The following is a 72,089-nucleotide window of genomic DNA, read 5'->3' as shown; positions in this document are numbered from 1 at the left end:
GTAGATATTTCCAGCTTTATGCAGATGGCAGTGTAGATATTTCCATGTTTATACAGATGGCAGTGAAGATATTTCCAAATTTATGCAGATAGTGGTGTAGATATTTCCATGTTTATGGAGATAGCGATGTATATATTTCCATGTTTGTACAGATAGCGGTGTAGTTATTTCCAAGTTTATAGAGATAGCGGTGTAGATATTTCCATGTTTATACAGATAGCGGTGTAGATATTTCCATGTTTATATAGATAGCGGTGAAGGTATTTCCATGTTTATACAGATAGCGGTGTAGATATTTCCAAGTTTATACAGATGGCTGTGTTGATATTTCCATGTGTATACAGATGGCATTGTATATATTTCCATGTTTATACAGATGGAGATGTAGATATTTCCATGTTTCTTCAGATGACTGTTTAGATATTTCCATGTATTTACAGATGGCAGTGTAGATATTTCCATGTTTATACAGATAGCGGTGTGGCTATTTCCATGTTTATAGAGATAGCGATGTAGTTACTTCCATGTTTATACAGATAGAGGTGGAGATATTTCCATGTTTATACAGATAGCGGTGAAGATTTTTCCATGTTTATACAGATGGCGGTGTAGATATTTCCAAGTTTATGCAGATAGCGGTGTAGATATTTCCATATTTTTAGAGATATCGGTGTAGATATTTCCAAGTTTATTCATAGGGCTGTGTAGATATTTCCAGCTTTATGCAGATGGCAGTGTAGATATTTCCATGTTTATACAGATGGCAGTGAAGATATTTCCAAATTTATGCAGATAGTGGTGTAGATATTTCCATGTTTATGGAGATAGCGATGTATATATTTCCATGTTTGTACAGATAGCGGTGTAGTTATTTCCAAGTTTATAGAGATAGCGGTGTAGATATTTCCATGTTTATACAGATAGCGGTGTAGATATTTCCATGTTTATATAGATAGCGGTGAAGGTATTTCCATGTTTATACAGATAGCGGTGTAGATATTTCCAAGTTTATACAGATGGCTGTGATGATATTTCCATGTTTATAGAGATAGCGGTGTAGATATTTCCAAGTTTATACAGATGGCTGTGTTGATATTTCCATGTGTATACAGATGGCATTGTATATATTTCCATGTTTATACAGATGGAGATGTAGATATTTCCATGTTTCTAAAGATGATTGTGTAGATATTTCCATGTTTTTACAGATGGCAGTGTAGTTATTTCCATGTTTATACAGATAGCGGTGTGGCTATTTCCATGTTTATAGAGATAGCGATGTTATTTCCATGTTGATACAGATAGCGGTGGAGATATTTCCATGTTTATGCACATAGCGGTGAAGATATTTCCTTGTTTAAACAGATGGCGGTGTAGATATTTCCAAGTTTATGCAGATAGAGGTGTAGATATTTCCATATTTTTAGAGATATCGGTGTAGATATTTCCAAGTTTATTCATATGGTGGTGTAGATATTTCCATGTTTATACAGATAGCGGTGTGGCTGTTTCCATGTTTATACAGATGGCATTGTAGATATTTCCATGTTTATACAGATAGTGGTGTAGATATTTCCATGTTTATAGAGACTGCGGTGGATATATTTCCATGTTTATAGGGATAGCGGTCGAAATACTTCCATGTTTACGCAGATAACGATGTATATATTTCCATGTTTATACAGATAGCAGTGTAGATATTTCCATGTTTACAGAGAAGGCTGTGTAGATATTTCCATGTTTATGCAGATGGCAGTGTAGATATTTCCATGTTTATTCAGATGGCAGTGTAGATATTTCCAAGTTTATGCAGATAGTAGTGTAGATATTTCCATGTTTATGGAGATAGCGTTGTAGATATTTCCATGTTTATACAGATAGCAGTGTAGTTATTTCCAAGTTTATAGAGATAGCGGTGTAGATATTTCCATATTTATGCAGATAGCGGTGTAGATATATCCATGTTAATAAATATAGCGGTGTAGATATTTCCATGTTTATGGAGATAGCGGTGGAGATATTTCCATGTTTACGGAGATAGCAGTGGAGATATTTCCATGTTTATACAGATACAGATGTAGATATTTCCATGTTTATACAGATAGTGGTGTAGATATTTCCATGTTTATACAGATAGCGGTGTAGATATTTCCATGTTTATACAGATAGCGGTGTAGGAATTTCCATGTTTATACAGATTCTGTTGGAGATATTTCCATGTTTATACAGATAGAAGTGTAGATAATTCCATGTTAACAGAGATAGTGGTGGAGATATTTCCATGTTTGTACAGATAGCGGTGTAGATATTTCCATGTTTATACAGATAGCGGTGTAGGTATTTCCATGTTTACACAGATAGCGCTGTAGATATTTCCATGTTTATACAGATGGCTGTGTTGATATTTCCATGTGTATACTGATGGCAGTGGAGATATTTCCATGTGTATACAGATGGAGATTTAGATATTTCCATGTTTATACAGATGACTATGTAGATATTTCCATGTTTTTACACATGGCGTTGTAGAGATTTCCATGTTTATACAGATAGCGGTGGAGATATTTCTAGGTTTATAACAATAGCGTTGAAGATATTTCCATGTTCATAGAGATGGCGGTGTAGATATTCCCAAGTTTATACAGATAGCGGTGGAGATATTTCCATGTTTATACAGATAGCGGTTTAGATATTTCCATGTTTATACAGATAGCGGTGTGGGTATTTCCATGTTTGTAGAGATAGCGGTGTAGATATTTCCATGTTTATACAGATTGCTGTGTAGATATTTCCATGTGTATACAGATGGCAGTGTAGATAATTCCATGTTTATACAGATGGAGGTGTAGATATTTCCTTGTTTCTACAGATGACTGTGTAGATATTTCCATGTTTTTACACATGGCGGTGTAGATATGTCCATGTTTATACTGATAGCGGTGTGGCTATTTCCATGTTTATACAGATAGCGATGTAGATATTTCCATGCTTATACATATAGCGGTGCAGATATTTCCGTGTTTATACATATAGCGTTGTAGATATTTCCATGTTTATACAGATAGCGGTGCAGATATTTCCATGTTTATACAGATAGCGGTGGAGATATTTCCATGTTTATACAGATAGCGGTGGAGATATTTCTAGGTTTATAAGGATAGCGTTGGAGATATTTCCATGTTTATAGAGATGGTGGTGTAGATATTCCCAAGTTTACACAGATAGCGGTGTTGATATTTACATGTTTATACAGATAGCGGTGTAGATATTTTCATGTTCATACAGATGGAGGTGCAGATAATTCCATGTTTACACAGATAACTGTGTAGATATTTCCATGTTTTTACAGATGGCGGTGTAGATATTTCCATGTTTATACAGAAAACGGTGTGGCTATTTCCATGTTTACAGATAGCGATGTAGATATTTCCATGTTTATAGAGATGGCTGTGTAGATATTTCCATGTTTATACAGATCGCAGTGTAGACATTTCCATGTTTATACGGATAGTGGTGTAGATATTTCCATGATTTTACAGATGACTGTGTAGGTATTTCTATGTTTATACTGATGACGGTGTAGATATTTCCAAGTTTATATAGATAGCGGTGTAGATATTTCCATGTTTATAAAGATAGTGGTGTAGATATTTCCATGTTTATACAGATAGCGGTGAAGGTGTTTCCATGTTTATACAGACAGCGGTGTAGATATTTCCATGTTTATACAGATGGCTGTGTTGATATTTCTATGTGTATACAGATGGCATTGTATATATTTCCATGTTTATACAGATGGAGATGTAGATATTTCCATGTTTCTAAAGATGATTGTGTAGATATTTCCATGTTTTTACAGATGGCAGTGTAGTTATTTCCATGTTTATACAGATAGCGGTGTGGCTATTTCCATGTTTATAGAGATAGCGATGTTATTTCCATGTTGATACAGATAGCGGTGGAGATATTTCCATGTTTATACAGATAGCGGTGAAGATATTTCCTTGTTTAAACAGATGGCGGTGTAGATATTTCCAAGTTTATGCAGATAGAGGTGTAGATATTTCCATATTTTTAGAGATATCGGTGTAGATATTTCCAAGTTTATTCATATGGTGGTGTAGATATTTCCATGTTTATACAGATAGCGGTGTGGCTGTTTCCATGTTTATACAGATGGCATTGTAGATATTTCCATGTTTATACAGATAGTGGTGTAGATATTTCCATGTTTATAGAGACTGCGGTGGATATATTTCCATGTTTATAGGGATAGCGGTCGAAATATTTCCATGTTTACGCAGATAACGATGTATATATTTCCATGTTTATACAGATAGCAGTGTAGATATTTCCATGTTTACAGAGAAGGCTGTGTAGATATTTCCATGTTTATGCAGATGGCAGTGTAGATATTTCCATGTTTATTCAGATGGCAGTGTAGATATTTCCAAGTTTATGCAGATAGTAGTGTAGATATTTCCATGTTTATGGAGATAGCGTTGTAGATATTTCCATGTTTATACAGATAGCAGTGTAGTTATTTCCAAGTTTATAGAGATAGCGGTGTAGATATTTCCATATTTATGCAGATAGCGGTGTAGATATATCCATGTTAATAAATATAGCGGTGTAGATATTTCCATGTTTATGGAGATAGCGGTGGAGATATTTCCATGTTTACAGAGATAGCAGTGGAGATATTTCCATGTTTATACAGATACAGATGTAGATATTTCCATGTTTATACAGATAGTGGTGTAGATATTTCCATGTTTATACAGATAGCGGTGTAGATATTTCCATGTTTATACAGATAGCGGTGTAGGAATTTCCATGTTTATACAGATTCTGTTGGAGATATTTCCATGTTTATACAGATAGAAGTGTAGATAATTCCATGTTAACAGAGATAGTGGTGGAGATATTTCCATGTTTGTACAGATAGCGGTGTAGATATTTCCATGTTTATACAGATAGCGGTGTAGGTATTTCCATGTTTACACAGATAGCGCTGTAGATATTTCCATGTTTATACAGATGGCTGTGTTGATATTTCCATGTGTATACTGATGGCAGTGGAGATATTTCCATGTGTATACAGATGGAGATTTAGATATTTCCATGTTTATACAGATGACTATGTAGATATTTCCATGTTTTTACACATGGCGTTGTAGAGATTTCCATGTTTATACAGATAGCGGTGGAGATATTTCTAGGTTTATAACAATAGCGTTGAAGATATTTCCATGTTCATAGAGATGGCGGTGTAGATATTCCCAAGTTTATACAGATAGCGGTGGAGATATTTCCATGTTTATACAGATAGCGGTTTAGATATTTCCATGTTTATACAGATAGCGGTGTGGGTATTTCCATGTTTGTAGAGATAGCGGTGTAGATATTTCCATGTTTATACAGATTGCTGTGTAGATATTTCCATGTGTATACAGATGGCAGTGTAGATAATTCCATGTTTATACAGATGGAGGTGTAGATACTTCCTTGTTTCTACAGATGACTGTGTAGATATTTCCATGTTTTTACACATGGCGGTGTAGATATGTCCATGTTTATACTGATAGCGGTGTGGCTATTTCCATGTTTATACAGATAGCGATGTAGATATTTCCATGTTTATATATATTTCGGTGCAGATATTTCCGTGTTTATACATATAGCGTTGTAGATATTTCCATGTTTATACAGATAGCGGTGCAGATATTTCCATGTTTATACAGATAGCGGTGGAGATATTTCCATGTTTATACAGATAGCGGTGGAGACATTTCTAGGTTTATAACGATAGCGTTGGAGATATTTCCATGTTTATAGAGATGGTGGTGTAGATATTCCCAAGTTTATACAGATAGCGGTGTTGATATTTACATGTTTATACAGATAGCGGTGTAGATATATTCAAGTTTATACAGATGGAGGTGCAGATAATTCCATGTTTACACAGATAACTGTGTAGATATTTCCATGTTTTTACAGATGGCGGTGTAGATATTTCCATGTTTATACAGAAAACGTTGTGGCTATTTCCATGTTTACAGATAGCGATGTAGATATTTCCATGTTTATAGAGATGGCTGTGTAGATATTTCCATGTTTATACAGATCGCAGTGTAGACATTTCCATGTTTATACGGATAGTGGTGTAGATATTTCCATGTTTTTACAGATGACTGTGTAGGTGTTTCTATGTTTATACTGATGACGTTGTAGATATTTCTAAGTTTATATAGATAGCGGTGTAGATATTTCCATGTTTATACAGATAGTGGTGTAGATATTTCCATGTTTATACAGATAGCGGTGAAGGTGTTTCCATGTTTATACAGATAGCGGTGTAGATATTTCCATGTTTATACAGATGGCTGTGTTGATATTTCTATGTGTATACAGATGGCATTGTATATATTTCCATGTTTATACAGATGGAGATGTAGATATTTCCATGTTTCTTCAGATGACTGTTTAGATATTTCCATGTATTTACAGATGGCAGTGTAGATATTTCCATGTTTATACAGATAGCGGTGTGGCTATTTCCATGTTTATAGAGATAGCGATGTAGTTACTTCCATGTTTATACAGATAGAGGTGGAGATATTTCCATGTTTATACAGATAGCGGTGAAGATTTTTCCATGTTTATACAGATGGCGGTGTAGATATTTCCAAGTTTATGCAGATAGCGGTGTAGATATTTCCATATTTTTAGAGATATCGGTGTAGATATTTCCAAGTTTATTCATATGGCTGTGTAGATATTTCCAGCTTTATGCAGATGGCAGTGTAGATATTTCCATGTTTATACAGATGGCAGTGAAGATATTTCCAAATTTATGCAGATAGTGGTGTAGATATTTCCATGTTTATGGAGATAGCGATGTATATATTTCCATGTTTGTACAGATAGCGGTGTAGTTATTTCCAAGTTTATAGAGATAGCGGTGTAGATATTTCCATGTTTATACAGATAGCGGTGTAGATATTTCCATGTTTATATAGATAGCGGTGAAGGTATTTCCATGTTTATACAGATAGCGGTGTAGATATTTCCAAGTTTATACAGATGGCTGTGTTGATATTTCCATGTGTATACAGATGGCATTGTATATATTTCCATGTTTATACAGATGGAGATGTAGATATTTCCATGTTTCTAAAGATGATTGTGTAGATATTTCCATGGTTTTACAGATGGCAGTGTAGTTATTTCCATGTTTATACAGATAGCGGTGTGGCTATTTCCATGTTTATAGAGATAGCGATGTTATTTCCATGTTGATACAGATAGCGGTGAAGATATTTCCATGTTTATACAGATAGCGGTGAAGATATTTCCTTGTTTAAACAGATGGCGGTGTAGATATTTCCAAGTTTATGCAGATAGAGGTGTAGATATTTCCATATTTTTAGAGATATCGGTGTAGATATTTCCAAGTTTATTCATATGGTGGTGTAGATATTTCCATGTTTATACAGATAGCGGTGTGGCTGTTTCCATGTTTATACAGATGGCATTGTAGATATTTCCATGTTTATACAGATAGTGGTGTAGATATTTCCATGTTTATAGAGACTGTGGTGGATATATTTCCATGTTTATAGGGATAGCGGTCGAAATATTTCCATGTTTACGCAGATAACGATGTATATATTTCCATGTTTATACAGATAGCAGTGTAGATATTTCCATGTTTACAGAGAAGGCTGTGTAGATATTTCCATGTTTATGCAGATGGCAGTGTAGATATTTCCATGTTTATTCAGATGGCAGTGTAGATATTTCCAAGTTTATGCAGATAGTAGTGTAGATATTTCCATGTTTATGGAGATAGCGTTGTAGATATTTCCATGTTTATACAGATAGCAGTGTAGTTATTTCCAAGTTTATAGAGATAGCGGTGTAGATATTTCCATATTTATGCAGATAGCGGTGTAGATATATCCATGTTAATAAATATAGCGGTGTAGATATTTCCATGTTTATGGAGATAGCGGTGGAGATATTTCCATGTTTACAGAGATAGCAGTGGAGATATTTCCATGTTTATACAGATACAGATGTAGATATTTCCATGTTTATACAGATAGTGGTGTAGATATTTCCATGTTTATACAGATAGCGGTGTAGATATTTCCATGTTTATACAGATAGCGATGTAGGAATTTCCATGTTTATACAGATTCTGTTGGAGATATTTCCATGTTTATACAGATAGAAGTGTAGATAATTCCATGTTAACAGAGATAGTGGTGGAGATATTTCCATGTTTGTACAGATAGCGGTGTAGATATTTCCATGTTTATACAGATAGCGGTGTAGGTATTTCCATGTTTACACAGATAGCGCTGTAGATATTTCCATGTTTATACAGATGGCTGTGTTGATATTTCCATGTGTATACTGATGGCAGTGGAGATATTTCCATGTGTATACAGATGGAGATTTAGATATTTCCATGTTTCTACAGACGACTATGTAGATATTTCCATGTTTTTACACATGGCGTTGTAGAGATTTCCATGTTTATACAGATAGCGGTGGAGATATTTCTAGGTTTATAACAATAGCGTTGAAGATATTTCCATGTTCATAGAGATGGCGGTGTAGATATTCCCAAGTTTATACAGATAGCGGTGGAGATATTTCCATGTTTATACAGATAGCGGTTTAGATATTTCCATGTTTATACAGATAGCGGTGTGGGTATTTCCATGTTTGTAGAGATAGCGGTGTAGATATTTCCATGTTTATACAGATTGCCGTGTAGATATTTCCATGTGTATACAGATGGCAGTGTAGATAATTCCATGTTTATACAGATGGAGGTGTAGATACTTCCTTGTTTCTACAGATGACTGTGTAGATATTTCCATGTTTTTACACATGGCGGTGTAGATATGTCCATGTTTATACTGATAGCGGTGTGGCTATTTCCATGTTTATACAGATAGCGATGTAGATATTTCCATGCTTATACATATAGCGGTGCAGATATTTCCGTGTTTATACATATAGCGTTGTAGATATTTCCATGTTTATACAGATAGCGGTGCAGATATTTCCATGTTTATACAGATAGCGGTGGAGACATTTCTAGGTTTATAACGATAGCGTTGGAGATATTTCCATGTTTATAGAGATGGTGGTGTAGATATTCCCAAGTTTATACAGATAGCGGTGTTGATATTTACATGTTTATACAGATAGCGGTGTAGATATTTTCAAGTTTATACAGATGGAGGTGCAGATAATTCCATGTTTACACAGATAACTGTGTAGATATTTCCATGTTTTTACAGATGGCGGTGTAGATATTTCCATGTTTATACAGAAAACGTTGTGGCTATTTCCATGTTTACAGATAGCGATGTAGATATTTCCATGTTTATAGAGATGGCTGTGTAGATATTTCCATGTTTATACAGATCGCAGTGTAGACATTTCCATGTTTATACGGATAGTGGTGTAGATATTTCCATGTTTTTACAGATGACTGTGTAGGTATTTCTATGTTTATACTGATGACGGTGTAGATATTTCCAAGTTTATATAGATAGCGGTGTAGATATTTCCATGTTTATACAGATAGTGGTGTAGATATTTCCATGTTTATACAGATAGCGATGAAGGTGTTTCCATGTTTATACAGATAGCGGTGTAGATATTTCCATGTTTATACAGATGGCTGTGTTGATATTTCTATGTGTATACAGATGGCATTGTATATATTTCCATGTTTATACAGATGGAGATGTAGATATTTCCATGTTTCTTCAGATGACTGTTTAGATATTTCCATGTATTTACAGATGGCAGTGTAGATATTTCCATGTTTATACAGATAGCGGTGTGGCTATTTCCATGTTTATAGAGATAGCGATGTAGTTACTTCCATGTTTATACAGATAGAGGTGGAGATATTTCCATGTTTATACAGATAGCGGTGAAGATTTTTCCATGTTTATACAGATGGCGGTGTAGATATTTCCAAGTTTATGCAGATAGCGGTGTAGATATTTCCATATTTTTAGAGATATCGGTGTAGATATTTCCAAGTTTATTCATATGGCTGTGTAGATATTTCCAGCTTTATGCAGATGGCAGTGTAGATATTTCCATGTTTATGCAGATGGCAGTGAAGATATTTCCAAATTTATGCAGATAGTGGTGTAGATATTTCCATGTTTATGGAGATAGCGATGTATATATTTCCATGTTTGTACAGATAGCGGTGTAGTTATTTCCAAGTTTATAGAGAAAGCGGTGTAGATATTTCCATGTTTATACAGATAGCGGTGTAGATATTTCCATGTTTATATAGATAGCGGTGAAGGTATTTCCATGTTTATACAGATAGCGGTGTAGATATTTCCAAGTTTATACAGATGGCTGTGTTGATATTTCCATGTGTATACAGATGGCATTGTATATATTTCCATGTTTATACAGATGGAGATGTAGATATTTCCATGTTTCTTCAGATGACTGTTTAGATATTTCCATGTATTTACAGATGGCAGTGTAGATATTTCCATGTTTATACAGATAGCGGTGTGGCTATTTCCATGTTTATAGAGATAGCGATGTAGTTACTTCCATGTTTATACAGATAGAGGTGGAGATATTTCCATGTTTATACAGATAGCGGTGAAGATTTTTCCATGTTTATACAGATGGCGGTGTAGATATTTCCAAGTTTATGCAGATAGCGGTGTAGATATTTCCATATTTTTAGAGATATCGGTGTAGATATTTCCAAGTTTATTCATATGGCTGTGTAGATATTTCCAGCTTTATGCAGATGGCAGTGTAGATATTTCCATGTTTATACAGATGGCAGTGAAGATATTTCCAAATTTATGCAGATAGTGGTGTAGATATTTCCATGTTTATGGAGATAGCGATGTATATATTTCCATGTTTGTACAGATAGCGGTGTAGTTATTTCCAAGTTTATAGAGATAGCGGTGTAGATATTTCCATGTTTATACAGATAGCGGTGTAGATATTTCCATGTTTATATAGATAGCGGTGAAGGTATTTCCATGTTTATACAGATAGCGGTGTAGATATTTCCAAGTTTATACAGATGGCTGTGTTGATATTTCCATGTGTATACAGATGGCATTGTATATATTTCCATGTTTATACAGATGGAGATGTAGATATTTCCATGTTTCTAAAGATGATTGTGTAGATATTTCCATGTTTTTACAGATGGCAGTGTAGTTATTTCCATGTTTATACAGATAGCGGTGTGGCTATTTCCATGTTTATAGAGATAGCGATGTTATTTCCATGTTGATACAGATAGCGGTGGAGATATTTCCATGTTTATACAGATAGCGGTGAAGATATTTCCTTGTTTAAACAGATGGCGGTGTAGATATTTCCAAGTTTATGCAGATAGAGGTGTAGATATTTCCATATTTTTAGAGATATCGGTGTAGATATTTCCAAGTTTATTCATATGGTGGTGCAGATATTTCCATGTTTATACAGATAGCGGTGTGACTGTTTCCATGTATATACAGATGGCATTGTAGATATTTCCATGTTTATACAGATAGTGGTGTAGATATTTCCATGTTTATAGAGACTGCGGTGGATATATTTCCATGTTTATAGGGATAGCGGTCGAAATACTTCCATGTTTACGCAGATAACGATGTATATATTTCCATGTTTATACAGATAGCAGTGTAGATATTTCCATGTTTACAGAGAAGGCTGTGTAGATATTTCCATGTTTATGCAGATGGCAGTGTAGATATTTCCATGTTTATTCAGATGGCAGTGTAGATATTTCCAAGTTTATGCAGATAGTAGTGTAGATATTTCCATGTTTATGGAGATAGCGTTGTAGATATTTCCATGTTTATACAGATAGCAGTGTAGTTATTTCCAAGTTTATAGAGATAGCGGTGTAGATATTTCCATATTTATGCAGATAGCGGTGTAGATATATCCATGTTAATAAATATAGCGGTGTAGATATTTCCATGTTTATGGAGATAGCGGTGGAGATATTTCCATGTTTACAGAGATAGCAGTGGAGATATTTCCATGTTTATACAGATACAGATGTAGATATTTCCATGTTTATACAGATAGTGGTGTAGATATTTCCATGTTTATACAGATAGCGGTGTAGATATTTCCATGTTTATACAGATAGCGGTGTAGGAATTTCCATGTTTATACAGATTCTGTTGGAGATATTTCCATGTTTATACAGATAGAAGTGTAGATAATTCCATGTTAACAGAGATAGTGGTGGAGATATTTCCATGTTTGTACAGATAGCGGTGTAGATATTTCCATGTTTATACAGATAGCGGTGTAGGTATTTCCATGTTTACACAGATAGCGCTGTAGATATTTCCATGTTTATACAGATGGCTGTGTTGATATTTCCATGTGTATACTGATGGCAGTGGAGATATTTCCATGTGTATACAGATGGAGATTTAGATATTTCCATGTTTATACAGATGACTATGTAGATATTTCCATGTTTTTACACATGGCGTTGTAGCGATTTCCATGTTTATACAGATAGCGGTGGAGATATTTCTAGGTTTATAACAATAGCGTTGAAGATATTTCCATGTTCATAGAGATGGCGGTGTAGATATTCCCAAGTTTATACAGATAGCGGTGGAGATATTTCCATGTTTATACAGATAGCGGTTTAGATATTTCCATGTTTATACAGATAGCGGTGTGGGTATTTCCATGTTTGTAGAGATAGCGGTGTAGATATTTCCATGTTTATACAGATTGCTGTGTAGATATTTCCATGTGTATACAGATGGCAGTGTAGATAATTCCATGTTTATACAGATGGAGGTGTAGATACTTCCTTGTTTCTACAGATGACTGTGTAGATATTTCCATGTTTTTACACATGGCGGTGTAGATATGTCCATGTTTATACTGATAGCGGTGTGGCTATTTCCATGTTTATACAGATAGCGATGTAGATATTTCCATGCTTATACATATAGCGGTGCAGATATTTCCGTGTTTATACATATAGCGTTGTAGATATTTCCATGTTTATACAGATAGCGGTGCAGATATTTCCATGTTTATACAGATAGCGGTGGAGATATTTCCATGTTTATACAGATAGCGGTGGAGATATTTCTAGGTTTATAAGGATAGCGTTGGAGATATTTCCATGTTTATAGAGATGGTGGTGTAGATATTCCCAAGTTTATACAGATAGCGGTGTTGATATTTACATGTTTATACAGATAGCGGTGTAGATATTTTCATGTTCATACAGATGGAGGTGCAGATAATTCCATGTTTACACAGATAACTGTGTAGATATTTCCATGTTTTTACAGATGGCGGTGTAGATATTTCCATGTTTATACAGAAAACGGTGTGGCTATTTCCATGTTTACAGATAGCGATGTAGATATTTCCATGTTTATAGAGATGGCTGTGTAGATATTTCCATGTTTATACAGATCGCAGTGTAGACATTTCCATGTTTATATGGATAGTGGTGTAGATATTTCCATGTTTTTACAGATGACTGTGTAGGTATTTCTATGTTTATACTGATGACGGTGTAGATATTTCCAAGTTTATATAGATAGCGGTGTAGATATTTCCATGTTTATAAAGATAGTGGTGTAGATATTTCCATGTTTATACAGATAGCGGTTAAGGTGTTTCCATGTTTATACAGATAGCGGTGTAGATATTTCCATGTTTATACAGATGGCTGTGTTGATATTTCTATGTGTATACAGATGGCATTGTATATATTTCCATGTTTATACAGATGGAGATGTAGATATTTCCATGTATCTTCAGATGACTGTTTAGATATTACCATGTATTTACAGATGGCAGTGTAGATATTTCCATGTTTATACAGATAGCGGTGTGGCTATTTCCATGTTTATAGTGATAGCGATGTAGTTACTTCCATGTTTATACAGATAGAGGTGGAGATATTTCCATGTTTATACAGATAGCGGTGAAGATTTTTCCATGTTTATACAGATGGCGGTGTAGATATTTCCAAGTTTATGCAGATAGCGGTGTAGATATTTCCATATTTTTAGAGATATCGGTGTAGATATTTCCAAGTTTATTCATATGGCTGTGTAGATATTTCCAGCTTTATGCAGATGGCAGTGTAGATATTTCCATGTTTATACAGATGGCAGTGAAGATATTTCCAAATTTATGCAGATAGTGGTGTAGATATTTCCATGTTTATGGAGATAGCGATGTAGATATTTCCATGTTTGTACAGATAGCGGTGTAGTTATTTCCAAGTTTATAGAGATAGCGGTGTAGATATTTCCATATTTATACAGATAGCGGTGTAGATATTTCCAAGTTAATAAAGATAGCGGTGTAGATATTTCCATGTTTATGGAGATAGCGGTGGAGATATTTCCATGTTTACAGAGATAGCAGTGGAGATATTTCCATGTTTATACAGATACAGATGTAGATATTTCCAAGTTTATACAGATAGTTGTGTAGATATTTCCATGTTTATACAGACAGCGGTGTAGATATTTCCATGTTTATACAGATGTCAGTGTAGATATTTCCATGTTTATACAGATAGCGGTGTAGATATTTCCATGTTTATACAGATAGCGGTGTAGGTATTTCCATGTTTGTAGAGATAGCGGTGTAGATATTTCCATATTTATACAGATTGCCGTGTGGATATTTCCATATGTATACAGATGGCAGTGTAGGTATTTCCATGTTTATAGAGATGGAGGTGTAGATACTTCCATGTTTCTACAGATGACTGTGTAGATATTTCCATGTTTTTACACAAGGCGGTGTAGATATTTCCATGTTTATACTGATAGCGGTGTGGCTATTTCCATGTTTATACAGATAGCGATGTAGATATTTCCATGTTTATACATATGGCAGTGCAGATATTTCCATGTTTATACATATAGCGTTGTAGATATTTCCATGTTAATACAGATAGCGGTTTAGATATTTCCATGTTTATACAGATAGCAGTGGAGATATTTCCATGTTTATACAGATAGCGGTGGAGATAATTCTAGGTTTATAACGATAGCGTTGGAGATATTTCCATGTTTATAGAGATGGTGGTGTAGATATTCACAAGTTTACACAGATAGCGGTGTAGATATTTCCATGTTTATACAGATGGAGTTGTAGATAATTCCATGTTTACACAGATAACTGTGTATATATTTCCATTTTTTGACAGATGGCGGTGTAGATATTTCCATGTTTATACAGAAAACGGTGTGGCTATTTCCATGTTTATACAGATAGCGACGTAGATATTTCCATGTTTATAGAGATGGCTGTGTAGATATTTCCATGCTTATACAGATCGCAGTGAAGACATTTCCATGTTTATACGGATAGTGGTGTAGATATTTCCATATTTATACAGATGATTGTGTAGGTATTTCTATGTTTATACTGATGACGGTGTAGATATTTCCAAGTTTATACAGATAGCGGTGTAGATATTTCCATGTTTATACAGATAGCGGTGTAGATATTTCCAAGTTTATACAGATAGCGGTGAAGGTATTTCCATGTTTATACACATAGCGGTGTAGATATTTCCAAGTTTATACAGATGGCTGTGTTGATATTTCCATGTGTATACAGATGGAATTGTATATATTTCCATGTTTATACAGATGGAGAGGTAGATATTTCCATGTTTCTAAAGAAGACTGTGTAGATATTTCCATGTTTTTACAGATGGCAGTGTAGATATTTCCATGTTTATACAGATAGCGGTGTGGCTCTTTCCATGTTCATAGAGATAGCGATGTTATTTCCATGTTGATACAGATTGCGGTGGAGATATTTCCATGTTTATACAGATAGCGGTGAATATATTTCCTTGTTTAAACAGATGGCGGTGTAGATATTTCCAAGTTTATGCAGATAGCGGTGTAGATATTTCCATATTTTTTGAGATATCGGTGTAGATATTTCCAAGTTTATTCATATGGTGGTGTAGATATTTCCATGTTTATACAGATAGCGGTGTGGCTGTTTCCATGTTTATACAGATGGCATTGTAGATATTTCCATGTTTATGCAGATAGTGGTGTTGATATTTCCATGTTTATAGAGATTGCGGTGGATATATTTCCATGTTTATAGGGATAGCGTTCGAAATATTTCCATGTTTACACAGATAACGATGTACATATTTCCATGTTTATACAGATAGCAGTGTAGATATTTCCATGTTTACAGAGAAGGCTGTGTAGGTATTTCCATGTTTATGCAGATGGCAGTGTAGATATTTCCATGTTTATTCAGATGGCAGTGTAGATATTTCCAAGTTTATGCAGATAGTAGTGTAGATATTTCCATGTTTATGGAGATAGCGTTGTAGATATTTCCATGTTTATACAGATAGCAGTGTAGTTATTTCCAAGTTTATAGAGATAGCGGTGTAGATATTTCCATATTTATTCAGATAGCAGTGTAGATATTTCCATGTTAATAAATATAGCGGTGTAGATATTTCCATGTTTATGGAGATAGCGGTGGAGATATTTCCATGTTTACAGAGATAGCAGTGGAGATATTTCCATGTTTATACAGATACAATTATAGATATTTCCATGTGTATACAGATAGTGGTGTAGATATTTCCATGTTTATACAGATAGCGGTGAAGTTATTTCCATGTTTATACAGATGGCGGTGTAGATATTTCCAAGTTTATGCAGATAGCGGTGTAGATATTTCCATATTTTTAGAGATATCGGTGTAGATATTTCCAAGTTTATTCATATGGCTGTGTAGATATTTCCAGCTTTATGCAGATGGCAGTGTAGATATTTCCATGTTTATACAGATGGCAGTGAAGATATTTCCAAATTTATGCAGATAGTGGTGTAGATATTTCCATGTTTATGGAGATAGCGATGTATATATTTCCATGTTTGTACAGATAGCGGTGTAGTTATTTCCAAGTTTATAGAGATAGCGGTGTAGATATTTCCATGTTTATACAGATAGCGGTGTAGATATTTCCATGTTTATATAGATAGCGGTGAAGGTATTTCCATGTTTATACAGATAGCGGTGTAGATATTTCCAAGTTTATACAGATGGCTGTGTTGATATTTCCATGTGTATACAGATGGCATTGTATATATTTCCATGTTTATACAGATGGAGATGTAGATATTTCCATGTTTCTAAAGATGATTGTGTAGATATTTCCATGTTTTTACAGATGGCAGTGTAGTTATTTCCATGTTTATACAGATAGCGGTGTGGCTATTTCCATGTTTATAGAGATAGCGATGTTATTTCCATGTTGATACAGATAGCGGTGGAGATATTTCCATGTTTATACTGATAGCGGTGAAGATATTTCCTTGTTTAAACAGATGGCGGTGTAGATATTTCCAAGTTTATGCAGATAGAGGTGTAGATATTTCCATATTTTTAGAGATATCGGTGTAGATATTTCCAAGTTTATTCATATGGTGGTGTAGATATTTCCATGTTTATACAGATAGCGGTGTGGCTGTTTCCATGTTTATACAGATGGCATTGTAGATATTTCCATGTTTATACAGATAGCGGTGGAGATATTTCTAGGTTTATAAGGATAGCGTTGGAGATATTTCCATGTTTATAGAGATGGTGGTGTAGATATTCCCAAGTTTATACAGATAGCAGTGTTGATATTTACATGTTTATACAGATAGTGGTGTAGATATTTTCATGTTCATACAGATGGAGGTGCAGATAATTCCATGTTTACACAGATAACTGTGTAGATATTTCCATGTTTTTACAGATGGCGGTGTAGATATTTCCATGTTTATACAGAAAACGGTGTGGCTATTTCCATGTTTACAGATAGCGATGTAGATATTTCCATGTTTATAGAGATGGCTGTGTAGATATTTCCATGTTTATACAGATCGCAGTGTAGACATTTCCATGTTTATACGGATAGTGGTGTAGATATTTCCATGTTTTTACAGATGACTGTGTAGGTATTTCTATGTTTATACTGATGACGGTGTAGATATTTCCAAGTTTATATAGATAGCGGTGTAGATATTTCCATGTTTATACAGATAGTGGTGTAGTTATTTCCATGTTTATACAGATAGCGGTGAAGGTGTTTCCATGTTTATAAAGATAGCGTTGTAGATATTTCCATGTTTATACAGATGGCTGTGTTGATATTTCTATGTGTATACAGATGGCATTGTATATATTTCCATGTTTATACAGATGGAGATGTAGATATTTCCATGTTTCTTCAGATGACTGTTTAGATATTTCCATGTACTTACAGATGGCAGTGTAGATATTTCCATGTTTATACAGATAGCGGTGTGGCTATTTCCATGTTTATAGAGATAGCGATGTAGTTACTTCCATGTTTATACAGATAGAGGTGGAGATATTTCCATGTTTATACAGATAGCGGTGAAGATTTTTCCATGTTTATACAGATGGCGGTGTAGATATTTCCAAGTTTATGCAGATAGCAGCGTAGATATTTCCATATTTTTAGAGATATCGGTGTAGATATTTCCAAGTTTATTCATATGGCTGTGTAGATATTTCCAGCTTTATGCAGATGGCAGTGTAGATATTTCCATGTATATACAGATGGCAGTGAAGATATTTCCAAATTTATGCAGATAGTGGTGTAGATATTTCCATGTTTATGGAGATAGCGATGTAGATATTTCCATGTTTGTACAGATAGCGGTGTAGTTATTTCCAAGTTTATAGAGATAGCGGTGTAGATATTTCCATATTTATACACATAGCGGTGTAGATATTTCCATGTTAATAAAGATAGCGGTGTAGATATTTCCATGTTTATGGAGATAGCGGTGGAGATATTTCCATGTTTATAGAGATACAGATGTAGATATTTCCATGTTTATACAGATAGTTGTGTAGATATTTCCATGTTTATACAGACAGCGGTGTAGATATTTCCATGTTTATACAGATGTCGGTGTAGATATTTCCATGTTTATACAGATAGCGGTGTAGATATTTCCATGTTTATACAGATAGCGGTGAAGGTATTTCCATGTTTGTAGAGATACCGGTGTAGATATTTCCATATTTATACAGATTGCCGTGTAGATATTTCCATATGTATACAGATGGCAGTGTAGGTATTTCCATGTTTATACAGATGGAGGTGTAGATACTTCCTTGTTTCTACAGATGACTGTGTAGATATTTCCATGTTTTTACACAAGGCGGTGTAGATATTTCCATGTTTATACTGATAGCGGTGTGGCTATTTCCATGTTTATACAGATAGCGATGTAGATATTTCCATGTTTATACATATAGCAGTGCAGATATTTCCATGTTTATACATATAGCGTTGTAGATATTTCCATGTTAATACAGATAGCGGTTTAGATATTTCCATGTTTATACAGATAGCAGTGGAGATATTTCCATGTTTATACAGATAGCGGTGGAGATAATTCTAGGTTTATAACGATAGCGTTGGAGATATTTCCATGTTTATAGAGATGGTGGTGTAGATATTCCCAAGTTTATACAGATAGCGGTGTAGATATTTCCATGTTTATACAGATGGAGTTGTAGATAATTCCATGTTTACACAGATAACTGTGTATATATTTCCATTTTTTGACAGATGGCGGTGTAGATATTTCCATCTTTATACAGAAAACGGTGTGGCTATTTCCATGTTCATACAGATAGCGACGTAGATATTTCCATGTTTATAGAGATGGCTGTGTAGATATTTCCATGCTTATACAGATCGCAGTGAAGACATTTCCATGTTTATACGGATAGTGGTGTAGATATTTCCATATTTATACAGATGATTGTTCAGGTATTTCTATGTTTATACTGATGACGGTGTAGATATTTCCAAGTTTATACAGATAGCGGTGTAGATATTTCCATGTTTATACAGATAGCGGTGTAGATATTTCCATGTTTATACAGATAGCGGTGAAGGTATTTCCATGTTTATACAGATAGCGGTGTAGATATTTCCAAGTTTATACAGATGGCTGTGTTGATATTTCCATGTGTATACAGATGGAATTGTATATATTTCCATGTTTATACAGATGGAGAGGTAGATATTTCCATGTTTCTAAAGAAGACTGTGTAGATATTTCCATGTTTTTACAGATGGCAGTGTAGATATTTCCATGTTTATACAGATAGCGGTGTGGCTATTTCCATGTTTATAGAGATAGCGATGTTATTTCCATGTTGATACAGATTGCGGTGGAGATATTTCCATGTTTATACAGATAGCGGTGAAGATATTTCCTTGTTTAAACAGATGGCGGTGTAGATATTTCCAAGTTTATGCAGATAGCGGTGTAGATATTTCCATATTTTTAGAGATATCGGTGTAGATATTTCCAAGTTTATTCATATGGTGGTGTAGATATTTCCATGTTTATACAGATAGCGGTGTGGCTGTTTCCATGTTTATACAGATGGCATTGTAGATATTTCCATGTTTACAGAGAAGGCTGTGTAGGTATTTCCATGTTTACGCAGATGGCAGTGTAGATATTTCCATGTTTATTCAGATGGCAGTGTAGATATTTTCAAGTTTATGCAGATAGTAGTGTAGATATTTCCATGTTTATGGAGATAGCGTTGTAGATATTTCCATGTTTATACAGATAGCAGTGTAGTTATTTCCAAGTTTATAGAGATAGCGGTGTAGATATTTCCATATTTATTCAGATAGCAGTGTAGATATTTCCATGTTAATAAATATAGCGTTGTAGATATTTCCATGTTTATGGAGATAGCGGTGGAGATATTTCCATGTTTACAGAGATAGCAGTGGAGATATTTCCATGTTTATACAGATACAGATATAGATATTTCCATGTTTATACAGATAGTGGTGTAGATATTTCCATGTTTATACAGATAGCGGTGTAGATATTTCCATGTTTATACTGATAGCGGTGTAGGAATTTCCATGTTTATACAGATTGTGTTGGAGATATTTCCATGTTTATACAGATAGAAGTGTAGATAATTCCATGTTAACAGAGATAGTGGTGGAGATATTTCCATGTTTGTACAGATAGCGGTGTAGATATTTCCATGTTTATACAGATAGCGGTGTAGGTATTTCCATGTTTATACAGATAGCGCTGTAGATATTTCCATGTTTATACAGATGGCTGTGTTGATATTTCCATGTGTATACTGATGGCAGTGGAGATATTTCCATGTGTATACAGATGGAGATTTAGATATTTCCATGTTTCTACAGATGACTATGTAGATATTTCCATGTTTTTACACATGGCGTTGTAGAGTTTTCCATGTTTATACAGATAGCGGTGGAGATATTTCTAGGTTTATAACAACAGCGTTGAAGATATTTCCATGTTCATAGAGATGGCGGTGTAGATATTCCCAAGTTTATACAGATAGCGGTGGAGATATTTCAATGTTTATACAGATAGCGGTTTAGATATTTCCATGTTTATACAGATAGCGGTGTGGGTATTTCCATGTTTGTAGAGATAGCGGTGTAGATATTTCCATGTTTATACAGATTGCCGTGTAGATATTTCCATGTGTATACAGATGGCAGTGTAGATAATTCCATGTTTATACAGATGGAGGTGTAGATACTTCCTTGTTTCTACAGATGACTGTGTAGATATTTCCATGTTTTTACACATGGCGGTGTAGATATGTCCATGTTTATACTGATAGCGGTGTGGCTATTTCCATGTTTATACAGATAGCGATGTAGATATTTCCATGCTTATACATATAGCGGTGCAGATATTTCCGTGTTTATACATATAGCGTTGTAGATATTTCCATGTTTATACAGATAGCGGTGCAGATATTTCCATGTTTATACAGATAGCGGTGGAGATATTTCCATGTTTATACAGATAGAGGTGGAGATATTTCTGGGTTTATAAGGACAGCGTTGGAGATATTTCCATGTTTATAGAGATGGTGGTGTAGATATTCCCAAGTTTATACAGATAGCGGTGTTGATATTTACATGTTTATACAGATAGCGGTGTAGATATTTTCATGTTTATACAGATGGAGGTGCAGATAATTCCATGTTTACACAGATAACTGTGTAGATATTTCCATGTTTTTACAGATGGCGGTGTAGATATTTCCATGTTTATACAGAAAACGGTGTGGCTATTTCCATGTTTACAGATAGCGATGTAGATATTTCCATGTTTATAGAGATGGCTGTGTAGATATTTCCATGTTTATACAGATCGCAGTGTAGACATTTCCATGTTTATACGGATAGTGGTGTAGATATTTCCATGTTTTTACAGATGACTGTGTAGGTATTTCTATGTTTATACTGATGACGGTGTAGATATTTCCAAGTTTATATAGATAGCGGTGTAGATATTTCCATGTTTATACAGATAGTGGTGTAGATATTTCCATGTTTATACAGATAGCGGTGAAGGTGTTTCCATGTTTATACAGATAGCGGTGTAGATATTTCCATGTTTATACAGATGGCTGTGTTGATATTTCTATGTGTATACAGATGGCATTGTATATATTTCCATGTTTATACAGATGGAGATGTAGATATTTGCATGTTTCTAAAGATGACTGTGTAGATATTTCCATGTTTTTACAGATGGCAGTGTAGATATTTCCATGTTTATACAGATAGCGGTGTGGCTATTTCCATGTTTATAGAGATAGCGAAGTTATTTCCATGTAGATACAGATAGCGGTGGAGATATTTCCATGTTTATACAGATAGCGGTGAAGATATTTCCTTGTTTAAACAGATGGCGGTGTAGATATTTCCAAGTTTATGCAGATAGCGGTGTAGATATTTCCATATTTTTAGAGATATCGGTGTAGATATTTCCAAGTTTATTCATATGGTGGTGTAGATATTTCCATGTTTATACAGATAGCGGTGTGGCTGTTTCCATGTTTATACAGATGGCATTGTAGATATTTCCATGTTTATACAGATAGTGGTGTAGGTATTTCCATGTTTATAGAGATTGCGGTGGATATATTTCCATGTTTATAGGGATAGCGGTCGAAATATTTCCATGTTTACACAGATAACGATGTACATATTTCCATGTTTATACAGATAGCAGTGTAGATATTTCCATGTTTACAGAGAAGGCTGTGTAGATATTTCCATGTCTATGCAGATGGCTGTGTAGATATTTCCATGTTTATTCAGATGGCAGTGTAGATATTTCCAAGTTTATGCAGATAGTAGTGTAGATATTTCCATGTTTATGGAGATAGTGTTGTAGATATTTCCATGTTTATACAGATAGCAGTGTAGTTATTTCCAAGTTTATAGAGATAGCGGTGTAGATATTTCCACATTTATGCAGATAGCGGTGTAGATATTTCCATGTTAATAAATATAGCGGTGTAGATATTTCCATGTTTATGGAGATAGCGGTGTAGGTATTTCCATGTTTATACAGATAGCGGTGTAGGTATTTCCATGTTTATACAGATAGCGCTGTAGATATTTCCATGTTTATACAGATGGCTGTGTTGATATTTCCATGTGTATACTGATGGCAGTGGAGATATTTCCATGTGTATACAGATGGAGATTTAGATATTTCCATGTTTCTACAGATGACTATGTAGATATTTCCATGTTTTTACACATGGCGTTGTAGAGATTTCCATGTTTATGCAGATAGCGGTGGAGATATTTCTAGGTTTATAACAACAGCGTTGAAGATATTTCCATGTTCATAGAGATGGCGGTGTAGATATTCCCAAGTTTATACAGATAGCGGTGGAGATATTTCCATGTTTATACAGATGGGGGTTTAGATATTTCCATGTTTATACAGATAGCGGTGTGTGTATTTCCATGTTTGTAGAGATAGCGGTGTAGATATTTCCATGTTTATACAGATTGCCGTGTAGATATTTCCATATGTATACAGATAGCGGTGTAGATATTTCCATGTTTATACAGATGGAGTTGTAGATAATTCCATGTTTACACAGATAACTGTGTATATATTTCCATTTTTTGACAGATGGCGGTGTAGATATTTCCATCTTTATACAGAAAACGGTGTGGCTATTTCCATGTTTATACAGATAGCGACGTAGATATTTCCATGTTTATAGAGATGGCTGTGTAGATATTTCCATGCTTATACAGATCGCAGTGAAGACATTTCCATGTTTATACGGATAGTGGTGTAGATATTTCCATATTTATACAGATGATTGTGTAGGTATTTCTATGTTTATACTGATGACGGTGTAGATATTTCCAAGTTTATACAGATAGCGGTGTAGATATTTCCATGTTTATACAGATAGCGGTGTAGATATTTCCATGTTTATACAGATAGCGGTGAAGGTATTTCCATGTTTATACAGATAGCGGTGTAGATATTTCCAAGTTTATACAGATGGCTGTGTTGATATTTCCATGTGTATACAGATGGAATTGCATATATTTCCATGTTTATACAGATGGAGAGGTAGATATTTCCATGTTTCTAAAGAAGACTGTGTAGATATTTCCATGTTTTTACAGATGGCAGTGTAGATATTTCCATGTTTATACAGATAGCGGTGTGGCTATTTCCATGTTTATAGAGATAGCGATGTTATTTCCATGTTGATACAGATTGCGGTGGAGATATTTCCATGTTTATACAGATAGCGGTGAAGATATTTCCTTGTTTAAACAGATGGCGGTGTAGATATTTCCAAGTTTATGCAGATAGCGGTGTAGATATTTCCATATTTTTAGAGATATCGGTGTAGATATTTCCAAGTTTATTCATATGGTGGTGTAGATATTTCCATGTTTATACAGATAGCGGTGTGGCTGTTTCCATGTTTATACAGATGGCATTGTAGATATTTCCATGTTTATGCAGATAGTGGTGTTGATATTTCCATGTTTATAGAGATTGCGGTGGATATATTTCCATGTTTACAGGGATAGCGTTCGAAATATTTCCATGTTTACACAGATAACGATGTACATATTTCCATGTTTATACAGATTGCAGTGTAGATATTTCCATGTTTACAGAGAAGGCTGTGTAGGTATTTCCATGTTTATGCAGATGGCAGTGAAGATATTTCCATGTTTATTCAGATGGCAGTGTAGATATTTCCAAGTTTATGCAGATAGTAGTGTAGATATTTCCATGTTTATGGAGATAGCGTTGTAGATATTTCCATGTTTATACAGATAGCAGTGTAGTTATTTCCAAGTTTATAGAGATAGCGGTGTAGATATTTCCATATTTATTCAGATAGCAGTGTAGATATTTCCATGTTAATAAATATAGCGTTGTAGATATTTCCATGTTTATGGAGATAGCGGTGGAGATATTTCCATGTTTACAGAGATAGCAGTGGAGATATTTCCATGTTTATACAGATACAGATATAGATATTTCCATGTTTATACAGATAGTGGTGTAGATATTTCCATGTTTATACAGATAGCAGTGTAGATATTTCCATGTTTATACTGATAGCGGTGTAGGAATTTCCATGTTTATACAGATTGTGTTGGAGATATTTCCATGTTTATACAGATAGAAGTGTAGATAATTCCATGTTAACAGAGATAGTGGTGGAGATATTTCCATGTTTGTACGGATAGCGGTGTAGATATTTCCGTGTTTATACAGATAGCGGTGTAGGTATTTCCATGTTTATACAGATAGCGCTGTAGATATTTCCATGTTTATACAGATGGCTGTGTTGATATTTCCATGTGTATACTGATGGCAGTGGAGATATTTCCATGTGTATACAGATGGAGATTTAGATATTTCCATGTTTCTACAGATGACTATGTAGATATTTCCATGTTTTTACACATGGCGTTGTAGAGTTTTCCATGTTTATACAGATAGCGGTGGAGATATTTCTAGGTTTATAACAACAGCGTTGAAGATATTTCCATGTTCATAGAAATGGCGGTGTAGATATTCCCAAGTTTATACAGATAGCGGTGGAGATATTTCAATGTTTATACAGATAGCGGTTTAGATATTTCCATGTTTATACAGATAGCGGTGTGGGTATTTCCATGTTTGTAGAGATAGCGGTTTAGATATTTCCATGTTTATACAGATTGCCGTGTAGATATTTCCATGTGTATACAGATGGCAGTGTAGATAATTCCATGTTTATACAGATGGAGGTGTAGATACTTCCTTGTTTCTACAGATGACTGTGTAGATATTTCCATGTTTTTACACATGGCGGTGTAGATATGTCCATGTTTATACTGATAGCGGTGTGGCTATTTCCATGTTTATACAGATAGCGATGTAGATATTTCCATGTTTATACATATAGCGGTGCAGATATTTCCGTGTTTATACATATAGCGATGTAGATATTTCCATGTTTATACAGATAGCGGTGCAGATATTTCCATGTTTATACAGATAGCGGTGGAGATATTTCCATGTTTTTACAGATAGCGGTGGAGATATTTCTAGGTTTATAAGGATAGCGTTGGAGATATTTCCATGTTTATAGAGATGGTGGTGTAGATATTCCCAAGTTTATACAGATAGCGGTGTTGATATTTACATGTTTATACAGATAGCGGTGTAGATATTTTCATGTTCATACAGATGGAGGTGCAGATAATTCCATGTTTACACAGATAACTGTGTAGATATTTCCATGTTTTTACAGATGGCGGTGTAGATATTTTCATGTTTATACAGAAAACGGTGTGGCTATTTCCATGTTTACAGATAGCGATGTAGATATTTCCATGTTTATAGAGATGGCTGTGTAGATATTTCCATGTTTATACAGATCGCAGTGTAGACATTTCCATGTTTATACGGATAGTGGTTTAGATATTTCCATGTTTTTACAGATGACTGTGTAGGTATTTCTATGTTTATACTGATGACGGTGTAGATATTTCCAAGTTTATATAGATAGCGGTGTAGATATTTCCATGTTTATACAGATAGTGGTGTAGATATTTCCATGTTTATACAGATAGCGGTGAAGGTGTTTCCATGTTTATACAGATAGCGGTGTAGATATTTCCATGTTTATACAGATGGCTGTCTTGATATTTCTATGTGTATACAGATGGCATTGTATATATTTCCATGTTTATACAGATGGAGATGTAGATATTTCCATGTTTCTTCAGATGACTGTTTAGATATTTCCATGTATTTACAGATGGCAGTGTAGATATTTCCATGTTTATACAGATAGCGGTGTGGCTATTTCCATGTTTATAGAGATAGCGATGTAGTTACTTCCATGTTTATACAGATAGAGGTGGAGATATTTCCATGTTTATACAGATAGCGGTGAAGATTTTTCCATGTTTATACAGATGGCGGTGTAGATATTTCCAAGTTTATGCAGATAGCAGCGTAGATATTTCCATATTTTTAGAGATATCGGTGTAGATATTTCCAAGTTTATTCATATGGCTGTGTAGATATTTCCAGCTTTATGCAGATGGCAGTGTAGATATTTCCATGTATATACAGATGGCAGTGAAGATATTTCCAAATTTATGCAGATAGTGGTGTAGATATTTCCATGTTTATGGAGATAGCGATGTAGATATTTCCATGTTGGTACAGATAGCGGTGTAGTTATTTCCAAGTTTATAGAGATAGCGGTGTAGATATTTCCATATTTATACAGATAGCGGTGTAGATATTTCCATGTTAATAAAGATAGCGGTGTAGATATTTCCATGTTTATGGAGATAGCGGTGGAGATATTTCCATGTTTATAGAGATACAGATGTAGATATTTCCATGTTTATACAGATAGTTGTGTAGATATTTCCATGTTTATACAGACAGCGGTGTAGATATTTCCATGTTTATACAGATGTCGGTGTAGATATTTCCATGTTTATACAGATAGCGGTGTAGATATTTCCATGTTTATACAGATAGCGGTGAAGGTATTTCCATGTTTGTAGAGATACCGGTGTAGATATTTCCATATTTATACAGATTGCCGTGTAGATATTTCCATATGTATACAGATGGCAGTGTAGGTATTTCCATGTTTATACAGACGGAGGTGTAGATACTTCCTTGTTTCTACAGATGACTGTGTAGATATTTCCATGTTTTTACACAAGGCGGTGTAGATATTTCCATGTTTATACTGATAGCGGTGTGGCTATTTCCATGTTTATACAGATAGCGATGTAGATATTTCCATGTTTATACATATAGCAGTGCAGATATTTCCATGTTTATACATATAGCGTTGTAGATATTTCCATGTTAATACAGATAGCGGTTTAGATATTTCCATGTTTATACAGATAGCAGTGGAGATATTTCCATGTTTATACAGATAGCGGTGGAGATAATTCTAGGTTTATAACGATAGCGTTGGAGATATTTCCATGTTTATAGAGATGGTGGTGTAGATATTCCCAAGTTTATACAGATAGCGGTGTAGATATTTCCATGTTTATACAGATGGAGTTGTAGATAATTCCATGTTTACACAGATAACTGTGTATATATTTCCATTTTTTGACAGATGGCGGTGTAGATATTTCCATCTTTATACAGAAAACGGTGTGGCTATTTCCATGTTTATACAGATAGCGACGTAGATATTTCCATGTTTATAGAGATGGCTGTGTAGATATTTCCATGCTTATACAGATCGCAGTGAAGACATTTCCATGTTTATACGGATAGTGGTGTAGATATTTCCATATTTATACAGATGATTGTGTAGGTATTTCTATGTTTATACTGATGACGGTGTAGATATTTCCAAGTTTACACAGATAGCGGTGTAGATATTTCCATGTTTATACAGATAGCGGTGTAGATATTTCCATGTTTATACAGATAGCGGTGAAGGTATTTCCATGTTTATACAGATAGCGGTGTAGATATTTCCAAGTTTATACAGATGGCTGTGTTGATATTTCCATGTGTATACACATGGAATTGTATATATTTCCATGTTTATACAGATGGAGAGGTAGATATTTCCATGTTTCTAAAGAAGACTGTGTAGATATTTCCATGTTTTTACAGATGGCAGTGTAGATATTTCCATGTTTATACAGATAGCGGTGTGGCTATTTCCATGTTTATAGAGATAGCGATGTTATTTCCATGTTGATACAGATTGCGGTGGAGATATTTCCATGTTTATACAGATAGCGGTGAAGATATTTCCTTGTTTAAACAGATGGCGGTGTAGATATTTCCAAGTTTATGCAGATAGCGGTGTAGATATTTCCATATTTTTAGAGATATCGGTGTAGATATTTCCAAGTTTATTCATATGGTGGTGTAGATATTTCCATGTTTATACAGATAGCGGTGTGGCTGTTTCCATGTTTATACAGATGGCATTGTAGATATTTCCATGTTTATGCAGATAGTGGTGTTGATATTTCCATGTTTATAGAGATTGCGGTGGATATATTTCCATGTTTACAGGGATAGCGTTCGAAATATTTCCATGTTTACACAGATAACGATGTACATATTTCCATGTTTATACAGATTGCAGTGTAGATATTTCCATGTTTACAGAGAAGGCTGTGTAGGTATTTCCATGTTTATGCAGATGGCAGTGTAGATATTTCCATGTTTATTCAGATGGCAGTGTAGATATTTCCAAGTTTATGCAGATAGTAGTGTAGATATTTCCATGTTTATGGAGATAGCGTTGTAGATATTTCCATGTTTATACAGATAGCAGTGTAGTTATTTCCAAGTTTATAGAGATAGCGGTGTAGATATTTCCATATTTATTCAGATAGCAGTGTAGATATTTCCATGTTAATAAATATAGCGTTGTAGATATTTCCATGTTTATGGAGATAGCGGTGGAGATATTTCCATGTTTACAGAGATAGCAGTGGAGATATTTCCATGTTTATACAGATACAGATATAGATATTTCCATGTTTATACAGATAGTGGTGTAGATATTTCCATGTTTATACAGATAGCGGTGTAGATATTTCCATGTTTATACTGATAGCGGTGTAGGAATTTCCATGTTTATACAGATTGTGTTGGAGATATTTCCATGTTTATACAGATAGAAGTGTAGATAATTCCATGTTAACAGAGATAGTGGTGGAGATATTTCCATGTTTGTACGGATAGCGGTGTAGATATTTCCGTGTTTATACAGATAGCGGTGTAGGTATTTCCATGTTTATACAGATAGCGCTGTAGATATTTCCATGTTTATACAGATGGCTGTGTTAATATTTCCATGTGTATACTGATGGCAGTGGAGATATTTCCATGTGTATACAGATGGAGATTTAGATATTTCCATGTTTCTACAGATGACTATGTAGATATTTCCATGTTTTTACACATGGCGTTGTAGAGTTTTCCATGTTTATACAGATAGCGGTGGAGATATTTCTAGGTTTATAACAACAGCGTTGAAGATATTTCCATGTTCATAGAAATGGCGGTGTAGATATTCCCAAGTTTATACAGATAGCGGTGGAGATATTTCAATGTTTATACAGATAGCGGTTTAGATATTTCCATGTTTATACAGATAGCGGTGTGGGTATTTCCATGTTTGTAGAGATAGCGGTTTAGATATTTCCATGTTTATACAGATTGCCGTGTAGATATTTCCATGTGTATACATATGGCAGTGTAGATAATTCCATGTTTATACAGATGGAGGTGTAGATACTTCATTGTTTCTACAGATGACTGTGTAGATATTTCCATGTTTTTACACATGGCGGTGTAGATATGTCCATGTTTATACTGATAGCGGTGTGGCTATTTCCATGTTTATACAGATAGCGATGTAGATATTTCCATGCTTATACATATAGCGGTGCAGATATTTCCGTGTTTATACATATAGCGTTGTAGATATTTCCATGTTTATACAGATAGCGGTGCAGATATTTCCATGTTTATACAGATAGCGGTGCAGATATTTCCATGTTTATACAGATAGCGGTGGAGATATTTCTAGGTTTATAAGGATAGCGTTGGAGATATTTCCATGTTTATAGAGATGGTGGTGTAGATATTCCCAAGTTTATACAGATAGCGGTGTTGATATTTACATGTTTATACAGATAGCGTTGTAGATATTTTCATGTTTATACAGATGGAGGTGCAGATAATTCCATGTTTACACAGATAACTGTGTAGATATTTCCATGTTTTTACAGATGGCGGTGTAGATATTTCCATGTTTATACAGAAAACGGTGTGGCTATTTCCATGTTTACAGATAGCGATGTAGATATTTCCATGTTTATAGAGATGGCTGTGTAGATATTTCCATGTTTATACAGATCGCAGTGTAGACATTTCCATGTTTATACGGATAGTGGTGTAGATACTTCCATGTTTTTACAGATGACTGTGTAGGTATTTCTATGTTTATACTGATGACGGTGTAGATATTTCCAAGTTTATATAGATAGCGGTGTAGATATTTCCATGTTTATACAGATAGTGGTGTAGATATTTCCATGTTTATACAGATAGCGGTGAAGGTGTTTCCATGTTTATACAGATAGCGGTGTAGATATTTCCATGTTTATACAGATGGCTGTGTTGATATTTCTATGTGTATACAGATGGCATTGTATATATTTCTATGTTTATACAGATGGAGATGTAGATATTTGCATGTTTCTAAAGATGACTGTGTAGATATTTCCATGTATTTACAGATGGCAGTGTAGATATTTCCATGTTTATACAGATAGCGGTGTGGCTATTTCCATGTTTATAGAGATAGCGAAGTTATTTCCATGTAGATACAGATAGCGGTGGAGATATTTCCATGTTTATACAGATAGCGGTGAAGATATTTCCTTGTTTAAACAGATGGCGGTGTAGATATTTCCAAGTTTATGCAGATAGCGGTGTAGATATTTCCATATTTTTAGAGATATCGGTGTAGATATTTCCAAGTTTATTCATATGGTGGTGTAGATATTTCCATGTTTATACAGATAGCGGTGTGGCTGTTTCCATGTTTATACAGATGGCATTGTAGATATTTCCATGTTTATACAGATAGTGGTGTAGATATTTCCATGTTTATAGAGATTGCGGTGGATATATTTCCATGTTTATAGGGATAGCGGTCGAAATATTTCCATGTTTACACAGATAACGATGTACATATTTCCATGTTTATACAGATAGCAGTGTAGATATTTCCATGTTTACAGAGAAGGCTGTGTAGATATTTCCATGTCTATGCAGATGGCTGTGTAGATATTTCCATGTTTATTCAGATGGCAGTGTAGATATTTCCAAGTTTATGCAGATAGTAGTGTAGATATTTCCATGTTTATGGAGATAGTGTTGTAGATATTTCCATGTTTATACAGATAGCAGTGTAGTTATTTCCAAGTTTATAGAGATAGCGGTGTAGATATTTCCACATTTATGCAGATAGCGGTGTAGATATTTCCATGTTAATAAATATAGCGGTGTAGATGTTTCCATGTTTATGGAGATAGCGGTGGAGATATTTCCATGTTTACAGAGATAGCAGTGGAGATATTTCCATGTTTATACAGATACAGATGTAGATATTTCCATGTTTATACAGATAGCGGTGTAGGAATTTCCATGTTTATACTGATTGTGTTGGAGATATTTCCATGTTTATACAGATAGAAGTGTAGATAATTCCATGTTAACAGAGATACTGGTGGAGATATTTCCATGTTTGTACAGATAGCGGTGTAGATATTTCCATGTTTATACAGATAGCGGTGTAGGTATTTCCATGTTTATACAGATAGCGCTGTAGATATTTCCATGTTTATACAGATGGCTGTGTTGATATTTCCATGTGTATACTGATGGCAGTGGAGATATTTCCATGTGTATACAGATGGAGATTTAGATATTTCCATGTTTCTACAGATGACTATGTAGACATTTCCATGATTTTACACATGGCGTTGTAGAGATTTCCATGTTTATACAGATAGCGGTGGAGATATTTCTAGGTTTATAACAACAGCGTTGAAGATATTTCCATGTTCATAGAGATGGCGGTGTAGATATTCCCAAGTTTATACAGATAGCGGTGGAGATATTTCCATGTTTATACAGATGGGGGTTTAGATATTTCCATGTTTATACAGATAGCGGTGTGTGTATTTCCATGTTTGTAGAGATAGCGGTGTAGATATTTCCATGTTTATACAGATTGCCGTGTAGATATTTACATGTGTATACAGATGGCAGTGTAGATAATTCCATGTTTATACAGATGGAGGTGTAGATACTTCCTTGTTTCTACAGATGACTGTGTAGATATTTCCATGTTTTTACACATGGCGGTGTAGATATTTCCATGTTTATACTGATAGCGGTGTGGCTACTTCCATGTTTATACAGATAGCGATGTAGATATTTCCATGTTTATACATATAGCGGTGCAGATATTTCCGTGTTTATACATATAGCGTTGTAGATATTTCCATGTTTATACAGATAGCGGTGCAGATATTTCCATGTTTATACAGATAGCGGTGGAGATATTTCCATGTTTATACAGTTAGCGGTGGAGATATTTCTAGGTTTATAACGATAGCGTTGGAGATATTTCCATGTTTATAGAGATGGTGGTGTAGATATTCCCAAGTTTACACAGATAGCGGTGTTGACATTTACATGTTTATACAGATAGCGGTGTAGATATTTTCATGTTTATACAGATGGAGGTGCAGATAATTCCATGTTTACACAGATAACTGTGTAGATATTTCCATGTTTATACCGAAAACGGTGTGGCTATTTCCATGTTTACAGATAGCGATGTAGATATTTCCATGTTTATAGAGATGGCTGTGTAGATATTTCCATGTTTATACAGATCGCAGTGTAGACATTTCCATGTTTATACGGATAGTGGTGTAGATATTTCCATGTTTTTACAGATGACTGTGTAGGTATTTCTATGTTTATACTGATGACGGTGTAGATATTTCCAAGTTTATACAGATAGTGGTGTAGATATTTCCATGTTTACAGATAGCGGTGAAGGTGTTTCCATGTTTATACAGATAGCGGTGTAGATATTTCCATGTTTATACAGATGGCTGTGTTGATATTTCTATGTGTATACAGATGGCATTGTATATATTTCCATGTTTATACAGATGGAGATGTAGATATTTCCATGTTTCTTCAGATGACTGTTTAGATATTTCCATGTATTTACAGATGGCAGTGTAGATATTTCCATGTTTATACAGATAGCGGTGTGGCTATTTCCATGTTTATAGAGATAGCGATGTAGTTACTTCCATGTTTATACAGATAGAGGTGGAGATATTTCCATGTTTATACAGATAGCGGTGAAGATATTTCCATGTTTTTACAGATGGCGGTGTAGATATTTCCAAGTTTATGCGGATAGCGGTGTAGATAATTCCAAATTTTTAGAGATATCGGTGTAGATATTTCCAAGTTTATTCATATGGCTGTGTAGATATTTCCATGTTTATACAGATAGTTGTGTAGATATTTCCATGTTTATACAGACAGCGGTGTAGATATTTCCATGTTTATACAGATGTCGGTGTAGATATTTCCATGTTTATACAGATAGCGGTGTAGATATTTCCATGTTTATACAGATAGCGGTGTAGGTATTTCCATGTTTGTAGAGATACCGGTGTAGATATTTCCATATTTATACAGATTGCCGTGTAGATATTTCCATATGTATACAGATGGCAGTGTAGGTATTTCCATGTTTATACAGATGGAGGTGTAGATACTTCCTTGTTTCTACAGATGACTGTGTAGATATTTCCATGTTTTTACACAAGGCGGTGTAGATATTTCCATGTTTATACTGATAGCGGTGTGGCTATTTCCATGTTTATACAGATAGCGATGTAGATATTTCCATGTTTATACCTATAGCAGTGCAGATATTTCCATGTTTATACATATAGCGTTGTAGATATTTCCATGTTAATACAGATAGCGGTTTAGATATTTCCATGTTTATACAGATAGCAGTGGAGATATTTCCATGTTTATACAGATAGCGGTGGAGATAATTCTAGGTTTATAACGATAGCGTTGGAGATATTTCCATGTTTATAGAGATGGTGGTGTAGATATTCCCAAGTTTATACAGATAGCGGTGTAGATATTTCCATGTTTATACAGATGGAGTTGTAGATAATTCCATGTTTACACAGATAACTGTGTATATATTTCCATTTTTTGACAGATGGCGGTGTAGATATTTCCATCTTTATACAGAAAACGGTGTGGCTATTTCCATGTTTATACAGATAGCGACGTAGATATTTCCATGTTTATAGAGATGGCTGTGTAGATATTTCCATGCTTTTACAGATCGCAGTGAAGACATTTCCATGTTTATACGGATAGTGGTGTAGATATTTCCATATTTATACAGATGATTGTGTAGGTATTTCTATGTTTATACTGATGACGGTGTAGATATTTCCAAGTTTATACAGATAGCGGTGTAGATATTTCCATGTTTATACAGATAGCGGTGTAGATATTTCCATGTTTATACAGATAGCGGTGAAGGTATTTCCATGTTTATACAGATAGCGGTGTAGATATTTCCAAGTTTATACAGATGGCTGTGTTGATATTTCCATGTGTATACAGATGGAATTGTATATATTTCCATGTTTATACAGATGGAGAGGTAGATATTTCCATGTTTCTAAAGAAGACTGTGTAGATATTTCCATGTTTTTACAGATGGCAGTGTAGATATTTCCATGTTTATACAGATAGCGGTGTGGCTATTTCCATGTTTATAGAGATAGCGATGTTATTTCCATGTTGATACAGATTGCGGTGGAGATATTTCCATGTTTATACAGATAGCGGTGAAGATATTTCCTTGTTTAAACAGATGGCGGTGTAGATATTTCCAAGTTTATGCAGATAGCGGTGTAGATATTTCCATATTTTTAGAGATATCGGTGTAGATATTTCCAAGTTTATTCATATGGTGGTGTAGATATTTCCATGTTTATACAGATAGCGCTGTGGCTGTTTCCATGTTTATACAGATGGCATTGTAGATATTTCCATGTTTATACAGATAGTGGTGTAGATATTTCCATGTTTATAGAGATTGCGGTGGATATATTTCCATGTTTATAGGAATAGCGGTCGAAATATTTCCATGTTTACACAGATAACGATGTACATATTTCCATGTTTATACAGATAGCAGTGTAGATATTTCCATGTTTACAGAGAAGGCTGTGTAGATATTTCCATGTCTATGCAGATGGCTGTGTAGATATTTCCATGTTTATTCAGATGGCAGTGTAGATATTTCCAAGTTTATGCAGATAGTAGTGTAGATATTTCCATGTTTATGGAGATAGTGTTGTAGATATTTCCATGTTTATACAGATAGCAGTGTAGTTATTTCCAAATTTATAGAGATAGCGGTGTAGATATTTCCACATTTATGCAGATAGCGGTGTAGATATTTCCATGTTAATAAATATAGCGGTGTAGATATTTCCATGTTTATGGAGATAGCGGTGGAGATATTTCCATGTTTACAGAGATAGCAGTGGAGATATTTCCATGTTTATACAGATACAGATGTAGATATTTCCATGTTTATACAGATAGCGGTGTAGGAATTTCCATGTTTATACTGATTGTGTTGGAGATATTTCCATGTTTATACAGATAGAAGTGTAGATAATTCCATGTTAACAGAGATAGTGGTGGAGATATTTCCATGTTTGTACAGATAGCGGTGTAGATATTTCCATGTTTATACAGATAGCGGTGTAGGTATTTCCATGTTTATACAGATAGCGCTGTAGATATTTCCATGTTTATACAGATGGCTGTGTTGATATTTCCATGTGTATACTGATGGCAGTGGAGATATTTCCATGTGTATACAGATGGAGATTTAGATATTTCCATGTTTCTACAGATGACTATGTAGATATTTCCATGTTTTTACACATGGCGTTGTAGAGATTTCCATGTTTATACAGATAGCGGTGGAGATATTTCTAGGTTTATAACAACAGCGTTGAAGATATTTCCATGTTCATAGAGATGGCGGTGTAGATATTCCCAAGTTTATACAGATAGCGGTGGAGATATTTCCATGTTTATACAGATGGGGGTTTAGATATTTCCATGTTTATACAGATAGCGGTGTGTGTATTTCCATGTTTGTAGAGATAGCGGTGTAGATATTTCCATGTTTATACAGATTGCCGTGTAGATATTTCCATGTGTATACAGATGGCAGTGTAGATAATTCCATGTTTATACAGATGGAGGTGTAGATACTTCCTTGTTTCTACAGATGACTGTGTAGATATTTCCATGTTTTTACACATGGCGGTGTAGATATTTCCATGTTTATACTGATAGCGGTGTGGCTACTTCCATGTTTATACAGATAGCGATGTAGATATTTCCATGTTTATACATATAGCGGTGCAGATATTTCCGTGTTTATACATATAGCGTTGTAGATATTTCCATGTTTATACAGATAGCGGTGCAGATATTTCCATGTTTATACAGATAGCGGTGGAGATATTTCCATGTTTATACAGTTAGCGGTGGAGATATTTCTAGGTTTATAACGATAGCGTTGGAGATATTTCCATGTTTATAGAGATGGTGGTGTAGATATTCCCAAGTTTACACAGATAGCGGTGTTGACATTTACATGTTTATACAGATAGCGGTGTAGATATTTTCATGTTTATACAGATGGAGGTGCAGATAATTCCATGTTTACACAGATAACTGTGTAGATATTTCCATGTTTTTACAGATGGCGGTGTAGATATTTCCATGTTTATACCGAAAACGGTGTGGCTATTTCCATGTTTACAGATAGCGATGTAGATATTTCCATGTTTATAGAGATGGCTGTGTAGATATTTCCATGTTTATACAGATCGCAGTGTAGACATTTCCATGTTTATACGGATAGTGGTGTAGATATTTCCATGTTTTTACAGATGACTGTGTAGGTATTTCTATGTTTATACTGATGACGGTGTAGATATTTCCAAGTTTATATAGATAGTGGTGTAGATATTTCCATGTTTACAGATAGCGGTGAAGGTGTTTCCATGTTTATACAGATAGCGGTGTAGATATTTCCATGTTTATACAGATGGCTGTGTTGATATTTCTATGTGTATACAGATGGCATTGTATATATTTCCATGTTTATACAGATGGAGATGTAGATATTTCCATGTTTCTTCAGATGACTGTTTAGATATTTCCATGTATTTACAGATGGCATTGTAGATATTTCCATGTTTATACAGATAGCGGTGTGGCTATTTCCATGTTTATAGAGATAGCGATGTAGTTACTTCCATGTTTATACAGATAGAGGTGGAGATATTTCCATGTTTATACAGATAGCGGTGAAGATATTTCCATGTTTATACAGATGGCGGTGTAGATATTTCCAAGTTTATGCGGATAGCGGTGTAGATATTTCCAAATTTTTAGAGATATCGGTGTAGATATTTCCAAGTTTATTCATATGGCTGTGTAGATATTTCCATGTTTATACAGATAGTTGTGTAGATATTTCCATGTTTATACAGACAGCGGTGTAGATATTTCCATGTTTATACAGATGTCGGTGTAGATATTTCCATGTTTATACAGATAGCGGTGTAGATATTTCCATGTTTATACAGATAGCGGTGTAGGTATTTCCATGTTTGTAGAGATACCGGTGTAGATATTTCCATATTTATACAGATTGCCGTGTAGATATTTCCATATGTATACAGATGGCAGTGTAGGTATTTCCATGTTTATACAGATGGAGGTATAGATACTTCCTTGTTTCTACAGATGACTGTGTAGATATTTCCATGTTTTTACACAAGGCGGTGTAGATATTTCCATGTTTATACTGATAGCGGTGTGGCTATTTCCATGTTTATACAGATAGCGATGTAGATATTTCCATGTTTATACATATAGCAGTGCAGATATTTCCATGTTTATACATATAGCGTTGTAGATATTTCCATGTTAATACAGATAGCGGTTTAGATATTTCCATGTTTATACAGATAGCAGTGGAGATATTTCCATGTTTATACAGATAGCGGTGGAGATAATTCTAGGTTTATAACGATAGCGTTGGAGATATTTCCATGTTTATAGAGATGGTGGTGTAGATATTCCCAAGTTTATACAGATAGCGGTGTAGATATTTCCATGTTTATACAGATGGAGTTGTAGATAATTCCATGTTTACACAGATAACTGTGTATATATTTCCATTTTTTGACAGATGGCGGTGTAGATATTTCCATCTTTATACAGAAAACGGTGTGGCTATTTCCATGTTTATACAGATAGCGACGTAGATATTTCCATGTTTATAGAGATGGCTGTGTAGATATTTCCATGCTTATACAGATCGCAGTGAAGACATTTCCATGTTTATACGGATAGTGGTGTAGATATTTCCATATTTATACAGATGATTGTGTAGGTATTTCTATGTTTATACTGATGACGGTGTAGATATTTCCAAGTTTATACAGATAGCGGTGTAGATATTTCCATGTTTATACAGATAGCGGTGTAGATATTTCCATGTTTATACAGATAGCGGTGAAGGTATTTCCATGTTTATACAGATAGCGGTGTAGATATTTCCAAGTTTATACAGATGGCTGTGTTGATATTTCCATGTGTATACAGATGGAATTGCATATATTTCCATGTTTATACAGATGGAGAGGTAGATATTTCCATGTTTCTAAAGAAGACTGTGTAGATATTTCCATGTTTTTACAGATGGCAGTGTAGATATTTCCATGTTTATACAGATAGCGGTGTGGCTATTTCCATGTATATAGAGATAGCGATGTTATTTCCATGTTGATACAGATTGCGGTGGAGATATTTCCATGTTTATACAGATAGCGGTGAAGATATTTCCTTGTTTAAACAGATGGCGGTGTAGATATTTCCAAGTTTATGCAGATAGCGGTGTAGATATTTCCATATTTTTAGAGATGTCGGTGTAGATATTTCCAAGTTTATTCATATGGTGGTGTAGATATTTCCATGTTTATACAGATAGCGGTGTGGCTGTTTCCATGTTTATACAGATGGCATTGTAGATATTTCCATGTTTATGCAGATAGTGGTGTTGATATTTCCATGTTTATAGAGATTGCGGTGGATATATTTCCATGTTTACAGGGATAGCGTTCGAAATATTTCCATGTTTACACAGATAACGATGTACATATTTCCATGTTTATACAGATTGCAGTGTAGATATTTCCATGTTTACAGAGAAGGCTGTGTAGGTATTTCCATGTTTATGCAGATGGCAGTGTAGATATTTCCATGTTTATTCAGATGGCAGTGTAGATATTTCCAAGTTTATGCAGATAGTAGTGTAGATATTTCCATGTTTATGGTGATAGCGTTGTAGATATTTCCATGTTTATACAGATAGCAGTGTAGTTATTTCCAAGTTTATAGAGATAGCGGTGTAGATATTTCCATATTTATTCAGATAGCAGTGTAGATATATCCATGTTAATAAATATAGCGTTGTAGATATTTCCATGTTTATGGAGATAGCGGTGGAGATATTTCCATGTTTACAGAGATAGCAGTGGAGATATTTCCATGTTTATACAGATACAGATATAGATATTTCCATGTTTATACAGATAGTGGTGTAGATATTTCCATGTTTATACAGATAGCGGTGTAGATATTTCCATGTTTATACTGATAGCGGTGTAGGAATTTCCATGTTTATACAGATTGTGTTGGAGATATTTCCATGTTTATACAGATAGAAGTGTAGATAATTCCATGTTAACAGAGATAGTGGTGGAGATATTTCCATGTTTGTACAGATAGCGGTGTAGATATTTCCATGTTTATACAGATAGCGGTGTAGGTATTTCCATGTTTATACAGATAGCGCTGTAGATATTTCCATGTTTATACAGATGGCTGTGTTGATATTTCCATGTGTATACTGATGGCAGTGGAGATATTTCCATGTGTATACAGATGGAGATTTAGATATTTCCATGTTTCTACAGATGACTATGTAGATATTTCCATGTTTTTACACATGGCGTTGTAGAGATTTCCATGTTTATACAGATAGCGGTGGAGATATTTCTAGGTTTATAACAACAGCGTTGAAGATATTTCCATGTTCATAGAGATGGCGGTGTAGATATTCCCAAGTTTATACAGATAGCGGTGGAGATATTTCCATGTTTATACAGATAGCGGTTTAGATATTTCCATGTTTATACAGATAGCGGTGTGGGTATTTCCATGTTTGTAGAGATAGCGGTTTAGATATTTCCATGTTTATACAGATTGCCGTGTAGATATTTCCATGTGTATACAGATGGCAGTGTAGATAATTCCATGTTTATACAGATGGAGGTGTAGATACTTCCTTGTTTCTACAGATGACTGTGTAGATATTTCCATGTTTTTACACATGGCGGTGTAGATATGTCCATGTTTATACTGATAGCGGTGTGGCTATTTCCATGTTTATACAGATAGCGATGTAGATATTTCCATGCTTATACATATAGCGGTGCAGATATTTCCGTGTTTATACATATAGCGTTGTAGATATTTCCATGTTTATACAGATAGCGGTGCAGATATTTCCATGTTTATACAGATAGCGTTGGAGATATTTCCATGTTTATAGAGATGGTGGTGTAGATATTCCCAAGTTTACACAGATAGCGGTGTTGACATTTACATGTTTATACAGATAGCGGTGTAGATATTTTCATGTTTATACAGATGGAGGTGCAGATAATTCCATGTTTACACAGATAACTGTGTAGATATTTCCATGTTTTTACAGATGGCGGTGTAGATATTTCCATGTTTATACCGAAAATGGTGTGGCTATTTCCATGTTTACAGATAGCGATGTAGATATTTCCATGTTTATAGAGATGGCTGTGTAGATATTTCCATGTTTATACAGATCGCAGTGTAGACATTTCCATGTTTATACGGATAGTGGTGTAGATATTTCCATGTTTTTACAGATGACTGTGTAGGTATTTCTATGTTTATACTGATGACGGTGTAGATATTTCCAAGTTTATATAGATAGTGGTGTAGATATTTCCATGCTTACAGATAGCGGTGAAGGTGTTTCCATGTTTATACAGATAGCGGTGTAGATATTTCCATGTTTATACAGATGGCTGTGTTGATATTTCTATGTGTATACAGATGGCATTGTATATATTTCCATGTTTATACAGATGGAGATGTAGATATTTCCATGTTTCTTCAGATGACTGTTTAGATATTTCCATGTATTTACAGATGGCAGTGTAGATATTTCCATGTTTATACAGATAGCGGTGTGGCTATTTCCATGTTTATAGAGATAGCGATGTAGTTACTTCCATGTTTATACAGATAGAGGTGGAGATATTTCCATGTTTATACAGATAGCGGTGAAGATATTTCCATGTTTATACAGATGGCGGTGTAGATATTTCCAAGTTTATGCGGATAGCGGTGAAGATATTTCCAAATTTTTAGAGATATCGGTGTAGATATTTCCAAGTTTATTCATATGGCTGTGTAGATATTTCCATGTTTATACAGATAGTTGTGTAGATATTTCCATGTTTATACAGACAGCGGTGTAGATATTTCCATGTTTATACAGATGTCGGTGTAGATATTTCCATGTTTATACAGATAGCGGTGTAGATATTTCCATGTTTATACAGATAGCGGTGTAGGTATTTCCATGTTTGTAGAGATACCGGTGTAGATATTTCCATATTTATACAGATTGCCGTGTAGATATTTCCATATGTATACAGATGGCAGTGTAGGTATTTCCATGTTTATACAGATGAAGGTATAGATACTTCCTTGTTTCTACAGATGACTGTGTAGATATTTCCATGTTTTTACACAAGGCGGTGTAGATATTTCCATGTTTATACTGATAGCGGTGTGGCTATTTCCATGTTTATACAGATAGCGATGTAGATATTTCCATGTTTATACATATAGCAGTGCAGATATTTCCATGTTTATACATATAGCGTTGTAGATATTTCCATGTTAATACAGATAGCGGTTTAGATATTTCCATGTTTATACAGATAGCAGTGGAGATATTTCCATGTTTATACAGATAGCGGTGGAGATAATTCTAGGTTTATAACGATAGCGTTGGAGATATTTCCATGTTTATAGAGATGGTGGTGTAGATATTCCCAAGTTTATACAGATAGCGGTGTAGATATTTCCATGTTTATACAGATGGAGTTGTAGATAATTCCATGTTTACACAGATAACTGTGTATATATTTCCATTTTTTGACAGATGGCGGTGTAGATATTTCCATCTTTATACAGAAAACGGTGTGGCTATTTCCATGTTTATACAGATAGCGACGTAGATATTTCCATGTTTATAGAGATGGCTGTGTAGATATTTCCATGCTTATACAGATCGCAGTGAAGACATTTCCATGTTTATACGGATAGTGGTGTAGATATTTCCATATTTATACAGATGATTGTGTAGGTATTTCTATGTTTATACTGATGACGGTGTAGATATTTCCAAGTTTATACAGATAGCGGTGTAGATATTTCCATGTTTATACAGATAGCGGTGTAGATATTTCCATGTTTATACAGATAGCGGTGAAGGTATTTCCATGTTTATACAGATAGCGGTGTAGATATTTCCAAGTTTATACAGATGGCTGTGTTGATATTTCCATGTGTATACAGATGGAATTGCATATATTTCCATGTTTATACAGATGGAGAGGTAGATATTTCCATGTTTCTAAAGAAGACTGTGTAGATATTTCCATGTTTTTACAGATGGCAGTGTAGATATTTCCATGTTTATACAGATAGCGGTGTGGCTATTTCCATGTATATAGAGATAGCGATGTTATTTCCATGTTGATACAGATTGCGGTGGAGATATTTCCATGTTTATACAGATAGCGGTGAAGATATTTCCTTGTTTAAACAGATGGCGGTGTAGATATTTCCAAGTTTATGCAGATAGCGGTGTAGATATTTCCATATTTTTAGAGATGTCGGTGTAGATATTTCCAAGTTTATTCATATGGTGGTGTAGATATTTCCATGTTTATACAGATAGCGGTGTGGCTGTTTCCATGTTTATACAGATGGCATTGTAGATATTTCCATGTTTATGCAGATAGTGGTGTTGATATTTCCATGTTTATAGAGATTGCGGTGGATATATTTCCATGTTTACAGGGATAGCGTTCGAAATATTTCCATGTTTACACAGATAACGATGTACATATTTCCATGTTTATACAGATTGCAGTGTAGATATTTCCATGTTTACAGAGAAGGCTGTGTAGGTATTTCCATGTTTATGCAGATGGCAGTGTAGATATTTCCATGTTTATTCAGATGGCAGTGTAGATATTTCCAAGTTTATGCAGATAGTAGTGTAGATATTTCCATGTTTATGGTGATAGCGTTGTAGATATTTCCATGTTTATACAGATAGCAGTGTAGTTATTTCCAAGTTTATAGAGATAGCGGTGTAGATATTTCCATATTTATTCAGATAGCAGTGTAGATATATCCATGTTAATAAATATAGCGTTGTAGATATTTCCATGTTTATGGAGATAGCGGTGGAGATATTTCCATGTTTACAGAGATAGCAGTGGAGATATTTCCATGTTTATACAGATACAGATATAGATATTTCCATGTTTATACAGATAGTGGTGTAGATATTTCCATGTTTATACAGATAGCGGTGTAGATATTTCCATGTTTATACTGATAGCGGTGTAGGAATTTCCATGTTTATACAGATTGTGTTGGAGATATTTCCATGTTTATACAGATAGAAGTGTAGATAATTCCATGTTAACAGAGATAGTGGTGGAGATATTTCCATGTTTGTACAGATAGCGGTGTAGATATTTCCATGTTTATACAGATAGCGGTGTAGGTATTTCCATGTTTATACAGATAGCGCTGTAGATATTTCCATGTTTATACAGATGGCTGTGTTGATATTTCCATGTGTATACTGATGGCAGTGGAGATATTTCCATGTGTATACAGATGGAGATTTAGATATTTCCATGTTTCTACAGATGACTATGTAGATATTTCCATGTTTTTACACATGGCGTTGTAGAGATTTCCATGTTTATACAGATAGCGGTGGAGATATTTCTAGGTTTATAACAACAGCGTTGAAGATATTTCCATGTTCATAGAGATGGCGGTGTAGATATTCCCAAGTTTATACAGATAGCGGTGGAGATATTTCCATGTTTATACAGATAGCGGTTTAGATATTTCCATGTTTATACAGATAGCGGTGTGGGTATTTCCATGTTTGTAGAGATAGCGGTTTAGATATTTCCATGTTTATACAGATTGCCGTGTAGATATTTCCATGTGTATACAGATGGCAGTGTAGATAATTCCATGTTTATACAGATGGAGGTGTAGATACTTCCTTGTTTCTACAGATGACTGTGTAGATATTTCCATGTTTTTACACATGGCGGTGTAGATATGTCCATGTTTATACTGATAGCGGTGTGGCTATTTCCATGTTTATACAGATAGCGATGTAGATATTTCCATGCTTATACATATAGCGGTGCAGATATTTCCGTGTTTATACATATAGCGTTGTAGATATTTCCATGTTTATACAGATAGCGGTGCAGATATTTCCATGTTTATACAGATAGCGGTGGAGATATTTCCATGTTTATACAGTTAGCGGTGGAGATATTTCTAGGTTTATAACGATAGCGTTGGAGATATTTCCATGTTTATAGAGATGGTGGTGTAGATATTCCTAAGTTTACACAGATAGCGGTGTTGACATTTACATGTTTATACAGATAGCGGTGTAGATATTTTCATGTTTATACAGATGGAGGTGCAGATAATTCCATGTTTACACAGATAACTGTGTAGATATTTCCATGTTTTTACAGATGGCGGTGTAGATATTTCCATGTTTATACCGAAAACGGTGTGGCTATTTCCATGTTTACAGATAGCGATGTAGATATTTCCATGTTTATAGAGATGGCTGTGTAGATATTTCCATGTTTATACAGATCGCAGTGTAGACATTTCCATGTTTATACGGATAGTGGTGTAGATATTTCCATGTTTTTACAGATGACTGTGTAGGTATTTCTATGTTTATACTGATGACGGTGTAGATATTTCCAAGTTTATATAGATAGTGGTGTAGATATTTCCATGCTTACAGATAGCGGTGAAGGTGTTTCCATGTTTATACAGATAGCGGTGTAGATATTTCCATGTTTATACAGATGGCTGTGTTGATATTTCTATGTGTATACAGATGGCATTGTATATATTTCCATGTTTATACAGATGGAGATGTAGATATTTCCATGTTTCTTCAGATGACTGTTTAGATATTTCCATGTATTTACAGATGGCAGTGTAGATATTTCCATGTTTATACAGATAGCGGTGTGGCTATTTCCATGTTTATAGAGATAGCGATGTAGTTACTTCCATGTTTATACAGATAGAGGTGGAGATATTTCCATGTTTATACAGATAGCGGTGAAGATATTTCCATGTTTATACAGATGGCGGTGTAGATATTTCCAAGTTTATGCGGATAGCGGTGAAGATATTTCCAAATTTTTAGAGATATCGGTGTAGATATTTCCAAGTTTATTCATATGGCTGTGTAGATATTTCCATGTTTATACAGATAGTTGTGTAGATATTTCCATGTTTATACAGACAGCGGTGTAGATATTTCCATGTTTATACAGATGTCGGTGTAGATATTTCCATGTTTATACAGATAGCGGTGTAGATATTTCCATGTTTATACAGATAGCGGTGTAGGTATTTCCATGTTTGTAGAGATACCGGTGTAGATATTTCCATATTGATACAGATTGCCGTGTAGATATTTCCATATGTATACAGATGGCAGTGTAGGTATTTCCATGTTTATACAGATGGAGGTGTAGATACTTCCTTGTTTCTACAGATGACTGTGTAGATATTTCCATGTTTTTACACAAGGCGGTGTAGATATTTCCATGTTTATACTGATAGCGGTGTGGCTATTTCCATGTTTATACAGATAGCGATGTAGATATTTCCATGCTTATACATATAGCGGTGCAGATATTTCCGTGTTTATACATATAGCGTTGTAGATATTTCCATGTTTATACAAATAGCGGTGCAGATATTTCCATGTTTATACAGATAGCGGTGTAGATATTTCCATGTTTATACAGATAGCGGTGTAGATATTTCCATGTTTATACAGATAGCGGTGAAGGTGTTTCCATGTTTATACAGATAGCGGTGTAGATATTTCCATGTTTATACAGATGGCTGTGTTGATATTTCTATGTGTATACAGATGGCATTGTATATATTTCCATGTTTATACAGATGGAGATGTAGATATTTGCATGTTTCTAAAGATGACTGTGTAGATATTTCCATGTTTTTACAGATGGCAGTGTAGATATTTCCATGTTTATACAGATAGTTGTGTAGATATTTCCATGTTTATACAGACAGCGGTGTAGATATTTCCATGTTTATACAGATGTCGGTGTAGATATTTCCATGTTTATACAGATAGCGGTGTAGATATTTCCATGTTTATACAGATAGCGGTGTAGGTATTTCCATGTTTGTAGAGATACCGGTGTAGATATTTCCATATTTATACAGATTGCCGTGTAGATATTTCCATATGTATACAGATGGCAGTGTAGGTATTTCCATGTTTATACAGATGGAGGTATAGATACTTCCTTGTTTCTACAGATGACTGTGTAGATATTTCCATGTTTTTACACAAGGCGGTGTAGATATTTCCATGTTTATACTGATAGCGGTGTGGCTATTTCCATGTTTATACAGATAGCGATGTAGATATTTCCATGTTTATACATATAGCAGTGCAGATATTTCCATGTTTATACATATAGCGTTGTAGATATTTCCATGTTAATACAGATAGCGGTTTAGATATTTCCATGTTTATACAGATAGCAGTGGAGATATTTCCATGTTTATACAGATAGCGGTGGAGATAATTCTAGGTTTATAACGATAGCGTTGGAGATATTTCCATGTTTATAGAGATGGTGGTGTAGATATTCCCAAGTTTATACAGATAGCGGTGTAGATATTTCCATGTTTATACAGATGGAGTTGTAGATAATTCCATGTTTACACAGATAACTGTGTATATATTTCCATTTTTTGACAGATGGCGGTGTAGATATTTCCATCTTTATACAGAAAACGGTGTGGCTATTTCCATGTTTATACAGATAGCGACGTAGATATTTCCATGTTTATAGAGATGGCTGTGTAGATATTTCCATGCTTATACAGATCGCAGTGAAGACATTTCCATGTTTATACGGATAGTGGTGTAGATATTTCCATATTTATACAGATGATTGTGTAGGTATTTCTATGTTTATACTGATGACGGTGTAGATATTTCCAAGTTTATACAGATAGCGGTGTAGATATTTCCATGTTTATACAGATAGCGGTGTAGATATTTCCATGTTTATACAGATAGCGGTGAAGGTATTTCCATGTTTATACAGATAGCGGTGTAGATATTTCCAAGTTTATACAGATGGCTGTGTTGATATTTCCATGTGTATACAGATGGAATTGCATATATTTCCATGTTTATACAGATGGAGAGGTAGATATTTCCATGTTTCTAAAGAAGACTGTGTAGATATTTCCATGTTTTTACAGATGGCAGTGTAGATATTTCCATGTTTATACAGATAGCGGTGTGGCTATTTCCATGTATATAGAGATAGCGATGTTATTTCCATGTTGATACAGATTGCGGTGGAGATATTTCCATGTTTATACAGATAGCGGTGAAGATATTTCCTTGTTTAAACAGATGGCGGTGTAGATATTTCCAAGTTTATGCAGATAGCGGTGTAGATATTTCCATATTTTTAGAGATATCGGTGTAGATATTTCCAAGTTTATTCATATGGTGGTGTAGATATTTCCATGTTTATACAGATAGCGGTGTGGCTGTTTCCATGTTTATACAGATGGCATTGTAGATATTTCCATGTTTATGCAGATAGTGGTGTTGATATTTCCATGTTTATAGAGATTGCGGTGGATATATTTCCATGTTTACAGGGATAGCGTTCGAAATATTTCCATGTTTACACAGATAACGATGTACATATTTCCATGTTTATACAGATTGCAGTGTAGATATTTCCATGTTTACAGAGAAGGCTGTGTAGGTATTTCCATGTTTATGCAGATGGCAGTGTAGATATTTCCATGTTTATTCAGATGGCAGTGTAGATATTTCCAAGTTTATGCAGATAGTAGTGTAGATATTTCCATGTTTATGGTGATAGCATTGTAGATATTTCCATGTTTTTACAGATAGCAGTGTAGTTATTTCCAAGTTTATAGAGATAGCGGTGTAGATATTTCCATATTTATTCAGATAGCAGTGTAGATATATCCATGTTAATAAATATAGCGTTGTAGATATTTCCATGTTTATGGAGATAGCGGTGGAGATATTTCCATGTTTACAGAGATAGCAGTGGAGATATTTCCATGTTTATACAGATACAGATATAGATATTTCCATGTTTATACAGATAGTGGTGTAGATATTTCCATGTTTATACAGATAGCGGTGTAGGTATTTCCATGTTTATACAGATAGCGGTGTAGGAATTTCCATGTTTATACAGATTGTGTTGGAGATATTTCCATGTTTATACAGATAGAAGTGTAGATAATTCCATGTTAACAGAGATAGTGGTGGAGATATTTCCATGTTTGTACAGATAGCGGTGTAGATATTTCCATGTTTATACAGATAGCGGTGTAGGTATTTCCATGTTTATACAGATAGCGCTGTAGATATTTCCATGTTTATACAGATGGCTGTGTTGATATTTCCATGTGTATACTGATGGCAGTGGAGATATTTCCATGTGTATACAGATGGAGATTTAGATATTTCCATGTTTCTACAGATGACTATGTAGATATTTCCATGTTTTTACACATGGCGTTGTAGAGATTTCCATGTTTATACAGATAGCGGTGGAGATATTTCTAGGTTTATAACAACAGCGTTGAAGATATTTCCATGTTCATAGAGATGGCGGTGTAGATATTCCCAAGTTTATACAGATAGCGGTGGAGATATTTCCATGTTTATACAGATAGCGGTTTAGATATTTCCATGTTTATACAGATAGCGGTGTGGGTATTTCCATGTTTGTAGAGATAGCGGTTTAGATATTTCCATGTTTATACAGATTGCCGTGTAGATATTTCCATGTGTATACAGATGGCAGTGTAGATAATTCCATGTTTATACAGATGGAGGTGTAGATACTTCCTTGTTTCTACAGATGACTGTGTAGATATTTCCATGTTTTTACACATGGCGGTGTAGATATGTCCATGTTTATACTGATAGCGGTGTGGCTATTTCCATGTTTATACAGATAGCGATGTAGATATTTCCATGCTTATACATATAGCGGTGCAGATATTTCCGTGTTTATACATATAGCGTTGTAGATATTTCCATGTTTATACAGATAGCGGTGCAGATATTTCCATGTTTATACAGATAGCGGTGGAGATATTTCCATGTTTATACAGTTAGCGGTGGAGATATTTCTAGGTTTATAACGATAGCGTTGGAGATATTTCCATGTTTATAGAGATGGTGGTGTAGATATTCCCAAGTTTACACAGATAGCGGTGTTGACATTTACATGTTTATACAGATAGCGGTGTAGATATTTTCATGTTTATACAGATGGTGGTGCAGATAATTCCATGTTTACACAGATAACTGTGTAGATATTTCCATGTTTTTACAGATGGCGGTGTAGATATTTCCATGTTTATACCGAAAACGGTGTGGCTATTTCCATGTTTACAGATAGCGATGTAGATATTTCCATGTTTATAGAGATGGCTGTGTAGATATTTCCATGTTTATACAGATCGCAGTGTAGACATTTCCATGTTTATACGGATAGTGGTGTAGATATTTCCATGTTTTTACAGATGACTGTGTAGGTATTTCTATGTTTATACTGATGACGGTGTAGATATTTCCAAGTTTATATAGATAGTGGTGTAGATATTTCCATGTTTACAGATAGCGGTGAAGGTGTTTCCATGTTTATACAGATAGCGGTGTAGATATTTCCATGTTTATACAGATGGCTGTGTTGATATTTCTATGTGTATACAGATGGCATTGTATATATTTCCATGTTTATACAGATGGAGATGTAGATATTTCCATGTTTCTTCAGATGACTGTTTAGATATTTCCATGTATTTACAGATGGCAGTGTAGATATTTCCATGTTTATACAGATAGCGGTGTGGCTATTTCCATGTTTATAGAGATAGCGATGTAGTTACTTCCATGTTTATACAGATAGAGGTGGAGATATTTCCATGTTTATACAGATAGCGGTGAAGATATTTCCATGTTTATACAGATGGCGGTGTAGATATTTCCAAGTTTATGCGGATAGCGGTGAAGATATTTCCAAATTTTTAGAGATATCGGTGTAGATATTTCCAAGTTTATTCATATGGCTGTGTAGATATTTCCATGTTTATACAGATAGTTGTGTAGATATTTCCATGTTTATACAGACAGCGGTGTAGATATTTCCATGTTTATACAGATGTCGGTGTAGATATTTCCATGTTTATACAGATAGCGGTGTAGATATTTCCATGTTTATACAGATAGCGGTGTAGGTATTTCCATGTTTGTAGAGATACCGGTGTAGATATTTCCATATTTATACAGATTGCCGTGTAGATATTTCCATATGTATACAGATGGCAGTGTAGGTATTTCCATGTTTATACAGATGGAGGTGTAGATACTTCCTTGTTTCTACAGATGACTGTATAGATATTTCCATGTTTTTACACAAGGCGGTGTAGATATTTCCATGTTTATACTGATAGCGGTGTGGCTATTTCCATGTTTATACAGATAGTGATGTAGATATTTCCATGTTTATACATATAGCAGTGCAGATATTTCCATGTTTATACATATAGCGTTGTAGATATTTCCATGTTAATACAGATAGCGGTTTAGATATTTCCATGTTTATACAGATAGCAGTGGAGATATTTCCATGTTTATACAGATAGCGGTGGAGATAATTCTAGGTTTATAACGATAGCGTTGGAGATATTTCCATGTTTATAGAGATGGTGGTGTAGATATTCCCAAGTTTATACAGATAGCGGTGTAGATATTTCCATGTTTATACAGATGGAGTTGTAGATAATTCCATGTTTACACAGATAACTGTGTATATATTTCCATTTTTTGACAGATGGCGGTGTAGATATTTCCATCTTTATACAGAAAACGGTGTGGCTATTTCCATGTTTATAGAGATGGCTGTGTAGATATTTCCATGCTTATACAGATCGCAGTGAAGACATTTCCATGTTTATACGGATAGTGGTGTAGATATTTCCATATTTATACAGATGATTGTGTAGGTATTTCTATGTTTATACTGATGACGGTGTAGATATTTCCAAGTTTATACAGATAGCGGTGTAGATATTTCCATGTTTATACAGATAGCGGTGTAGATATTTCCATGTTTATACAGATAGCGGTGAAGGTATTTCCATGTTTATACAGATAGCGGTGTAGATATTTCCAAGTTTATACAGATGGCTGTGTTGATATTTCCATGTGTATACAGATGGAATTGCATATATTTCCATGTTTATACAGATGGAGAGGTAGATATTTCCATGTTTCTAAAGAAGACTGTGTAGATATTTCCATGTTTTTACAGATGGCAGTGTAGATATTTCCATGTTTATACAGATAGCGGTGTGGCTATTTCCATGTATATAGAGATAGCGATGTTATTTCCATGTTGATACAGATTGCGGTGGAGATATTTCCATGTTTATACAGATAGCGGTGAAGATATTTCCTTGTTTAAACAGATGGCGGTGTAGATATTTCCAAGTTTATGCAGATAGCGGTGTAGATATTTCCATATTTTTAGAGATATCGGTGTAGATATTTCCAAGTTTATTCATATGGTGGTGTAGATATTTCCATGTTTATACAGATAGCGGTGTGGCTGTTTCCATGTTTATACAGATGGCATTGTAGATATTTCCATGTTTATGCAGATAGTGGTGTTGATATTTCCATGTTTATAGAGATTGCGGTGGATATATTTCCATGTTTACAGGGATAGCGTTCGAAATATTTCCATGTTTACACAGATAACGATGTACATATTTCCATGTTTATACAGATTGCAGTGTAGATATTTCCATGTTTACAGAGAAGGCTGTGTAGGTATTTCCATGTTTATGCAGATGGCAGTGTAGATATTTCCATGTTTATTCAGATGGCAGTGTAGATATTTCCAAGTTTATGCAGATAGTAGTGTAGATATTTCCATGTTTATGGTGATAGCATTGTAGATATTTCCATGTTTTTACAGATAGCAGTGTAGTTATTTCCAAGTTTATAGAGATAGCGGTGTAGATATTTCCATATTTATTCAGAGAGCAGTGTAGATATATCCATGTTAATAAATATAGCGTTGTAGATATTTCCATGTTTATGGAGATAGCGGTGGAGATATTTCCATGTTTACAGAGATAGCAGTGGAGATATTTCCATGTTTATACAGATACAGATATAGATATTTCCATGTTTATACAGATAGTGGTGTAGATATTTCCATGTTTATACAGATAGCGGTGTAGATATTTCCATGTTTATACAGATAGCGGTGTAGGAATTTCCATGTTTATACAGATTGTGTTGGAGATATTTCCATGTTTATACAGATAGAAGTGTAGATAATTCCATGTTAACAGAGATAGTGGTGGAGATATTTCCATGTTTGTACAGATAGCGGTGTAGATATTTCCATGTTTATACAGATAGCGGTGTAGGTATTTCCATGTTTATACAGATAGCGCTGTAGATATTTCCATGTTTATACAGATGGCTGTGTTGATATTTCCATGTGTATACTGATGGCAGTGGAGATATTTCCATGTGTATACAGATGGAGATTTAGATATTTCCATGTTTCTACAGATGACTATGTAGATATTTCCATGTTTTTACACATGGCGTTGTAGAGATTTCCATGTTTATACAGATAGCGGTGGAGATATTTCTAGGTTTATAACAACAGCGTTGAAGATATTTCCATGTTCATAGAGATGGCGGTGTAGATATTCCCAAGTTTATACAGATAGCGGTGGAGATATTTCCATGTTTATACAGATAGCGGTTTAGATATTTCCATGTTTATACAGATAGCGGTGTGGGTATTTCCATGTTTGTAGAGATAGCGGTGTAGATATTTCCATGTTTATACAGATTGCCGTGTAGATATTTCCATGTGTATACAGATGGCAGTGTAGATAATTCCATGTTTATACAGATGGAGGTGTAGATACTTCCTTGTTTCTACAGATGACTGTGTAGATATTTCCATGTTTTTACACATGGCGGTGTAGATATGTCCATGTTTATACTGATAGCGGTGTGGCTATTTCCATGTTTATACAGATAGCGATGTAGATATTTCCATGCTTATACATATAGCGGTGCAGATATTTCCGTGTTTATACATATAGCGTTGTAGATATTTCCATGTTTATACAAATAGCGGTGCAGATATTTCCATGTTTATACAGATAGCGGTGTAGATATTTCCATGTTTATACAGATAGTGGTGTAGATATTTCCATGTTTATACAGATAGCGGTGAAGGTGTTTCCATGTTTATACAGATAGCGGTGTAGATATTTCCATGTTTATACAGATGGCTGTGTTGATATTTCTATGTGTATACAGATGGCATTGTATATATTTCCATGTTTATACAGATGGAGATGTAGATATTTGCATGTTTCTAAAGATGACTGTGTAGATATTTCCATGTTTTTACAGATGGCAGTGTAGATATTTCCATGTTTATACAGATAGCGGTGTGGCTATTTCCATGTTTATAGAGATAGCGAAGTTATTTCCATGTAGATACAGATAGCGGTGGAGATATTTCCATGTTTATACAGATAGCGGTGAAGATATTTCCTTGTTTAAACAGATGGCGGTGTAGATATTTCCAAGTTTATGCAGATAGCGGTGTAGATATTTCCATATTTTTAGAGATATCGGTGTAGATATTTCCAAGTTTATTCATATGGTGGTGTAGATATTTCCATGTTTATACAGATAGCGGTGTGGCTGTTTCCATGTTTATACAGATGGCATTGTAGATATTTCCATGTTTATACAGATAGTGGTGTAGATATTTCCATGTTTATAGAGATTGCGGTGGATATATTTCCATGTTTATAGGGATAGCGGTCGAAATATTTCCATGTTTACACAGATAACGATGTACATATTTCCATGTTTATACAGATAGCAGTGAAGATATTTCCATGTTTATACAGATAGCAGTGTAGATATTTCCATGTTTACAGAGAAGGCTGTGTAGATATTTCCATGTCTATGCAGATGGCTGTGTAGATATTTCCATGTTTATTCAGATGGCAGTGTAGATATTTCCAAGTTTATGCAGATAGTAGTGTAGATATTACCATGTTTATGGAGATAGTGTTGTAGATATTTCCATGTTTATACAGATAGCAGTGTAGTTATTTCCAAGTTTATAGAGATAGCGGTGTAGATATTTCCACATTTATGCAGATAGCGGTGTAGATATTTCCATGTTAATAAATATAGCGGTGTAGATATTTCCATGTTTATGGAGATAGCGGTGGAGATATTTCCATGTTTACAGAGATAGCAGTGGAGATATTTCCATGTTTATACAGATACAGATGTAGATATTTCCATGTTTATACAGATAGCGGTGTAGGAATTTCCATGTTTATACTGATTGTGTTGGAGATATTTCCATGTTTATACAGATAGAAGTGCAGATAATTCCATGTTAACAGAGATAGTGGTGGAGATATTTCCATGTTTGTACAGATAGCGGTGTAGATATTTCCATGTTTATACAGATAGCGGTGTAGGTATTTCCATGTTTATACAGATAGCGCTGTAGATATTTCCATGTTTATACAGATGGCTGTGTTGATATTTCCATGTGTATACTGATGGCAGTGGAGATATTTCCATGTGTATACAGATGGAGATTTAGATATTTCCATGTTTCTACAGATGACTATGTAGATATTTCCATGTTTTTACACATGGCGTTGTAGAGATTTCCATGTTTATACAGATAGCGGTGGAGATATTTCTAGGTTTATAACAACAGCGTTGAAGATATTTCCATGTTCATAGAGATGGCGGTGTAGATATTCCCAAGTTTATACAGATAGCGGTGGAGATATTTCCATGTTTATACAGATGGGGGTTTAGATATTTCCATGTTTATACAGATAGCGGTGTGTGTATTTCCATGTTTGTAGAGATAGCGGTGTAGATATTTCCATGTTTATACAGATTGCCGTGTAGATATTTCCATGTGTATACAGATGGCAGTGTAGATAATTCCATGTTTATACAGATGGAGGTGTAGATACTTCCTTGTTTCTACAGATGACTGTGTAGATATTTACATGTTTTTACACATGGCGGTGTAGATATTTCCATGTTTATACTGATAGCGGTGTGGCTACTTCCATGTTTATACAGATAGCGATGTAGATATTTCCATGTTTATACATATAGCGGTGCAGATATTTCCGTGTTTATACATATAGCGTTGTAGATATTTCCATGTTTATACAGATAGCGGTGCAGATATTTCCATGTTTATACAGATAGCGGTGGAGATATTTCCATGTTTATACAGTTAGCGGTGGAGATATTTCTAGGTTTATAACGATAGCGTTGGAGATATTTCCATGTTTATAGAGATGGTTGTGTAGATATTCCCAAGTTTACACAGATAGCGGTGTTGACATTTACATGTTTATACAGATAGCGTTGTAGATATTTTCATGTTTATACAGATGGAGGTGCAGATAATTCCATGTTTACACAGATAACTGTGTAGATATTTCCATGTTTTTACAGATGGCGGTGTAGATATTTCCATGTTTATACCGAAAACGGTGTGGCTATTTCCATGTTTACAGATAGCGATGTAGATATTTCCATGTTTATAGAGATGGCTGTGTAGATATTTCCATGTTTATACAGATCGCAGTGTAGACATTTCCATGTTTATACGGATAGTGGTGTAGATATTTCCATGTTTTTACAGATGACTGTGTAGGTATTTCTATGTTTATACTGATGACGGTGTAGATATTTCCAAGTTTATATAGATAGCGGTGTAGATATTTCCATGTTTATACAGATAGTGGTGTAGATATTTCCATGTTTATACAGATAGCGGTGAAGGTGTTTCCATGTTTATACAGATAGCGGTGTAGATATTTCCATGTTTATACAGATGGCTGTGTTGATATTTCTATGTGTATACAGATGGCATTGTATATATTTCCATGTTTATACAGATGGAGATGTAGATATTTGCATGTTTCTAAAGATGACTGTGTAGATATTTCCATGTTTTTACAGATGGCAGTGTAGATATTTCCATGTTTATACAGATAGCGGTGTCGCTATTTCCATGTTTATAGAGATAGAGAAGTTATTTCCATGTAGATACAGATAGCGGTGGAGATATTTCCATGTTTATACAGATAGCGGTGAAGATATTTCCTTGTTTAAACAGATGGCGGTGTAGATATTTCCAAGTTTATGCAGATAGCGGTGTAGATATTTCCATATTTTTAGAGATATCGGTGTAGATATTTCCAAGTTTATTCATATGGTGGTGTAGATATTTCCATGTTTATACAGATAGCGGTGTGGCTGTTTCCATGTTTATACAGATGGCATTGTAGATATTTCCATGTTTATACAGATAGTGGTGTAGATATTTCCATGTCTATAGAGATTGCGGTGGATATATTTCCATGTTTATAGGGATAGCGGTCGAAATATTTCCATGTTTACACAGATAACGATGTACATATTTCCATGTTTATACAGATAGCAGTGTAGATATTTCCATGTTTACAGAGAAGGCTGTGTAGATATTTCCATGTCTATGCAGATGGCTGTGTAGATATTTCCATGTTTATTCAGATGGCAGTGTAGATATTTCCAAGTTTATGCAAATAGCGGTGTAGTGATTTCCATGTTTATAGAGATAGCGGTGTAGATATTTCCATATTTATACAGATAGCGGTGTAGATATTTCCATGTTAATAAAGATAGCGGTATAGATATTTCCATGTTTATGGAGATAGCGGTGGAGATATTTCCATGTTTATAGAGATAGCAGTGGAGATATTTCCATGTTTATACAGAAAAAGGTGTAGATATTTCCATGTTTATACTGATAGTGGTGTAGATATTTCCATGTTTATACAGATAGCGGTGTAGATATTTCCATGTTTATACAGATAGCGGTGTAGGTATTTCCATGTTTATGCAGATTGCGTTGGAGATATTTCCATGTTTCTACAGATAATGGTGTAGGTATTTCCATGTTCGTTGAAATGGTGGTGTAGTTATTTCCATGTTTATAGAGATAGCCATGTAGATATTTCCATGTTTATACAGATAGCGGTGTAGACATTTCTATGTCTATAGAGATAGGATTGTAGGTATTTCGATATTTATACAGATGGCGGTGTATATATTTCCATGTCTATACAAATATCGGTGTAGCAATTTCCATGTTTATGCAGATTGCGTTGGAGGTATTTCCATGTTTATACAGATAGCGAGGTAGATATTTCCTTGTTCATAGAGATAGCGGTGTAGATATTTGCATGTTTATAGAGATAGCGGTGTAGATATTTCCATGTTTATACAGATAGCTGTGTAGATATTTCCATGTTTATAGAGATAGCGGTGTAGGTATTTCCATATTTATACAAATAGCCGTGTAGTCATTTCGATGTTTATTCAGATGGTGGTGTAGATATTTCCATGTTTATACAGATGGAGGTGTAGATATCTTCCATGTTTACACAGATGACTGTGTAGATATTTCCATGTTTTTACAGATGGCGGTGTAGATAATTCCTTGTTTATACAGATATCGGTGTGGCTATTTCCAAGTTTATACAGACAGCGATGTAGATATTTCCATGTTTATAGAGATGGCTGCGAAGATATTTCCATGTTTATACACATCGCAGTGTAGATATTTCCATGTTTATACAGATAGAGGTGTAGATATTTCCATGTATATACAGATGATTGTGTTGGTATTTCTATGTTTATACAGATGGCGGTGTAGTTATTTCCAAGTTTATAGAGATAGCCATGTAAATATTTCCATGTATATACAGATAGCGGTGCACCTATTTCCAAGTTTATACAGATAGCGGTGTAGATATTTCCATGTTTATACAGATAGCGGTGAAGATATTTCCATGTTTATACAGATAGCAGTGGAGATATTTCCATGTTTATACAGATAGCGGTGGAGATATTTCCATGTTTATAGAGATAGCGGTGGAGATATTTCCAAGTTTATACAGATAGCAGTGTAGATATTTCCATGTTTATTCAGATGGCGGTGTAGATATTTCCATGTTTATACAGATAGCGGTGTAGATATTTCCATGTTTATACAGATAGCGGTGAAGATATTTCCATGCTTATACAGATAGCATTGGAGACATTTCCATGTTTATACAGATAGCGGTGGAGATATTTCCATGTGTATAGAGATAGCGGTGGAGATATTTCCATGTTAATACAGATGACTGTGTTGATATTTCCATGTGTATACAGATGGCAGTGTAGATATTTCCATGTTTATACAGACGGAGGTGTAGATATTTCCATGTTTCTGCAGATGACTGTGTAGATGTTTCCATGTTTTTACAGATGGCGGTGAAGATATTTCCATGTTTATACAGATAGCGTTGTGGCTTTTTCCATGTTTATGCAGATAGCGATGAAGATATTCCCATGTTTATACAGATAGCGCTGATATTTCCATGTTTATACAGATAGCGGTGAAGATATTTCCATGTTTATACAGATGCCGGTGTTGATATTTCCAAGTTTATGCAGATAGCTGTGTAGATATTTCCATATTTTTAGAGATATCGGTGTAGATATTTCCATGTTTATTCAGATGGCGGTGGAGATATTTCCATGTTTATACAGATAGCGGTGTGGCTGTTTCCATGTTTATACAGATGGCATTGTAGATATTTCCATGATATACAGATAGTGGTGTAGATATTTCCATGTTTATAGAGATTTCGGTGGATATATTTCCATGTTTATAGGGATAGCGATCGAGATATTTCCATGTTTACACAGATAACGATGTAGATATTTCCATGTTTATGCAGACAGCAGTGTAGAAATTTCCATGTTTATAGAGATGGCTCTGTAGCTATTTCCATGTTTATGCAGATGGCAGTGTAGATATTTCCACGTTAATACAGATAGAGGTGTAGGTATTTCCATGTTTATACAGATGACTGTGTTGGTATTTCCATGTTTATAGAGATGGCGGTGTAGTTATTTCCATGTTTATAGAGATAGCCATTTAGATATTTCCATGTTTAAACAGATAGCGTTGTAGACATTTCTATGTTTATAGAGATAGCTGTGTAGGTATTTCCATATTTATACAGATGGCGGTGTAGATATTTCCATGTTTATAGAGATAGGTATGTAAATATTTTCATGTTTAAACAGATAGCTGTGTAGACATTTCTGTGTTTATAGAGATAGCAGTGTAGGTATTTCCATATTTATACAGATGGCGGTGTAGATATTTCCATGTTTATAGACATAGCCATGTAGATAATTCCATGTTTATACAGATAGCGGTGTAGACATTTCCATGTTCATAGAGGTAGCGGTGTAGGTATTTCCATGTTTATAAAGATAGCCGTGTAGTTATTTCCATGTTTTTTCAGATGGCGGTGTAGATATTTCCGTGTTCATACAGATAGCGGTGTGGCTATTTCCATGTATATACAGATGGCATTGTAGATATTTCCATGTTAATATAGTTAGCGATGTAGATTTTCCATGTTTATACAGATAGCGGTGCAGATATTTCCATGTTTATACAGATAGCATTGTAGATATTTCCATGTTTATACAGATAGCAGTGTAGATGTTTCCATGTTTATAGAGATGGCTGTGTAGATATTTCCAGGTGTATACAGATGGCAGTGTAGATATTTCCATGTTTATACAGATGGAGGTGTAGATATTTCCATGTTTATACAGATGACTGTGTAGATATTTCCATGTTTTTACAGATGGCGGTGTAGATATTTCCATGTTTACAGATAGCGGTGCGGCTATTTCCATGTTTTTGCAGATAGCGATGTAGATATTTCCATGTTTATAGAGATGGCTCTGTAGAGATTTCCATGTTTATACAGATCGCGGTGTAGGTATTTCTATGTTTATACAGATAGTGGTGTAGATATTTCCGTGTTTATGCAGATGACTGTGTAGGTACTTCTATGTTCATACAGATGGTGGTGTAGATATTTCCAAGTTTATACAGATAGCTGTGTAGATATTTCCATGTTTATACAGATAGTGGTGTAGATATTTCCATGTTTATACAGAAACCGGTGCAGGTATTTCCATGTTTATAGAGATAGCGGTGTAGATATTTCCATGTTAATACAGATGACTGTGTTGATATTTCCATGTGTATACAGATGGCAGTGTAGATATTTCCATGTTTATACAGATGATGGTGTAGATATTTCCATGTTTCTGCAGATGACTGTGTAGATGTTTCCATGATTTTACAGATGGCGGTGAAGGTATTTCCATGTTTATACAGATAGCGCTGTGGCTTTTTCCATGTTTATGCAGATAGCGATGTAGATATTTCCATGTTTATACAGATCACGGAGATATTTTCATGTTTATACAGATAGCGGTGAAGATATTTCCATGTTTATTCAGATGACGTTGTCGATATTTCCAAGTTTATGCAGATAGCGTTGTAGATATTTCCATATTTTTAGAGATATCGGTGTAGATATTTCCATGTTTATACAGATTGCGGTGTAGATAATTCCATGTTTATAGAGATAGCGGTGGAGATATTTCCATGTTTTTACATATAGCGATGTAGATATTTCCATGTTCATACAGATAGCGGTGGATACATTTCCATGTTTATACCGATAGCGGTGGAGATATTTCCATGTTTATACAGATAGCGTTGGAGATATTTCCATGTTTATAGAGATTGCGGTATAGATATTTCCATATTTATACAGATATCCGTGAAGATATTTCGATGTTTATTCAGATGGTGGTGTAGATATTTCCATGTTTATACAGATAGCGGTATGGCTACTTCCATGTTTATACAGATGGCAGTGTATATATTTCTATGTTTATACAGATAGCGATGTAGATATTTCCATGTATATTGAGATAGCAGTGTAGATATTTCCATGTTTATACAGATGGCTGTGTGGATATTGCCATGTGTATACAGATGGCAGTGTAGATATTTCCGTGTTTGCACAGATGGAGGTGTAGGTATTTCCATGTTTATACAGAAGGCTGTGTAGATATTTCCATGTATATACAGATAGCGGCGTGGCTATTTCCATGTTTATACTGATGGCAGTGTAGGTATTTCCATGTTAATACAGATAGCGTTGTAGATATTTCCATGTTTATACAGATAGCGTTGTATATATTTCCATGTTTATACAGATAGCGGTGGAGATATTTCCACGTTTATACAGATAGCGGTGTAGATATTTCCATGTTTATACAAATAGCGGTGGAGTTATTTCCATGTTTATACTGATAGCGGTGTAGATATTTCCTTGTTTATTCAGATGGCGGTGTAGATATTTCCAAGTTTATGCAGATAGCGGTGTAGATATTTTCATGCTTATAGAGATAGCGGTGTAGTTATTTCCATGTATATACAGATAGCGGTGTAGGTTATTCCATGTTTATTCAGATGGAGGTGTAGATATTTCCAGGTTTATACACAAAGCGGTGTAGCTGTCTCCATGTTTATACAGATGGCAGTGTAGATATTTCCATGTTTATACAGATAGTGGTGTAGATATTTCCTTATTTATAAAGATAGCGTTGTAGATATTTCCATGTTTATACAGATGGCTGTGTGGATATTTCCATGTGTATACAGATGGCAGTGAAGATATTTCCATGTTTACACAGATGGAGGTGTAGGTATTTCCATGTTTATACAGATGACTGTGTAGATATTTCCATGTTTTTACAGATGGCGGTGAAGTTATTTCCATGTATATACAGATAGCGGTGTGGCTATTTCCATGTTTATACAGATGGCAGTGTAGATATTTCCATGTTAATACAGATAGCGTTGTAGATATTTCCATGTTTATACAGATAGCGTTGTATATATTTCCATGTTTATACAGATAGTGGTGGAGATATTTCCATGTTTATACAGACAGCGTTGGAGATATGTCCATGTTTATACAGATGGCGGTGTAGATATTTCCAAGTTTATACAGATGGCAGTGTAGATATTTCCGTGTTTATACAGATAGCAGTGTAGATATTTCCATGTTTATACACATAGCGGTGTAGGTATTTCCATGTTTATACAGATAGCGGTGTAGGTATTTGCATGTTTATAGAGATAGCGGTGTAGATATTTCCATGTTTATACAGATTGCTGTGAAGATATTTCCATGTGTATACAGATGGCAGTGCAGATATTTCCATGTTTATACAGATGGAGTTGTAGATACTTCCATGTTTCTACAGATGACTTTGTAGATATTTCCATGTTTTTACACATGGCGGTGTAGATATTTCCATGTTTATACACATAGCGTTGTGGCTATTTCCATGTTTATACAGATAGCGATGTAGATATTTCCATGTTAATAGAGATGGCTGTGTAGATATTTCCATGTTTATACAGATAGCGATGTAGATAATTCCACGTTTATTCAGATGGCGGTGTAGATATTTCCAGGTTTATACACATAGCAGTGTGGCTGTTTCCATGTTTATACAGATAGCAGTGTAGATATTTCCATGTTTATAAAGATAGTGTTGTAGATATTTGCATGTTTATAAAGACAGCGGTGTAGTTATTTCCATGTTTATAAAGATAGTGGTGTAGTTATTTCCATGATAATAGAGATAGCGGTCGAAATATTTCCATGTTTATACATATAACGATTTAGATATTTCCATGTTCATACATATAGCGGTGTAGGTATTTCCATGTTTATACAGATAGCGGTGTAGATAATTCCATCTTTATAGAGATAGCGGTGGAGATATTTCCATCTTTGTACATATAGCGATGTAGATATTTCCATGTTCATACAGACAGCAGTGGATATATTTTCATGTTTATACCAATAGCGGTGGAGATATTTCCATTTTTATACAAATAGGGTTGTGGATATTTCCATGTTTATACAGATAGCAGTGGAGATATTTCCATGTTTATAGAGACTGCGGTGTAGATATTTCCATATTTATACAGATAGCCGTGAAGATATTTCGATGTTTATTCCGATGGTGGTGTAGATATTTCCATGTTTATACAGATAGCGGTGTGGGTACTTCCATGTTTATGCAGATGGCGGTGTAGATATTTCCATGTTTACTGAGATTGCGGTGTAGATATTTCCATGTTTATACAGATGGCTGTGTAGATATTTCCATGTTTATACAGATGGCAGTGTAGATATTTTCATGTTTATAGAGATGGTGGTGTAGATATTTCCATGTTTATACACATAGCGGTGTAGATATTTCCATGTTTATAGAGATAGCGGTGTTGGTATTTCCTGGTTTATACAGATAGCGGTGTAGATATTTCCATGTTTATACAGCTCGCGGTGTAGTTATTTCCATCTTTATACAGATGGCAGTGTAGATATTTCCATGTTTATAGAGATATCGGTGTAGATATTTGCATCTTTATACAGATAGCGGTATAGATATTTCCATGTTTATAGAGATAGAGGTGGAGATATTTCCATGTTTATAGAGATAGCGGTGAAGATATTTCCATGTTTATACAGATTGCGGTGTACTTATTTCCATGTTTATACAGATGGCTCTGTAGATATTTCCATATTTATACAGTAGGCGGTGTCGATATTTCCCTGTGTATACAGAAGTCAGTGTAGATATTTCCATGTTTGTACAGATGGAGATGAAGTTGTTTCCATGTTTATAAAGATGACTGTCTTGATATTTCCATGTTTTTACGGATGGCGGTGTAGATATTTCCATATTCATACAGATAGCGGTGTGGCTATTTCCATGTTTATACAGATAGAGGTGTAGCTATTTCCATGTTTATAGAGATGGCTGTGCAGCTATTTCCATGTTTATATAGATGGCAGTGTAGATATTTCCATGTTTATACAGATAGCAGCGTAGTTATTTCCAAGTTTATAGAGATAGCGGTGTAGATATTTCCATATTTATGCAGATAGCGGTGTAGATATTTCCATGTTAATAAATATAGCGGTGTAGATATTTCCATGTTTATGGAGATAGCGGTGGAGATATTTCCATGTTTACAGAGATAGCAGTGGAGATATTTCCATGTTTATACAGATACAGATGTAGATATTTCCCTGTTTATACAGATAGCGGTGTAGGAATTTCCATGTTTATACTGATTGTGTTGGAGATATTTCCATGTTTATACAGATAGAAGTGTAGATAATTCCATGTTAACAGAGATAGTGGTGGAGATATTTCCATGTTTGTACAGATAGCGGTGTAGATATTTCCATGTTTATACAAATAGCGGTGTAGGTATTTCCATGTTTATACAGATGGCTGTGTTGATATTTCCATGTGTATACTGATGGCAGTGGAGATATTTCCATGTGTATACAGATGGAGATTTAGATATTTCCATGTTTCTACAGATGACTATGTAGATATTTCCATGTTTTTACACATGGCGTTGTAGAGATTTCCATGTTTATACAGATAGCGGTGGAGATATTTCTAGGTTTATAACAACAGCGTTGAAGATATTTCCATGTTCATAGAGATGGCGGTGTAGATATTCCCAAGTTTATACAGATAGCGGTGGAGATATTTCCATGTTTATACAGATGGGGGTTTAGATATTTCCATGTTTATACAGATAGCGGTGTGTGTATTTCCATGTTTGTAGAGATAGAGGTGTAGATATTTCCATGTTTATACAGATTGCCGTGTAGATATTTCCATGTGTATACAGATGGCAGTGTAGATAATTCCATGTTTATACAGATGGAGGTGTAGATACTTCCTTGTTTCTACAGATGACTGTGTAGATATTTCCATGTTTTTACACATGGCGGTGTAGATATTTCCATGTTTATACTGATAGCGGTGTGGCTACTTCCATGTTTATACAGATAGCGATGTAGATATTTCCGTGTTTATACATATAGCGGTGCAGATATTTCCGTGTTTATACATATAGCGTTGTAGATATTTCCATGATTATAGAGATAGCGGTGCAGATATTTCCATGTTTATACAGATAGAGGTGGAGATATTTCCATGTTTATACAGTTAGCGGTGGAGATATTTCTAGGTTTATAACGATAGCGTTGGAGATATTTCCATGTTTATAGAGATGGTGGTGTAGATATTCCCAAGTTTACACAGATAGCGGTGTTGACATTTACATGTTTATACAGATAGCGGTGTAGATATTTTCATGTTTATACAGATGGAGGTGCAGATAATTCCATGTTTACACAGATAACTGTGTAGATATTTCCATGTTTTTACAGATGGCGGTGTAGATATTTCCATGTTTATACCGAAAACGGTGTGGCTATTTCCATGTTTACAGATAGCGATGTAGATATTTCCATGTTTATAGAGATGGCTGTGTAGATATTTCCATGTTTATACAGATCGCAGTGTAGACATTTCCATGTTTATACGGATAGTGGTGTAGATATTTCCATGTTTTTACAGATGACTGTGTAGGTATTTCTATGTTTATACTGATGACGGTGTAGATATTTCCAAGTTTATATAGATAGCGGTGTAGATATTTCCATGTTTATACAGATAGTGGTGTAGTTATTTCCATGTTTATACAGATAGCGGTGAAGGTGTTTCCATGTTTATACAGATAGCGGTGTAGATATTTCCATGTTTATACAGATGGCTGTGTTGATATTTCTATGTGTATACAGATGGCATTGTATATATTTCCATGTTTATACAGATGGAGACGTAGATATTTCCATGTTTCTTCAGATGACTGTTTAGATATTTCCATGTATTTACAGATGGCAGTGTAGATATTTCCATGTTTATACAGATAGCGGTGTGGCTATTTCCATGTTTATAGAGATAGCGATGTAGTTACTTCCATGTTTATACAGATAGAGGTGGAGATATTTCCATGTTTATACAGATAGCGGTGAAGATATTTCCATGTTTATACAGATGGCGGTGTAGATATTTCCAAGTTTATGCGGATAGCGGTGTAGATATTTCCATATTTTTAGAGATATCGGTGTAGATATTTCCAAGTTTATTCATATGGCTGTGTAGATATTTCCATATTTATACAGATGGCAGTGAAGATATTTCCAAATTTATGCAGATAGTGGTGTAGATATTTCCATGTTTATGGAGATACCGATGTATATATTTCCATGTTTGCACAGATAGCGGTGTAGTTATTTCCAAGTTTATAGAGATAGCGGTGTAGGTATTTCCATGTTTATACAGATAGCGGTGTAGATATTTCCATGTTTATATAGATAGCGGTGAAGGTATTTCCATGTTTATACAGATAGCGGTGTAGATATTTCAAAGTTTATACAGATGGCTGTGTTGATATTCCCATGTGTATACAGATGGCATTGTATATATTTCCATGTTTATACAGATGGAGATGTAGATATTTCCATGTTTCTAAAGATGACTGTGTAGATATTTCCATGTTTTTACAGATGGCAGTGTAGATATTTCCAAGTTTATGCAGATAGTAGTGTAGATATTTCCATGTTTATGGAGATAGCGTTGTAGATATTTCCATGTTTATACAGATAGCAGTGTAGTTATTTCCAAGTTTATAGAGATAGCGGTGTAGATATTTCCATATTTATGCAGATAGCGGTGAAATATATCCATGTTAATAAATATAGCGGTGTAGATATTTCCATGTTTATGGAGATAACGGTGGAGATGTTTCTATGTTTACAGAGATAGCAGTGGAGATATTTCCATGTTTATACAGATACAGATGTAGATATTTCCATGTTTATACAGATAGTGGTGTAGATATTTCCATGTTTATACAGATAGCGGTGTAGATATTTCCATGTTTATACAGATAGCGGTGTAGGTATTTCCATGTTTATACAGATTGTGTTGGAGATATTTCCATGTTTATACAGATAGAAGTGTAGATAATTCCATGTTAACAGAGATAGTGGTGGAGATATTTCCATGTTTGTACAGATAGCGGTGTAGATATTTCCATGTTTATACAGATAGCGGTGTAGGTATTTCCATGTTTACAAAGATAGCGCTGTAGATATTTCCATGTTTATACAGATGGCTGTGTTGATATTTCCATGTGTATACTGATGGCAGTGTAGATATTTCCATGTGTATACAGATGGAGATTTAGATATTTCCATGTTTCTACAGATGACTATGTAGATATTTCCATGTTTTTACACATGGCGTTGTAGAGATTTCCATGTTTATACAGATAGCGGTGGAGATATTTCTAGGTTTATAACAATAGCGTTGAAGATATTTCCATGTTCATAGAGATGGCGGTGTAGATATTCCCAAGTTTATACAGATAGCGGTGGAGATATTTCCATGTTAATACAGATAGCGGTTTAGATATTTCCATGTTTATACAGATAGCGGTGTGGGTATTTCCATGTTTGTAGAGATAGCGGTGTAGATATTTCCATGTTTATACAGATTGCCGTGTAGATATTTCCATGTGTATACAGATGGCAGTGTAGATAATTCCATGTTTATACAGATGGAGGTGTAGATACTTCCTTGTTTCTACAGATGACTGTGTAGATATTTCCATGTTTTTACACATGGCGGTGTAGATATTTCCATGTTTATACTGATAGCGGTGTGGCTATTTCCATGTTTATACAGATAGCGATGTAGATATTTCCATGTTTATATATATTTCGGTGCAGATATTTCCGTGTTTATACATATAGCATTGTAGATATTTCTATGTTTATACAGATAGCGGTGTGGCTATTTCCATGTTTATAGAGATAGCGATGTAGTTACTTCCATGTTTATACAGATAGAGGTGGAGATATTTCCATGTTTATACAGATAGCGGTGAAGATTTTTCCATGTTTATACAGATGGCGGTGTAGATATTTCCAAGTTTATGCAGATAGCGGTGTAGATATTTCCATATTTTTAGACATATCGGTGTAGATATTTCCAAGTTTATTCATATGGCTGTGTAGATATTTCCAGCTTTATGCAGATGGCAGTGTAGATATTTCCATGTTTATACAGATGGCAGTGAAGATATTTCCAAATTTATGCAGATAGTGGTGTAGATATTTCCATGTTTATGGAGATAGCGATGTATATATTTCCATGTTTGTACAGATAGCGGTGTAGTTATTTCCAAGTTTATAGAGATAGCGGTGTAGATATTTCCATGTTTATACAGATAGCGGTGTAGATATTTCCATGTTTATAAAGATAGCGGTGAAGGTATTTCCATGTTTATACAGATAGCGGTGTAGATATTTCCAAGTTTATACAGATGGCTGTGTTGATATTCCCATGTGTATACAGATGGCATTGTATATATTTCCATGTTTATACAGATGGAGATGTAGATATTTCCATGTTTCTAAAGATGACTGTGTAGATATTTCCATGTTTTTACAGATGGCAGTGTAGATATTTCCATGTTTATACAGATAGTGGTGTGGCTATTTCCATGTTTATAGAGATAGCGATGTTATTTCCATGTTGATACAGATAGCGGTGGAGATATTTCCATGTTTATACAGATAGCGGTGAAGATATTTCCTTGTTTAAACAGATGGCGGTGTAGATATTTCCAAGTTTATGCAGATAGAGGTGTAGATATTTCCATATTTTTAGAGATATCGGTGTAGATATTTCCAAGTTTATTCATATGGTGGTGTAGATATTTCCATGTTTATACAGATAGCGGTATGGCTGTTTCCATGTTTATACAGATGGCATTGTAGATATTTCCATGTTTATACAGATAGTGGTGTAGATATTTCCATGTTTATAGAGACTGCGGTGGATATATTTCCATGTTTATAGGGATAGCGGTCGAAATATTTCCATGTTTACACAGATAACGATGTATATATTTCCATGTTTATACAGATAGCAGTGTAGATATTTCCATGTTTACAGAGAAGGCTGTGTAGATATTTCCATGTTTATGCAGATGGCAGTGTAGATATTTCCATGTTTATTCAGATGGCTGTGTAGATATTTCCAAGTTTATGCAGATAGTAGTGTAGATATTTCCATGTTTATGGAGATAGCGTTGTAGATATTTCCATGTTTATACAGATAGCAGTGTAGTTATTTCCAAGTTTATAGAGATAGCGGTGTAGATATTTCCATATTTATGCAGATAGCGGTGTAGATATATCCATGTTAATAAATATAGCGGTGTAGATATTTCCATGTTTATGGAGATAACGGTGGAGATATTTCCATGTTTACAGAGATAGCAGTGGAGATATTTCCATGTTTATACAGATACAGATGTAGATATTTCCATGTTTATACAGATAGTGGTGTAGATATTTCCATGTTTATACAGATAGCGGTGTAGATATTTCCATGTTTATACAGATAGCGGTGTAGGAATTTCCATGTTTATACAGATTGTGTTGGAGATATTTCCATGTTTATACAGATAGAAGTGTAGATAATTCCATGTTAACAGAGATAGTGGTGGAGATATTTCCATGTTTGTACAGATAGCGGTGTAGATATTTCCATGTTTATACAGATAGCGGTGTAGGTATTTCCATGTTTACAAAGATAGCGCTGTAGATATTTCCATGTTTATACAGATGGCTGTGTTGATATTTCCATGTGTATACTGATGGCAGTGGAGATATTTCCATGTGTATACAGATGGAGATTTAGATATTTCCATGTTTCTACAGATGACTATGTAGATATTTCCATGTTTTTACACATGGCGTTGTAGAGATTTCCATGTTTATACAGATAGCGGTGGAGATATTTCTAGGTTTATAACAATAGCGTTGAAGATATTTCCATGTTCATAGAGATGGCGGTGTAGATATTCCCAAGTTTATACAGATAGCGGTGGAGATATTTCCATGTTTATACAGATAGCGGTTTAGATATTTCCATGTTTATACAGATAGCGGTGTGGGTATTTCCATGTTTGTAGAGATAGCGGTGTAGATATTTCCATGTTTATACAGATTGCCGTGTAGATATTTCCATGTGTATACAGATGGCAGTGTAGATAATTCCATGTTTATACAGATGGAGGTGTAGATAATTCCTTGTTTCTACAGATGACTGTGTAGATATTTACATGTTTTTACACATGGCGGTGTAGATATTTCCATGTTTATACTGATAGCGGTGTGGCTATTTCCATGTTTATACAGATAGCGATATAGTTATTTCCATGTTTATATATATTTCGGTGCAGATATTTCCGTGTTTATACATATAGCGTTGTAGATATTTCCATGTTTATACAGATAGCGGTGCAG

This window comes from Pan paniscus, chromosome 7 (genome assembly GCF_029289425.2).
Source record: "Pan paniscus chromosome 7, NHGRI_mPanPan1-v2.0_pri, whole genome shotgun sequence".
NCBI lineage: Eukaryota > Metazoa > Chordata > Mammalia > Primates > Hominidae > Pan > Pan paniscus.
This window is presented reverse-complemented; position numbering follows the sequence as displayed.